This window comes from Anopheles coluzzii, chromosome X, assembly GCF_943734685.1.
Source record: "Anopheles coluzzii chromosome X, AcolN3, whole genome shotgun sequence".
Taxonomy (NCBI): Eukaryota; Metazoa; Arthropoda; class Insecta; order Diptera; family Culicidae; genus Anopheles; species Anopheles coluzzii.
Window position 1 is genome coordinate 25,038,029 of NC_064669.1, and position 72,089 is coordinate 25,110,117.

The 72,089-nt window shown below is 41.7% G+C and overlaps 1 protein-coding gene and 1 long non-coding RNA gene across 2 annotated transcripts; both read right to left on the reverse strand.

Moving 5' to 3' along the window:
* Window positions 1-9,469: 9,469 nt before the first annotated feature.
* LOC120950875 (cytochrome P450 4g15) lies at window positions 9,470-19,699 on the reverse strand. Its single transcript, XM_040369263.2, has 6 exons — window positions 19,583-19,699; window positions 18,924-19,501; window positions 17,504-17,701; window positions 16,742-16,924; window positions 10,313-11,230; window positions 9,470-10,202 (listed from the first exon to the last, which is right to left on the reverse strand). Exons 2-6 carry the CDS (start codon window positions 19,141-19,143, stop codon window positions 10,024-10,026), a joined length of 1,698 nt encoding a protein of 565 aa, XP_040225197.1. The 5' UTR covers window positions 19,144-19,501; window positions 19,583-19,699; the 3' UTR covers window positions 9,470-10,023.
* A 19,970-nt stretch (window positions 19,700-39,669) lies between these two features.
* Window positions 39,670-45,662, reverse strand: LOC125906811 (uncharacterized). The gene is made up of 2 exons (XR_007452161.1): window positions 45,240-45,662; window positions 39,670-42,949 (listed from the first exon to the last, which is right to left on the reverse strand). It is a non-coding gene; the product is annotated as an uncharacterized LOC125906811 (long non-coding RNA).
* Between the last annotated feature and the right edge of the window lie 26,427 nt (window positions 45,663-72,089).

A 72,089-nucleotide genomic window follows, 5' to 3' on the forward strand; every position in this document is an offset into this window, starting at 1 on the left:
ACCAGTAAGCCCTAGGAATTGTTTGATTTCCTTTTGATTCATAGGTAGACTCCAATCGAGGATTTTTTTAATTTTATCGGGATTAGGTCTTATTCCATCTTGAGTTATTAAATGACCTAGGAACTCTGTTTCTCTTTTCAGAAATTCACATTTGTTTACTTGAATTTTTAAATTACAAGCTGCTAATCTTTTCAACACTTTATCCAGGTTTTCTAAATGTGATGTTAAATTATTACCAATTATAATAATATCGTCTAAGTAGACAAAACAAATCGATCCTATGTATCCTCTTAGTACATGGTTCATTGCACGTTGAAACGTCGCTGGGGCATTTTTTAACCCGAACGGCATCCTCGTGAACTCGAAGTGTCCCTGAGATGTCGAGAAGGCCGTTTTTTCGCGATGTGCAGGGTCCATTTCTATCTGGTGGAAGCCAGATTTCAGATCTAATGTCGAGAAGTATGTAGATTTTCCCAAACTGTCCAAGATTTCCTCTATCTGGGGAATAGGGTATTTATCATTAATAGTTTTTTCATTCAGTTTGCGAAAATCTATTACGACTCTTATTTTCCTTTTTTGTGAAGCATCCGGTTTTTTGGGAACTACCCAAATGGGAGACGAATATGGACTATTCGAGGGAATAATTACTCCATCTTCGAGCATTTCTAAGATTTGCTCTTCTACGTCTTTTTTAAAATGATTTGGAAATCTATAAGTTTTGCTGTACGTTGGCTCATCGTCTTTAGTTATAATTTTATGTTTAACTACGGTTGTTGAAGAAAGTTTTTCATTTCTCTTAAGGAGTACTTGTTGGTTATTCAATATTACATCAAAAAGATTATCTTTTTCATAAGGTGTCAAATGGTCCGACCTTATCAAAATTTCTACTGCTTTTTTATTGAGTGGCTCATCGACCTTTAATGGAATGGGGTTAATTGTTTCAAAATTATTTACATTTAGATGAAAACTGGTTGTAATTGTTGGTGCAATATGGGATTGGCTTATAATATTTACGATGGACTTATTATTTTCTGATTTGTAGAGCCCAGGTTCTATTATAAGATTATTACAGAGTAATTGATGACATGGAACAAACCAATCACCATTTTCTAAAGTGTCGATTGAAACTATGTGATGGAAAAATTTGTTGGTTGGAAAATATTTAACAAATGGAATAATTTTACCAGCGATAGTAACTGTTTCGTTGCTATAGTTAATTATAGAATTGCATCTAGCTAAATATTGCGATCCAATAATTCCATCAAAAAATTTATGGAAATCATATTCATAGTACATTTGATTTGGCAATTCTGGTCCAAGCAAATTTATTGACCCTTTTTGTGAAACATTATGGCAACCTGATGCATTTTTTATTACGGTATTAACAGGTTGTAATGACTGAATTATTCCCGGTTTCAAAATATTCTTATTTGCACCGCTATCCAAAAGTAATTTAAACCGTTGAGAAGTTTTAGGATGTGTCCCTGTTATGTATGGAAGAAAATCTAAATCGGTAAAGTTGTTTCTACAGCTTCCCAAAAATTTACCAAAATATCATCCTCCTCATTTTCAAAATTTCGTGGACAATTTGAATTGAATGTTTCGGTTGTATTCAAATTTTTTTGATTCAAGGTTAATCTTGTTCTACTAGACTCAGTTTCCATTGGAACTGGAGAATCCCTATTAGAAGAGTGCACGTTTCTCGTGTTACGGTTCATGAAACTCGATGTCGAAGCTTGATTTGTCATCCTTGGTCTATTTGCGTTGCAATCAAATCGCTTCTGCAAACCTTCATTGTGTGAAGTGTAATGCTTTGTTTCGGTCACTTTTCTAACATTTGAATTTTGTGCTGTGGACTCGTTGGATTTCAGCTTGCATAAAAACGCATATGCCCCTTCCAAATCCTCAGGTCGTGCTGCTTGTACATAACCAAAATATGGTTCATGTAACCCTGCAATAAATGCAGCTAGGCTTGTTTCGTCAATGAAGTGGTTTATAGCTGACCAGCTCTCATTATATTTTTCGTTTTGCCTTGCTATTTGCTTAATTTTTTGTATTAATTCTTTTGTCTGCATGTAATAGCCTTTTAAATTGGTACTATTGTTCATTTTATTATGCCATAATTGGCACATGTGCGTTGATAGATCATATCTATCGCTGAAAGTTTTTGTCAAAATCCCTTTGATATCTTGAAAATCAGTAGGGTTACCTTCTAAGCACAATGCATCTTTTGCACGCCCCTGTATTTTGTTGCTTATAGCATCCTCATACATTTGGTAAACGGCATAATGCACGTTTCCCTTAAAAATGTTCAGTGCGTTCTCTGCTGTTTTAAGCCATGCAAAAAGCTGTTTTTTGTTTCCATCGTACACAGGGACTGCCTTTATCGGGTCAGGGATTTTATAAAAGGCATCCAAATTAACGCTAAGGTTAGCGCCCTGCGCTACGCTACTCGCTACACTACTACTAGCCTGCTGAGTATTACTCTCAAGTGTGAGTATTTTTTGAGACTGTTGCTCGTGAGAGACAGCGAGAGTCTGTACGAGATGCGTAAGCTGCTCAAGTTGCGCCTGTATTTGTTCCATGTTATCGGTTAAAGATAAGCGCTCGAGAGGAATATCAACGTTGGTGGGCACGTATGAGAGGCTGCCGGAATCGTTCGATATTGAATCTGTATCCGAACAGAAAGCCTCAATGGTTGAGTTTCTCCACATAAAATGCTTCGGTTATAAACGTCTCTCTAAGAACACGTTTTTAATTTTTCAAATTTAAGAAATCGAATAGTTCTATTTTATAGTGACTATCCGAAACACAGTAGCAAAAGTTTTTCTATCTCTGTCACTCAGACAAACAAGAGAAATTAAAAACCAAAAGTTTGCTTACCTGTGTGTTGGTGTTGAAGAACACGTGAGGATCCTAACCTCAATCCGACGTTTGGTGATGAAAAAGGGAGAAGAGGATGGTCCTGTCGATGAACAGAAAACGGCGTTGCCACAAATCGTCCGCACTTTTAAAATTGCACGGAGATGAATACGTAACCCTATCTTGTAGTAGCTACAAATCCGGACAAACTACGTAAGCGTATTACGGCTCACTAGCACTGTTTTTTTTCCTAATCAACGACTACCGGCTGCGCCAATTACAAGTCGTGGGTGTTGTGTTTGTGTCCTTTCTCTTTAACGATCGGAATAATAATGACTTTATTGAGGAGCCTGCGTTTATCATCAAACTGACAGCGCAACACGTCAGTTGAATAAGGTTTTTATATGATGGTGAGGTGTGATTGAACGTTTTATATGTAAACATATAATAATAAACACACTATCTATTACTATATATATATATATATATATATGTATGAAATATATATATATATATATATATACATATATATATATATATATATATATATATATATATATATATATATATATATATATATATATATATATATATATATATATATATATATATATATATATATATATATATATATATATATATATATATAGATATTTGAATATTCATGTAAAGGTCAAATTTAATGTTTTTCATATTTTTCATTCAACTCTTATGTTTTTCATTAAAATTCATTAAACTCTTTACAATAAAATCAATCAGTATTTTTATACTTTTTTATAAAGTAAATCCAATCCTGTCGTCCCTCCTAAATTTGATAACTTCAATAACTTCAATTCAAATTTAAAGAAAGTGAGTAAAGCTACCTTATAATTCATTGCAAATCATCCAATAATGATGTAACGAATGAAATCTAATACCAACGGCCAAAAAAATCAAAATTCAAATCTTAACCATCCTTGAATCGTAGATATAAACGTCTTTTAATGCTTGACAGTTGTATCTCATGATTCTCATTCTCTCATGAGCGTCGAACGGATTTCGTCGTTCGAAGCCGGTACTCGCCCCGATTGTCAAGCCTTAGTTATTTAATGAAATAAATAAATTACATAAATAATTCCAGCAAAAATGTCTCTAGCATTTATTGAACCCTTTACCTTGCACACACTCAAGGATTCTATAAAAAAAACTACTTAAATGTATATCAACATGATGATCGCAATCAATTCAGTTCATTTGCGAACAATGACAAATCCGTTTGAACGGGCTCGATGTATTGAATTGTATAGGTATAATTTCCATACCAACAGAACACAGCCCGCTGTGCAAAGCGACGGAAGAAATCATGGCGTTCGGAAAACTTTCTCATGCCTTCTTTCCCGCTGCGCAAAGCGATCAAAAACTTCTCCAACTCAAACTGCTAACATATTTCACAGCCCATGGCTGTGAAATATTTCGCATTCGAAATTGTTGCAAATTTATAAATGAAATATTTCGAAATTTTCAGAGCTGAAATTTTTGGATTGAAATATTTCTTCGATCGGAATCCAAGCGTTTTCCTTGACATTTCTGCTCGCTTTTTCGATCGCTTTTAGCGGAAAGCGATCGAAAATCTGCCCGCTGCGCAAATTCGAGCAGTTTCCAGCGCAGAAAATGCACCAAAATCTGCGCTGGCCAGCGCAGATTTTGGCCCGATCCCCGCGCTGGACTTCAGCGATTCCTGCGATGGGTCGAGCAAGTTTAGCGCCATCTGCTGGCGAAATGGACAAACTATTTATGGCGGCGGAGCAAAAAAAACGGTCAAAAAATTTAAAAAAATTGGCGCCCATTTTTTCGTCCGCTTCTCCTCCCTCCCTCGCCCTGCCTTGCCTTACTTGCGCTTCAGCCCGTGCCTTCCGCCGCCAGCTGATTGGCTGTTGCGGTGTATGCGTTGATACTCATATGTGCATTGCGGGTGTGTATTGTTATTGGTGGGGTGGGTGTTAGCATTTATTAATTTGTGTGTGACCTTGAGACGCTGTGGGAGAAGCTGGATTGGGATTCAAAGTGTTATCGGTGTATTGATGGTTTATTTTATTTCGTGCCGCTGCTGATGAGACCATTCGATGCCCCTGCCAATTGAGGGTGAAGAAGCCTATTTAAAAGCAAGCGTACGAGAACGTCCAACACTAATCTAATATTTTTTTTATTTGAACATGTTTGATGCTTCAACGACCTTCTAAGCATCATGTACCACGATGTATAGTGGCAATAATGTTTTTTTAATGTGCCGAAATCCGTCTCGAGTTTTTGGGTCTCGTCACACACACACACACAGCGCGGGGAAAGTGACCATTCATTCTATCATGTCGCGATCCCCCACCCCGCCCGGCGCTAGGGATGAGGATGCTACAAGAAAGCTGAACCAACCGTTCTACCGATAAGGTAGTCGTAATCGATCATGAGTGGAGGGGTGGGATCATGAGTGGGGGGGGGGGGGTGTAGTGCGTGCTTGTGCGACTTCGGGGGTGCGTGCTCGCGAGCGCGCTTTCGTGGGTGCGTGCTGGCGTGCGCGCTTTCATGCTCGCGGACGCGCGTACGTGCGTGTGTGTGTGCGTGCGTGCGTGCTGGCGTGCGCGCGTTCATGCATGTGTGCGCGTGTGTGTGTGTGTGTGTGGGTGTGTGTGAGTTTGCTCGCGCGTGTTTGTGTGTTTGTGTGTGTGCGTGCGTTTGGAAACCCCAAAACTATTTGATTCTGATGCGTACATCTTCATCCGCTGCGGCTACAAAATACCACGCATTTTCGATCTCGCTATCTGAGAGACAACACAACCATTGGCATTGGCATCTTTGCGATCGGCTCTGCTGTTGGGGGTATTAAAAAGTCACATGATTTAAGCAAACGTGCGTGTGATTTGTTGCACATTTATTTCTAATTCAGCTAGCGGGCGCAAGTGGAAACAACATTTTGAATTGAATCCATACAAAAGAGGATTCTGGATTTGTTTATTACGGTGCGCGTATGATGCTGCACCTGTCCGTCCAGAATCTGGTGGCTTGTTGGTTTGGAGTAGTTATCATGACGCCGATTGACCGGCATTGCCTTGGAATGGGTTCGGATCGGTAGGTTCATGTTTTGATCGAGTGCATTCCGTGCATTTGTCGCGCCACAGCGGTAGCCTGGCAGCAACAAAGTCAAGACAAACTCTTACCCGGGTGTGGACTGCTACGCTAAGTTCTTTTTATTATTACTATTATTATTATTGGCGTAATAGCCAACGCAATCATGCCGGCCTTTTCAGGACTTGAGTACCACGTAGCCGGAGCCGGTGACTAACCCCTTGCTCCGGTGGACGGTTCATACGCGGTTAGAACCCACGACGGGCATGCTGTTAAGATGTGCGGAACGATAGCGGTGCCGCGGGACCGCTCATATCCAGCGTGCAACTTGCATACTGCCACACTGTCTCCTGCCCGATGCATACGCTGCAGGCAGGGGGAAGAATGCACCTCCACGATAAAAAAACCCCAGTCATGAACCAGCGGTTGACCTAACGGTAGGCGGACTAGCCGGTCTCTAGTCTGTAGTATGCCGTATGTCTATCAGTGGGCAGATTATTAGCGACAAGGGCCCCGGGAAAGATGGTCGTTAGGGCTCCGTGGCTGGAGAACCATTTGCACCTCCCCTCCCCCCATGGCGACTACAATTTTAGGGCCTGTGACCGATGATCGTAGGAGTCCCATGGCCACCCCCCCCCCCCCCCCCATCCGCTGGCAATTTAAGTATACTGTCCAATCTTTCAACATCTGTGTGTCAGTACCCCCTCCTCAGGGGCCTCAATTCGTCTTTTCGCCTTTCATGAACACCTTCCTTTCTTTGACCGATGGATCATAACATTCCGGAAGAAATTACTTTTGGCGACAGTTTTGCATACACACATGCGCAGGATGCTTAGCATATCTATGTAATCCACAACAGACGAAAGCAAAAGCTTAGTGTTAGAAACGTGTTAGAGCGAATTATGGTTCTGCGCGTTGCACAGCAAATGGTTCTGCGCGTTGCACAGCAAACCCTCCATCGTGCGCTAGCGATTCCGTAATCATTTTTACATTGCATCGATTAAACTCATTGCGCTTTTTTGGTTTGATTTGTAAAAATGCAACTTCATCGCCGCAATGTGTATAAACGGTTTTTTAAGCGCCACAGCAACTCATGAGCATTGTCCACACGCGAGAAAGAGATAGCGCTATGGAGGGAAAAAGCACGGACGACGGCTGACAGCAATTGGCCGTCTGACGCACCAACACATTCAAACCTTCGACAGCGCGCTCAGTCGAGGGGTATGAGGCGGAGCCAGGGGCGGGCAGCTCGACGAGCTGCTCGACAAATTTGCCGTTGGAGAGAAAAGAAAGGCATGATAAAATTCTCAGAACGCCATAACGCCTTCCGTCGCTTTGCGCAGCGGGTGAGCTACAAAACTGCTCGATTTTGTCGTGCGGGTCCCGCTGCGCAAAGCGATCGAAAACTTCTCCAACTCAAACTGCAACCATATTTCACAGCCCACCCGCTGCGCAAAGCGATCCAAAAACTTCTCCAACTCAAACTGCATACATATTTCACAGCCCATGGCTGCTAAATATTTCGCATTCAAAATTGTTGCAAGTGTATAAATGAAATATTTCGAAATTTTCAGTGCAGAAATTTTTGGATTGAAATATTTCTTCGATCGGAATCCAAGCGTTTTCCCTGACATTTCTGCTCGCTTTTTCGATCACTTTTGGCGGAAAGCGATCGAAAATCCGAGCTACAAAACTGCTCGATTTTGTAGTGCGGGGTATTTCTTCGATCGGAATCCAAGCGTTTTCCCTGACATTTCTGCTCGCTTTTTCGATCGCTTCTGGCGGAAAGCGATCGAAAATCCGAGCAGAAATCCCGCACTACAAAATCGAGCAGTTTTGTAGGTCGGATTTTCGATCGCTTTCCGCCAGAAGCGATGGAAAAAGCGAGCAGAAATGTCAGGGAAAACGCTTGGATTCCGATCGAAGAAATATTTCAATCCGAAAATTTCAGTGCATAAAATTTCGAAATATTTCATTTATAAATTTGCAACAATTTTGAATGCGAAATATTTCACAGCCATGCGCTGTGAAATATGTTTGCAGTTTGAGTTTGAGAAGTTTTCGATCGCTTTGCGCAGCGGGACCGAAGATACAGACAGGAAACATGATGCACAAGCAAAAAAATATGATTTGACAAACGGCGAGCGGGATCCACCGCTCATAAGGTATACGATTTGGTACTAGTAGAGGGAATTATTGGCTACGGGAAAAAGCCACCAGCTTGAACCATGGTACACCATATTGGTGAAAAGGTTAAAACTATTTATAAAAATACTGTATTCAGGCTGGTATTATTGAATCCGTTCGTAACGGCGGCGTACGTCCCGATACTCATTTTCCTAACGTACTAGATGGTTGCTACAGTTATTCACCGCGGCGTTGTAGTACCGGGCTTTAGAAATGTGTTGCCATCCCTAGAATTTCATGTGAGCGCCGTACGTTCCCGCTACGAACGGATTCAATAATGCCAGCCTCAATAAACTTTATGGTCCCCAAAAAAAATCAACTTTTATTTAATTCATTCTACACTTCTTCTCTAGCCAAGCACCGACACCAGAATCTCCTTCATCTTTTTGCCGCCATCGCCCGTTAGCTCCTTCGAGCATCTACTTTGTCCTCTCTCCATTATCATGCTCTGCTTTCTCTCACCTTCTCTGCTACCTCACGGTTCAGGTACTTTATTCGCCTGTACGAATATGGCCGCCTTTATCAGCTGCCATTGATGGTCTTTATCGTAGCGACCAATGTCGCTACATTGAGTATTGGCTGTGTTAGGCAACGATAGATATTTAATTGAAGATATTCCAGGTGCGCAAAGAACACAACGACCGTTGCAAACCGTGTACGCCGTTGTTAGGCTGAAAACATGGGGTAAACTACAAGAGCTTAGAATGGACTTAGAATTTAAGCACGAACAACCAGAAGGGAACGAGTTGTTAACAATTTCCATTAAGGGAGCCGAGAACTCTAAGGACAGAGATGTAGCGATGGTGTCAGAACTGTAAACGCACCTTAAGCTAACAACGAGCAGTTTAGGCAGGAGGATGATAGATCGGAGAGATAGAATTAAAGCATTAGAGAAGCGATCATACGCGAAGACGGGCGTTGATAGGAAGCAAGTGAATAAAGTACCGTTATAGTTTATCAAATTTCCTTTCCAATAACATATTATACGTCCACCTACTACAAATATTCACACCTAAACTCATTACGCGCAATAAAAATAGGAGCAAAATTGGAAAAAAAATCGTAGTTTGGAGAGATTTTTCAACACTACGAAGTTGAATTGATAGACTTGTTGCATAATAGTGTGTTCTTAACTAACTATTTGGCTATGCAATAAACATGGTAATTTTGTAATTATATGTTTTCCCTTTCGACCGCCTTTAACCCGTTGTACGTTTCGGAGAGAATCGCCGTCAAGGTAAGAGAAAACCACCGACGCCTCGTAATCATTGCGAAGGTGATGACTGGTGTTCGATGTTCAAGAAAACAATGAAATCCGAGACAATTGTTGTTTACATACAAATAATGTTTATGACAAATAACTTTATTGATCTTTTAGTGTCTTTTCGGAGTGAAAATGAAAATGCAGCATAAAGAGTAAAAATCGTAGATGGAGTGAATGGTACAAAAAAGTGACATAGGCCTGAAATAAATGAAGAGACCTGTCCTACGCATATCATTCAATCTTATATTTTAAATAGTTATTACTGACGATCCATTTTGTTTTATTGATAGAATATAATGTTTGCTTTATAAACATTATTATATTCGATTTTTTTCGAACCATCACAAAAAGTTATCCCCAACCTTTATTGACATTGAGTATCCCTATTTTATTTATTGTTTGAACACAATCACAATTTTATTCATGCAAAAGTATTCCCATTTAAAATGTGAAAAAGAATAATATTATATTACCACAATGCTTTTCCAGTGAACAAAAATAAAAAATGTTACTTGTTATAATAACTTTCAATGAGTTATCATGTCATAAACAAATGTCTACATAGTAAAGTATAATATAACAATGAAGTTTGCATGCTCTGTAAAGTCCAATCCTCATAATGTCTTCGATTTGCGTTGACGTGGTTCAAGCCGGATCTGAAATCCTTCCTCGCGCTTCAAAATGATGTCGGCCTGCAGCTTGAATTCTTCCTCTTTTAGATCGGAATAAACGCGAAAATTGCGCAGGATAGTGGACAAAATTATCTTTAGCTTTAACATAGCATATTTACGTCCTGAAAAAAGGAAGTAATGTAAATATTAGTATCTTTCACTGCGAATTGTTTACACAAAAATTTGATTTTCTTAAACTTGTATTTAACTTTTTTTATAATTTTTCTCTTACCGACGCAACTTCTTGGACCTGCAGAAAATGGCACGAATGCATAATAATGGCGATTTGCTTGCTTTTCGGGAAGGAAATTATCAGGGTTAAAAACGTCAGGGTTAGGGTAGATCGATTCCAAGCGGTGAAGTTTAAAGGTGGCTACTGTGATGGTAGCTCCGGCAGGAACTACGATATCACTCGAAGCTAGTTTTAGATCTTGCTTTAGCGAACGAGCAATTATAGGTACTGGCGGATACATGCGTAGAGTTTCCATAAGGCACCGTTCTAGATATTTCATTTCTAGTGTATCCTGGAATGTGGCTGGACGGTCTGATTCTCCGAAAATTTCATCCAATTCTTGGATAACTTTATCCTGAATTTGTTGATGTACACCCATCATCGAAAGGAAGAAGCTACTACCAGCTGCCGTAGTATCATGGCCTTCGAACATAATCGTATCCACTTGGTTTTTTATCTCCTCGTCCGAAATAAGTGCACCATTTTCTGCGCTTTCAAGTAAAAGGTCCAAGAAAGCCAATCGTTTTTTTTCGCCTACATCGTTCTCTTCTACGTCCAAATCATCTTTCAGGTTGGAAGATTGACCAAATGAAAGGCCTTCCACTGTGTTTGTCTTGGTGCTATCACTCTTGGATTTCTCAATATTGACTGTGTTAATTGAAGTTGTAGCCAAAGAGCCACGCGTACCGGTATCAAAGGCTGCCTTCTTGTTGCGAATAACCTTTTTTGTCAAACTATGAATGGTATTGAGCAATTTAACTTGTTTCTTAGCGTACTGAGTAAGGTTGAAAAATAGATCTGGGTACAACCACATTTTACGATGGCGCAGATGCAGAATATCGCACATTTTCATCACGGCCATTGCGTAGTCATATCCAGATTGATCTTGTGTCTTTTTGGATACTCCCATTGCAGTTTCTGTGAAAGCATATGTACAAAAGAAAATGTAACCAAGTATGAAAAAATAATTGAAAGATATAGTAAACAAGGGAAAATTATGAGCAACTTATGAATTAAAATGAATAGCCTCTCCGGCTGGTATATCACCAACCAAGCAAAACATGTAGAGCATTAACTAGCTATTTCATTATGTGGAAAGATAACTTGAATCCCTTATTAAATATTGTTAAACTGTTTGTTCGAAAATATGAGTTTTTCATATGATTGCACCACTCAAGCGCCTCTTATAACCAACGCAGCTGATGGCAACACAATGCGGCCCGGGTGTGAAACAGTGTATTCGAGAAATTTATGGCAGATTCAACAGTGCATTCTATGAATCCAGGTATCATTAACGTTTTTAAGTAATATGCTGGAGTTTTGGCATCGTTTAATAATAATTAGGGACAGTGTCCCAAAGTCTTGAGATAAAGTATGTTAAACCCGTATTTACGGATAGAATGCATAGAATTTGACAGTGAGGCGAAATTAATTTTCATTTCTATTGCACAATATTGATCAATTCTATAAATAACTACTACTATCGAACATAAATCACAATACTGGCTGTGAAAATGAATCCATGGATGTATGTATACGCAGAAAATCATACTTCATTGCTATCATTGCAAACATGTAAGGAAGTAGTGGGCCATACGGCTAACGGAACATTTCAAACAACTCTTGTAGTACTAGTGATGGGTAAAGTTGGCAAAAATCCTGATCCGACTCCGATCCGACTCCGATAATTTCGGAACCGACTCCGAAAGGTAGTTCCGTAGCCAGCATTAATCCGAGCCGTTCGGAATTGTCCGGAATCGCCAGGAGCCGTCCGACTCCGGCTGGCTCCGGACGACTTCGAGCTACTCCGCACGACTTCGAACGATGCCGGATGACTCCGGACAACTCCAGACGACTCCGGGCCGAACTATTGGTACGGATTTTGCCGGAGTTGGAATCCAACTAACGAAAGCCCGCCTCAGATCAGATCCGTGAGTGCGCTCCAAAGAGCACATCACTACACTGAACAAGGTAGGGGACTTGTTAGTTGTTTGTCTATAACATGTCAATTGTTGATAAACCGCTCAACTTAGTTTCAACGTAACGATTTATGCAACTCCATCTATCATAAACAAATAGTCAATTCTCTTTTACCGAGCAGACTGTAGATGTAGAGTGAAATTTAGCACGGGGCAAAAATAGTTCAATTTTGCAATGGTTTATAAATGATCTTATTTCGTGATGTATGATATATTAATGTTAAGTTTAAACTTTGACAATTGAATTTTGCAATAAGCTTGTAATTCAGAATGTAATATTTTCTGAATCAAAGGTTCTAATATTATTGGTCTCTAAGTACTAAAAGCATAATAATAGTTCACAACTCTGTACAAAAAAATAAAAAATATTTTTGGGAAAATGAAGTATCTTTTTTTTATCTATTTTCGATTATAGCTGCGCTTGCTAGATTTTCCAGGTCTTGCTCTAAGATCCTTTATCTTATGATACAATGTTTTGATTAGAATATTTTCTGTTCTTCTTGGCGTAACATTCTGCGTGGACATGCCGGCCTATACAGGCTTTCCAGACCTATTCAATAACACATATCTAGATAGTCAAGAACTTGCTACGGGACAACGGTCTATTCTAGGCTCGAACCCATATCGAACTTTACCACGGGACTGCCCCTTCAGAATATCAAATATTGAAATTGATACAACAAAACTGCACAAGGGTAACATATATTTTAGTGGCTGATAAAGTTTTTTTTAAATCAAAGATGAATACGTAATATATAACCCTAACACAAACTCACCTCATAAATAGATAAATAAAAGCTGACCATAAAAATAAATATATTGATATAGTTTCACTCGTCATAAATTCAGTAACAACAGAGCATTCTGGATTTTTTCTTGGATATTTTTGACATGTATTATTATTTTCACTGAAATTAGCATAAGAAATGAGATTTTTTCAAGTAATTTATCAAACAATGACCAAACTTCGCCTTTCTAGCTGATTGAAAAATCGACTTCAAATCAAGCAATCAAGTTCACGATGTGGGTTGATTACAGTCGTTATACATTTTTCTTCTTCTTCTTCTTCTTTGGCTCAACAACCGCTGTCGGTCAAGGCCTGCCTGTACCCATTAGTGAAGTGAGCTTGGCTTTCAGTGACTTATTGTTACCATAGCAGGATAGTCAGTCCTACGTATGGGGGCACGGTCTATTCGGGACTTGAACCCATGACGGGCATGTTGTTACGTCGTACGAGTTGACGACTGTACCACCAGACCGGCCCAAACATGATTTTTTCCGTTAAAATTCGTACCGCTCATGAAGCAAAGTTTTCAATGTAACCTTTTGTGAAATGCTCAAACAATCTTACGGTTCTACAATAGTAGAATCTTCCGATTGGTAATTCTACTTTCCAAATGTGATTCACATGTTATGTAACGTGAGTAGCAAAGTATGTATTCTAACAGGATCAAAATGATGTTTGGTTTATTCTGACCATGTTGACGTTCGGCGTTGCAAATTGCGATAATAATTAGCGCATAATAAGTTTTTTTTGCTTGAAATCTAAACCTGGTAATTTAACGCAATACACTCAGTTTTCTGGATCAGTTTTCAGTGCGAACAGCATTATTCAAAACATGCAAGATGCTTTTTAACAGCTGTCATTATTTGTGGCAGCTGGGCTGTTGAAAAAAACTTCACTCGATTATTAAATAATGCCGTTTGCATTAGAAACTGACCCGTACAACAGTATAAAATAAATGTAAAGAAATAGTTTAATTAGTTTAGATCTCATACAAAAATAAGAAAAAAAAGCAGTGAAGGTTACCAAACAGTTACGTAATTTCTTGAAGGGGTCTCTTCCAACGTTACTTTTTGCGACAATAGGAGGAAAAGGGTAAAAATGCAATTCTAGCGTTACGTAATTGATTGACGAAACCTCTTGCTGCTACTATGCATTTGTACAGTTTTATTTTATTAAAATAATTTTAATTTTAACTAATAATTTATTTTTTTAATAATTTTGTTTTCAATTTTAATGTTAATAAAGTGAATGATAATATTTGATACAGAAAAAGAGTGGCATGTTTGTTTGGCTAGTTATTGGTAGGCACACTTGTTACTTCTGTCATTAAACGGTCTTTTCCAGGGACATTCATTTTGAGTCATTTAAGGATATGAAGCAATCATTTAAAACAAAAAAATATATTAAGAAACCCAGTAAAAAATATTGGGTCGTTTATTTTTTTATTTATTACAAAATATTATGATAAAATATCTAATTTTTCAAAATACTACTACTACTACTACTACTTTTATCTTAACAACCGTTGTCCTGCCTGTATCACTACTTGTGGGCTTGGCTTTCAGTGACTTATTGATATCCCCCCATAGCAGGATAGTCAGTCCTACGTATGACGGCACGGTCCATTTGGGGCTTGAACCCATGACGGGCATGTTGTTAAGTGGTACGAGTTAAAATATAATTTCAATACAATATAAGTTGATTTTATAACAACCGCTTGCTATCTGATAGCCATGGCACTCAAAGTAATACAGAAGCCATTGGAAAATAAGAACACCGTTTACTCTTCTTCTTATGGTACCCGTCGTTACTTTTCTCTTTTTTTATTCTCGCTCAATTTCCTTCTTAACCATTCTGATACTCTTAGCAATGTCAGTGTAGTCCAAGAAAATAAAAGAAAAATAGAGGATAGAACAGTATCAGACAGTATAAAACCAATATTTTATAAAGCGAACTTTATTTAACATACTGGATATCTCGTTTGTTTTTACTTCGATTCGTCTAACGGAACATTTTTAGTTGGCGAAATGTGATGAATTTATTTTTCTTTTTGGATTTATAAACATTAATTAGAAGAACGTCGGGAAGTATCAGGTGTAAAGATTGAGACAAGATAAGAATTTGATGATTTAGAAACAAAATATAATTATTCACTTTGAAGTTGATTAATTGATAATCTAAGTTGAATGTAAACATCCAAAATTATCTTGAACTTGAAGAATCATTATTTTAGAATCATTCCCCAGTTCACATTGAGTTGAAATCAAGAATAAAAGAAGAATAAGATGAGTTGATTAACTCATGAGCTAAGGTTAAAAACAAATGCAGTTCTTTATTTTTTTAATCACCTGGAGGGCCACAGGAATTATATACGATAGCCAATGAAGGCAATGCCTATCATTTATAGAAAACAAAACAGGAATCATTAATTTCAATTTACATTTTCTACGCAAATAAAATGCGTATGTGCATCATACGATGTTAGAAGATCTAAATAACGCTAAACAAGCAAATTTTATTAGTGAGATTTGGAAGTGATATTGTTATTATTTAATTTATCTTTCTGGTTGATGATTTTGAACAATAGTATGGAATCGAAAAGCCATAGTAACATAAAAATTCTTTAGATAAGTATATAGCGTACATAGCATATAAGCAATATTAATGTTCACTTCATTTGAATAAAAGTTTTTTTTACATAATCTCCAACGTCTTTTAAGTATCTGAAGAAAAAAATATATGAGAAACACACACATGTGAAAGTTGACGTCTTCTCGTTTTGATTTTGAAAATGTATCTCAAAACAAGATAATGAAAAAAAGAAATCGAAAAATGTAATATTTTTTTCATTTTTGTTTTTTAAATATTTTTCATGTGCAATGGTTTACTTATATTAAAGACATAAAGAATAAGTATTTGGCTTCCAAGAAAAAAAGGCCTTAAAATAGTTCAAATATAAAATTATGTAAAATTCTAAGAGAAAATTACAAATAATTGAGCGCATAGCCTAATTTGAATTTCGATTAAATTGTTTTTGTCACAATCCACTTAAATATGAGAAAATAGATTTTTTGTTTTGATACTATATGTTCGATATATCTATTGGCATGCTACAAACCTCTAGTTCGAGGAGGAAGCTGTATTTGTGTAATAGCGATTAGTTGAGAGATGCAGTGCTCAAAACTGGTTTTCTGATACTTCAAACGATTATTATGCAATTGCAGTCGAGAGAAAAATAACGAGCACCGTATCTTGTCATTTAGTGACGGGAATAAACTATAAGTACTTCAGCTGTGAGTCCAAATGAGTTTTGTAGAAAAAAGTAAGAAAAGTAATTTCAATAGATAATGGGTTGAAACATCACAAAAATTAATTTTATTATTGTGCAACTTTTTATAAGCAAGCTTTTAGCATTAATATTTTAATAAACTATTGTAGTAATAGAAGGAAGCGTTAACGTAATATGAAATTAATAAGTAAAAACATTGCGTTAGACGTTGTAATACAGATCAAATTAAAATGCCTATGAAAAAATATCTGCAGTCTGTTTGAGTTATTTCAATCAATTATTTCATTATAATATAAACGTAGATCTTTATAAATATAGATAAAACATATTTAATTGGTAAAATGATTAGCATTTTTTACTAGTAGTTCACTTACCTAGAAGAATTTCTACTGTGCATTCGCTCATATAGTCGTGACAGTCAAAGACTTTCCCATTCTCTTTCTGCATCTTCTTTACTACAAGACGAGAGTTTTCATTGAATAAATCAATAAAGCTCTTAAGTACGTTCAGATGGAAAGTAGGGGCAATCAGTTTGCGATGTTGACGCCATTTGTGTCCTATTGAAGAACAATTCAAGGTAATCATTTTATAAATCATAGAAGAAACACGAGATGAATAAAATATTACATTACTACCGAGGGTTGTTAAAAATATTCCATATGTGAGGTATTGCACAAGTTGTATTTAATAAATAGTAAATTAAGACTAGTACCGATTATTTTTCAAATTTTAAAATAATTTTCTTAGTGTATACCTTATGATGAAAAAGGAATAAACAGCTTATTTATAGCGTAAATAATTATTGCTGAGTGGAAAATTATCTGAACAGTTTTACATGTTTACTACTGTTTCGTAAAAAAAGTTAAATCGTGCTTGGTAGCGTTTTGTGGATAAGCTCAGCGTTTCGAGAAATTCCGGATTCAATGGCTCTGACGATTAGGATAATGGCCGCTTCCGGTCTGTTGATGCATATTATCTACCGCACCGTATCGGCGAATAGCGAGCCGATTCGTTTACCGGTTATATATGCAAATCTAGTCATCGTGTTTCGTGCCAATTGGTTTTTTGCTTTTCGTGGGCAGCAGCTTGTCAAGTGTCCAGTGCAGACGTAGACACAGCTTTATTAACATACTTACCGGTGCTTATAAGTAGTCCGTTGCCCAGCCAGGGTTTAAAGAAGCGGTATTCAGGGGATTTGTCAATGTAAACATGGCTGCTAAGAAGCAATTCTATATCGCGTGGATCCACTAGAAAGACGATTAGCTTCGGTCCTATCCATATTTTAATCACTTCGTTATATTCCTTGCCCTTCTCGATAATTGTGCGGAACACGGCTTGAAGTGATAGTCAAGAAAAAAACATTAGTCAGAAAACTTGAGCTATGCTAAAAAGTTTCATGAATGATGTTAATTTGAATTGTTTTTGTGAGCGATTGTTTTGTAAAACAAACAAAAAAATAAATGTAAACCTAAATCTAACCCATTTGTAACCCTTCAGGTCCAGGAATAATAGTGAGCAGGTCATAAACTTGCAACATATCTTACAACGCTTTAGAATTAAAAGTTGCAAATTTTCGCTCTTTACATTTTTGTGCTGCACAATTGTAAGCCATAACACTATTCGACCTGTAAGAGCAACTGTTCATTTAAATCACTTCGTAAAACGTGAGTCAATAACCCCCATTCCCTGATTAGAGTTGATTAAGGTTACTGGCCATAACAAACGTTACTGAGGGAAACGTTTCCGCTATGGAAGAATAAAGAACATAAGGCAAATGAAATGCATGGTACCAAACAGAGGAGGGACATAGATAGCCAGTATAGATGAATGTGATTTAAATTTGTCAAGTCAATTATACCCTTAAATATATCTAATCCCTGAAATAGCATATCTAATGAAAATTATAAAGTATGCTGTATACAAATATTAACTGCATTAAATATTTGCACTGCATTAAAGTTAAATATTAAATAATAACTTAAATATATATATATATATATATATATATATATATATATATATATATATATATATATATATATATATATATATATATATATATATATATATATATATATATATATATACATATATATATATATATATATATATATATATATATATATATATATATATATATATATATATATATATATATATATATATATATATATATATATATATATATATATATATATATATATATATATATATATATATATATATATATATATATATATATATATATATGTATATATATATATATATATATAGACGCACACATACACACACATAAACATACATAAATATATATGTATATATGTATATGTATATATGTATATATACGAGCTGCTCATTCTAGGATTGAACTCAAGATGGACATGACAGTCGTTTTACAATTATATTTATCTAATATTTACAAAACAGTTTGTCTTCCATATTATTCATGATTGAATCATATTTTTAACATGCAAAAAAAAACCAAATGCTTCTTTATTCACCACACAGGTATGATCTGCAAGCTGGACAAAGTGGTATGATCTACCAACTACTTACAGTGCGAACTGCCAACAAGGTCTAAGGCGTTTCCAATCAAAGGGAGTCCTTTCGGTCCAGGTATCCGTTCAGCTAGTTCTAGCATGTGGCGTCGTGATAAACGCCAATAGAAAAACCACAGCAATAATGCAGGAGTAAGCAGGAAGTAGAACATGTTGATTGGTGAAATAATGTTGGCACTACTATTGAGGCCATCTGTATGCGCAATTGTTGCTGACATGTTGTTTCGTTAACACCAGTAAAGGTTTGATCGATGTATGGAAAAAGACAAAAGCTTTTTCTGCTTGTTATGATATTTTGCTCAAAGTCTCTGACCACCACTTCTCAAACAAATATTTGGCTTTCAAATTCTTAATCAATCACTTTATTATAGCACTTCTAACACAATCGTTTAAAACACTTGAGGTGTCATTTAACAATATAACGCAATATACACAGTTCCTACTGATTTTTTAACTCTTCTCTAGCGAAATTTTTGCTAGACATTTCAATCAACTAAAATGGACTGTTAACAATATCTTCACAAAGTTAACAGTCCCACTGCAAGTGAACTGGCTCTCGATCACCTACCAAAAGAACTATCGAATTAAAGAATGTCAAAGAAATTAGAACAATATTTTTCAGTTAATGAAACAAAATGTAGTAAAGACACTCCCAACCGTAAGCTGTTGTCACTCAGCTCGAACTACTGCAACTGACTGAAGAATGGTGTTTTAAATTTGTTTTTATAGTCAGCGTAATTTTCTTGGCTAAACCAAGTGCTTACGATCGACACCGGAGGGGACCCAGCAACCATGACAGCGGCTGGTTTTCCGGTTAGATGTACGTTCATATACGCACTCAAATTCTGTTACAAACACATACTCATGGTAGAGGTACTGATCGCATGCTCTTCGAATGAAGTCCATTCAATGGGGTATGATGGTGAACTTCCCTTTCTATACATACGTACAAATGCGACACATACACTTATGAATGCCATCAACTAGTATTAGACATCAGTCTCCAACCTAAACCAAATCCCTTCCTTCTACGCTACGAGCCCCTCATTGCTTTGATACTATATCGTGTAGGTCTATTAGGTCATCTCTCTTGGCAACCATTTACTTTTTACTCCATTTTCTTGAACAAATTTTTGTCTAATGTCTAAGTATTTGAAAAGTTTTAGTAAGAGCAAAGTCAAGTTTGCTTGAGTTTATCAGCTCGTTGAACCAATTGAGTAAAGTAATTACTCCTGTAATTACAAGTAATCTAGTAATATTTTTTAAGTATTGAATGCAGTTTTGTATTATGAAAACATTAACAATAATGATCTACCAATTACTGTGTCTTTGATTATACAGGTACAACACCATCAGTACCTGTATAATGAAAGACACAGTAATTTAAAGAAATAAACCAGTATGGCAGATGAAAATTTAAACATTATAATATTAATTTACGCTAGTTTTCCTCCTATTAAGTTATAAAAAATGTGAAACGTGTTAAATTTGATCATATAGTTTACACAAATGAAATAGTTCGCAATTAATCAATAGAAACCATAGTACATTTATTTTGGACATTGAATATACGTTGGTAAAAAGGGATCAATTCTTAGACGAATAGATTCCCTCTAAAAATGATTGAGTATCGGTTGCGTGGTATAGATAAGCCCAGAAAGACTGAATGAGTCGGCTTTATCGTGTTGGTCGTTACGTCAACAAATACGAATAAGGAGAGGAAAGAGTTATGCCTGCTTTCTAGCTAATGGAAAAGACGTAGTAAAAGTACTAAAATGATGACATGTACTTCGTTTAGTTGAATCAACCAAGATGCTGTTAACACAGGTTCTATAATGTTGACATCTTCCAATTCTGAATCTTACAATTGAATCGTTTAACCTAGTTAAGTATCATGCACATGACGGGAAAGGACAAAAATGTAGATGTTAGGTTCGAAAACTAAAAAATCTATGTATATATATATATATATATATATATATATATATATATATATATATATTTATATGTATATATATACATATATATATATATATATATATATATATATATATATATATATATATATATATATATATATATATATATATATATATATATATATATATATATATATATATATATATATATATATATATATATATGTATATATATAGAAAAACTCATCTGGTTAACATCCCCGTGTATCCATGAAATAATATATGTATATATATATATATTTTTTTATTTGATGGATATACAGGGATGTTAACCAGATGTGTCAATTTCATTTTTTCGGCGGACCACATGTTACGTCTACGCGAAGAGTCTGTTGCGGGCCGCAATTGCTTACTTTAATATCGATGTTGAAGGCAAATATGGACTGGATTTATCATTACTTCATAGCGTCGCGGGCCGCACACAGAATCCTCATGACTACTTGCGGCCCGCGGCCCGTTACATTGACATACCTGATATAAACGATACTCGGGGATAGTTGCAGAATTGCGATCGTGCACCATAAGTTTAGAATTGAAAAGTGTTTTTGCTTACGACGTTACGCCGCACGATCAATTTATAGGCGAAATTATAGGAGAAATTTTTGAGTTTTATAAATAACTTAATTCCCTTTTCAATGCTCATATATATATATATATATATATATATATATATATATATATATATATATATATATATATATATATATATATATATATATATATATATATATATATATATATATATATATATATATATATATATATATATATATATATATATATATATCTTTGCAAATTATTTCCGGAAAAGATCATTCTTCACGCTCCAAATGTATTATATACAATTACAAATATCTTGCTCTTACAATGCTCTTGAATAATATAAAATTACTTTCATTTAATTCGAACAATACAACCACGTCAACAGATATTACTAATAAAAACTTTTATATTTCATGTTTTCATTGTTATTCCCTAGACAGCAAATCTACTGTTATTTCATTTAACAAACTGTTCGTGGAATGCATAAAATTCCTTAACAGCCAGACGGTATGTATCCTCAATCGTAATTGTTCTTGGCTTCCGGGATAGAAAATAAGCTCATTAATCATTACGTAACATCTTAAAAATTACTTACCATCCCTTTCTGACACAACAAACTTATTGAATCATGTGCGTAAGAATGGTTATTTTTAATTTGCATTGGTTGTGATGCTTTTAATAACTGATGGAGTAACTACAAGTTACTTACAACATCGCGACCAGAAGTTATTACTTGCAACTATTTCACATCTAGTCTTCCTAGATACCAATCAATGGTTCATAGAAACTTATAGTTTGAAATGAAATGAAACGCCCATAATCTCTTTGAACCTTTGCTGGAGACCATTAAACAATATTTATATAGAATAGATTTTATTTTAGATTCTATGTGTGTCTAAGATTCTATAACAAATATCGTAATGGTTTACTTTAGTTATAGTTAGTTACACGTAAATGCTACAGGATATTTTTACTTCAGCTGATTACAGAAAAAGCAAATATGTAAATTAACTTCATGTGCTCTATAGGTCTTGAGGAAAAAAACGAAACAACTCGTGTGCACATAGTCAGGAGTGAATAATGTCAGTTGGTAATTGTTTTCCTTTCGGCGTTGCCAAGTAGCTATTTGAATAATTTAATTATATAACTTCATTTTCTTATGCGGTTTACGTCGTGCTAACATTGGGATTATAGGTTAGGGCAGGTGTCGCAAACTTGCTTAAAAATTAACTAAATTTAACACAAATGTAGGTATCGTTTATAAGTAAGAAAAGCCGCCGCTCAAAATGTGAATCAAGCAAAGAGTGGTGGATTTTGTTGAAATCCCGTTTATATTTATGATCACTTCTGCTAAATACTGTTAAATGTTAAATACATTTGAATTGTTAAACTGAGAAATATTTACCACAAGCTTTCTATAACTAATTTATTTGATTCAATAACATTCGAATTATTGAAGCATAACAGTTCAAATTAATAATAAGTATAAAATAGTTTCGAATCATAAATATTTAAAACATTGTAAACATGTATGTGAGTGAAACCATTGGTTAGGTATATGGTTGGACAATATGTTCAAAACTCTAAATGTCTAGACACGCGTAAAATTAAAGTAACACCATCATGTTTTTTATGCAATGTTTGCGGTTTTACCTTACCGATGAAGATTTGTTTCGCTCAGGATGTTAAAATAACCTGTTCAACGCCTTTCAAACACATTATTTTAATATATTGATGGTTTTTTACGACTACCACTTAAACCCCATCAAGAATTGCTTACGTTGGTATGTATGCTATTGTATGTTTTAAATTGTTGCCGAATTTGATAAACAACTATTTTCATTAACAGATACGTCACTTATCTGTCATAGAAACATTGTTTTTTATTGGAGTTTTGTATGCAAGGCAGTAGTTTTTTAACATTTTTCGTTACTCTGCCGTCTCAAGTATCTGTTTAAAAGATCTTTGAACCGTCTATATGGTCGTAATATATTTCTACTGTGTACAGTTTTGCTCGAAGGTCTCAAAAGCATGTATAGGCCGGCATGTCCGCGTAGGACGTTACGCCAAATAGAAGAAGAAGAAGTATACAGTTTTGCATTGAACATTATTTTCGTACGCCTGATGCTGCGTTCAGTCCAATATTTGTAATCTAACGAAAAAAATGATATCCAATTGTAAATTTTTTGAATAACTTATCAAAATTATAGAAAATTATTAATCAGAACTGAATCATAAACTAAACGAAACAAAATGAAATCAAGTAAAAGATATTTTTACGCTGTGGTTTTATTCTTGTTTCGCACCTATTCCAGGAATATTTCAGAGTTATTGAAAAAATACCATCAACGTAGTTTAAGTAATGTATTTAAAAAGGTGGAGTTTATTTAAACATCCTGGACTAATAAAATTCTAATCGATATGGTAGTGCCAAAAACACATGGGAGAGCTTTTTTAATTTTATGCAGTGTATAACAAAAACAAACAAATAAAAAAAATAGTTAACATAATATTGTGACATTCATACTGAAAAGATATTGTTATTGTAAAGGTCGCCTTAGACCTTGCGTTAAAGTGAACGTGAAATGTTGTACGTTCGCTACATTTAATTGAATATTAATCGGAATATTGCTACCACCAAAATACATGAAATTCAATTTTTTAACTATTTAGACTATTCTTCTTCTTCTTCTTTTGGCTCAACAACCGATGTCGGTCAAGGCCTGCCTGTAACCACTTGTGGGCTTGGCTTTCAGTGACTAATTGATTCCCCCCCATAGCAGGATAGTCAGTCCTACGTATGGCGGTGCGGTCTATTTGGGGATTGAACCCATGACAGGCATGTTGTTAAGTCGTACGAGTAGACGACTGTACTACGAGACCGGCCCATTTTGAGACTTGAGACTATTAAACATCCTAAAATAATGAATTAAATGCAGTTCCTTATTATTCTCAGCTAACCGCTATTGTTCAGCGTGAACAATGCATTAAATTCTGAGTGGAGTAAAATGTATCTCGAATTCTTGAAGCGCTTCAAGCGATCGGGCGAAAATTCCAAGTTTCCCTCTCTTAATGTTATGTCTTCTCGGAAAAATATTTCACCGTGAAAAATACCAACGACTAACAGCCATATGGTTCAACAACAATTTCGCCAGTCAATTAGTCAGTAAGCGTACTAAAACCACAGATGGATTTTTTTCAAATTTCAAATATGATCATTTTGTTGGAGGCGAGATAATCTTATGGACAAAAGGATTGAAGGGCCAACGACACAGATTCATGTGTTTTTTAACACCTTAGCGTGAATTAACCTCTTTTTTACAGTTCTTTGTTTAACATTTGTACGATTGCGAAGGTATGCACCAAGGACTGTATGGAATTTGGGTTACCTGATAACCTTCTATATCCTTAATAACACAGCGATCGTTAAGTAAAATCTTGTGTACAATAGCTGGTTCTTTAAATTTTGGAATCAACTTTTTGATTTGGTACACGACGGTGTCAACGTTTCTTATTACGACAAAATCACCTATTTCGAATTCAGGAGCCAGTTTGTGGTTTTTAGGAAAGTATTTTTCATTAATATCCTGGTTGCGTGTAATGTTTTCTGATGCTTTATTAAGAATTTTATCTGGATCTTGAAGTACGTTGGTTTTTTTCTTATCAAGAAACTCTGTTGATTCATCATCATCATGGCCTCGTTACTCGACGCCAAAAGAGAGAATAGAAGGGATGAAATTCATAGATGCGTGCTTATATTATGCAATGCATATTCGGTTGCGCTTAAATGTTAACTCCAAACACTATGATCAGGACTATTTGAGAGTTTACTAAGAATTGGGCGAAGAATGCTGTTAACTTGTTCAACCTGTTTGTTCGCTTGAGGTGAACATGTTGCATTTTAGACGTGTTTAATGCCATTATTATCAAGAAAACTTTCAAAAGATTGAAAGTAAAGTATGTTGCTCAGCCGGTAATAATTCGCTTCGGGCGACTGTAATAAGACATATATTGATTGAGAATGTTACAGATTTCTTGAGCATCTGTCGAGCGAGTAGCATAAATTTTAGTTATTACTTTTTACTAATTACCATATTACTAATTTAGTCAGTCCTTATTTTGGCTCATAAACTACCTTATGAATACACGATCACACTTTACAAGCGGCCGTCACCGGGGCCTTTCTAGCGATCTAAGAGAACATCGATGAAGTGAAGTGGGTGGTAGGAGGAAAAAAATATCAGGCTGGGATTTTTTTTAAATGGAGTTTACTTTACTTTATTTATTTTCATTGTTTACTTTTTTTAAATACAGTATAATGGAGCTCTGATTGATATTAGACCTTTTGTGGCTTTTACATAAAATACTGGATAAATTTAACAGTTTCATGATAGGATCATGTTTCAGCCATCGCATTAAAGTGGAGTTCTTCTGCAGGGAAAAGTTTTTTGAAAAAAAAACCCTGGTCACATTAAGGACTTATAGTCTAAGAACAAAATAAAAACTAAGGAGAATCTAGTCTCAACTTTATTTACACTAATATTTCCTCTATTACATTAATATTTACATTAATATAGCCTATTTACTAATCGCCACTGGCTGGACGTGCGAGTTGTTTTATACTTTTCTAAAGTAGATCAGCATATTGTATTATTTTTATCATATTTGTTCTTGCGTGAATGTCACTAGTACTATGCCAAAGTGGTAAATTAAGGATTCGTTCAAAAAATTTGTAGAGGCACTTTTCTCCCAAACTGGGTATGAATATAATAATATAGGCCGTAGGATTTGTTTATAAAGCAAAAGCTTATTTTTTAAGTTTAATTTTGATTTCCTGCTAGTAAAGCTATATAGAGATCATGAGGTTTTTGTTGCAGAGAGTATTCTATTTTCAATATGTTTTTTGAATGTTAACCTTTTCTCGAGTGTAACCCCCAAATATTTGATTTAATTTTTCCATTCCACTTCATTATAATTAATGTTTAATTTTCTATCTGGAAATTTTCTTCTACTTGTACAACGCGAGAAAAAAATACTTCAGTTTTTGATTCATTTACTTTCAGCTTCCTACTTGAGGGCTACTATGGACGGGGTGCAGTGCAAGGTGAGAGTGACGAACATGCTTTCGGAATCGTTCGAATCGCACCGGGGTCTGAGGCAAGGGGATGGACTCTCCTGTTTGCTGTTTAACATCGCTCTGGAAGGTGTCATGTGAAGGGCTTCGACATCCGGTGCACGATTTTCACCCGAACTCTCCAATTCCTTGGCTTCGCGGATGACATCGACATCATCGGACGTATAGTACAACTGCGACGGTGTGCGAAGCGTAAACCCGACTGAAATGCGAGGCCGAAAGGATTGGATTGAGGATCAATGCGACGAAGACAAAGTACCTGCTTGCCGGGGGCTCTGTACGTGATAAAGCCTGACTCGGAAACAGAGTATCAGTTGACGGCGACGATCTCGAGGTGGTAGAGGAGTTCTGCTACCTTGGTACGATCGTAACTTCGGACAACAACGTAAGCAGCGAAATCCGAAGGCGCATTGTTCAGGGAAGTCGTGCCAACTACGGGCTCTACAAACTCCTCTGATCCAGAAGACTCCAGCAACACACGAAATGCGCCACATATCGCACACTGATTAGTCCGGTAGTCCTCTACGGGTACGAGTCTTGGACTATGCTGACGGAGGACGCCAATGCACTCGCCATTTTCGAACGGCGGGTACTAAAGACTATCTTTGGCGGTGTGTGCGAGCAGGGCGTGTGGAAAAGGAGGATGAACCACGAGCTAGCTGAGCTGTTTGGCGGTGCTGATATCCTGACGGTCATCAAAGCCGGAATTATACGATGGCTGGGACACGTGATGAGGATGCCGGACTCATGCCCCACTAGGAGGGTGCACGTCAGCGACCCGTTCGGCACGAGGCGTAGAGGAGCACAGCGAGCTAGTTGGCTGGATCAGGTGGAGTCGAACCTGTCGGAGATCGGATGCAGCCGTGGTTGGAGGACTGCAGCCCAGGGCCGAGTTTCCTGGAAACGGATTGGCGACCTGGCCATGTCTACTAGACGTGCTCATACATGAGCAGGCCAAAAAAAGAAGAAGAAGACTTTCAGCTTCCATATTTTGCAGTATCTTGCATACTCATTTAGCCCTTTGTTTAGGCTTTTTATAATTGTTCTTCGACATTTGGCAGAGGAACTAATTGCAAAGTCATCAGCAAAAGAGTATTGTTTGACATTTTTCATTTTTAGAATATCGCATGTGTAAATATTAAACAGAATCGGTGAAAGTACGCTTCCTTGAAGCAGGTCAGGCTAGGATTACATTCCTGAATTATGTGTGTAACAGCAGCTAATCTTTATATTCAGCTAAAATAAATATTTTATTTTTGTTTGATCGAATCAGTTTTTAACCGTTATTCAAAAAATTGATAAGGTTCTCATGGTAAATTCAAAATAATTAAAAAAATCTTTTAACATACATTGGTTTGCATTTTCAAAAAAATCATTACAGAAGAAAAACATATTTTTTAGATTTTTTTTGTTTGTGTTTTTAAAAATCATATGTTGATAATTACTCTCATAAAACTAATAAAAGCTTAAAAAAAGTTATAAAACCTCTTTTTAAAAATCGTTAAAAAATATTCTTCTTTAAAACATTTCTTGTAAATCTTTTTTTTTAAATATTTTTGAACGATATTAAAACGCGTTAGTTAGCACAAAAACCCTGTTTTTCGAAATGTCTTCAAAGTTATGATACCACCATAAATTGTTTTTTTCATAATAAGTCGTGTAAAAACGTTTTCAAAAATTTGAAAAAATATGCGTAGCTGTGAAATAGTACTCTACACAACTCATACATTCACTGTTTTTATCTATACCTTATGGATTTTACGCAAATCACGAAAAACGACTGTCCATATAGTTGTGGTAGCCGCTGTATACTAGTGATGTGCTGTATGGAGCGCACCAACGACTCCGATCCGACTCTGACTATTGTCGATTCCAATTCCTGAAAAATGAATCCACTAGAAATGTGTAAAATGGATAAGCCCGGAGTCGAAGTCATCCGAAGTCGTCCAAAGTAGTCCGGAGTCGCCCGGAGTCGCCCGGAGTCGATAGGAGTCGTCCGGAGTTGTCTAAAGTCGCTCGGAGTCGTCCGGAGTCATTCGGAGTCGTTATTCCCCACCGGGCACCAGCACTCAGAGATCCCTTGAATACGCGCTTGAAAAAGAACTTGAGTTGGCGAAATTATTCAACCGATCCGTCGGGTCCCGAAGCCGAAGCAAACCCGAAGCCGAAGCAAAACCCGAACGGGGGTCTGCACGAACCTTCGTTTAATTAGTCCCCTCCCCCTTTTTTGCCAGGATTTCTTTCCGAAATGATACAGTGCACACCATTATACTATCGTAATTCGATTTATTGAATATCGAACCAACATAGAATACAAAAAAACACAACACTTGCACAACAATCACTGCACTTAATTCTAAATCAACGCACATAATTTAAAAAAAACACTGTTTACATTCGCACAGTTAAAAAAAAAAATAATTCAGCACAGCACTTTCTGCTCCTCATCGCTGTTGCTCCAGGTTTTTCTCGCTGCACTGTACGGGCCACTGTTCCAACACTACGACACAGCCACAGGTTTTTATTGTCTCCGTTCGCCGTGAAACACACATGAAATACTACTTTACACAATCTTTGTGTATATAAATATGCGGCTAAGGCTTATCGTCTTCTTAATCGCCATCTGTATCGTCGCTACGTTCGGCGTCTTCAAATGCGCTTCACTATTGAACCTGGGTCATTCTTTCGTTTTGCGAACTCTCGGCGAGGCTCTGCTAGCCTTCCATCCACCCTGTTTCTTGATCTGTCCTCTGCTACGTCCAATCCTGATATATGTAACCTATTTGCCAAACATTTCTCTAGTGTATTTGTCGATCCTAGTACTTTTAAGGTTCCTTTGGACGTAGGCTTGTCTTACACGCCCTCTGATGTGATATCATGTAATTCAGTCGTTGTAAGTGAAAGCCTAGTAAAATCCGCTTTATCCAAACTTAAAACTTCGTTTTCACCAGGCCCCGATGGCATCCCTGCCTGTGTTTTGAAAAAATGTGGCAATACCCTCACTCCCATTCTCACTCGTCTTTTTTCTCGCTCGCTTAGTGTAGGGATTTTTCCTAGTCAATGGAAACTAGCTTGGCTTGTTCCCATTTATAAGAAAGGTGACCGCACACTAGCATCAAACTACAGAGGCATTTCTATTATTTGTGCGTGTTCTAAAATCCTCGAGTCAATTGTCCATTTATCTGTAATGCCTTGTGTAAAAAATTATATTTCTACGGAACAACACGGCTTTATGCCCAATCGTTCAGTGTCCACCAACCTAATGTGTTTTTTGTCTTCTCTATATCACTATCTGCCTAGTGGTAAGCAAGTAGACACTATCTATACCGATTTCAAAGCGGCATTTGACAGTATACCTCTATCATTACTTGTTGCTAAGCTTCGAAAACTAGGTTTCGGTGGCTCTATATTGCCGTGGTTCAACTCCTATCTTGAGAATCGTTCTTATGCAGTTAAAATCTGTGGCTCTTTCTCTGAATGCTTTCTTAGTTCTTCGGGTGTCCCTCAAGGTAGTGTCCTTAGTCCCTTACTGTTCATTCTCTTCCTCAATGACTGTACTTCGATCCTTCCTCCTAACGGCTTCTTGCTATATGCGGATGACGTTAAAATTTTTCTTCCTGTATCTTCTACAGCTGATTGTCTAGTCCTTCAATCCTGGCTCTGTAAATTCTCTACATGGTGTGCTTCTAACGGTTTAGTCCTGTGTCCTGAAAAATGTTCCGTCTTGTCTTTCTTCCGATCTTCTACAAGTATAACTCATGCTTATAGTGTCTGTGATGCCCCTATTCCCCGTGCGTCCTTGTCTAAGGATCTTGGCGTCTTCTTTGACCCGAGTCTTTCTTTCAAGGAGCACACGGACTATGTCATCAACAAGGCCAACAAAAGTCTTGGTTATATTTGTCGCATGTCCACTGAAATTCGTGATCCCTTTTGTCTTAAGTCCCTTTATTGTTGTTGGGTCCGTTCCGTACTGGAATATGCCTGTATCATCTGGTCTCCTGTCCAACTATCTCTGCTCCAAAGGATTGAGAGGATCCAGAGACGTTTTACAAGGATCGTATTTCGTAGGTCGCTGGGTCATCACTCTATTCCGCTTCCTTCGTATGACGATAGATGCACTCTATTAGGCCTTGCCAAGTTGGAGCACCGCCTCTCGGTCGCTCAGGCTTCTTTCGTCGCTGGCATATTGCTCAATACGATTGATACCCCTTCACTTCTGTCGCGCTTACATTTGTATGCACCTTGTCGCACCTTACGTTATCGTTTTCGTCTCCAGTTACCTATATGTCGTACACGTTTTGCTCGCAATGAGCCTTTTGTAAGAGCTATGTCTTCTTTTAATAGTACTTCTGATCTGTTCGATTTCAACATATCCTATCCTGTCTACCGATCCCGTCTTGGCTCCTTTTCCGTACCATAAACTCCTTCCAACTCCTTCGTGAATAATTGTATACTATAGTCAGTAAGCACTATTGCTGTAACCCAACGTGGCCGAGCAATTCATAAAATAAAAATAATAAATAATAAATAAATGGAAGAAAAATGATATTAATTAGAAGGGGGGATGTTGGTTGATAATTTTAATCACTTTTACTTTTTTTGCACCGTTGGGTCCCAACAGTCAAAAGCCGAAGATTTTATATTGACCTTTCGTTTTTTCTATCTGTCTCTCGCTCTAATTTGAGTGATTTTCCATTCGTGAGTATCCACGAGCTCCCTCGTGTGGTTGTTGTTGTTGGAAGTTGAAACCGAACCCCAGGTAGTTTTCTGCAGTCCACGGTGATACTACACACAGCCACGCACTTGGCGATACGCGCTGTGTGGTGGACGTTCAGAATTCAGTGGTGCAAATTAGAGTTGGGAAAAACGCACAAAAAAGCGGAACTGGGTCCGGACGATTCCAACAAATTTCGGACCCAGTTCCGAAGGGTAGGTTCAATCCGACAAGCCGGAACCGCCCGGAATCGTCTGGAATCGTCTGGAATCGTCGGAATCGTGCGGAGTCGTTGGAACCGTCCGGAATCGTCCAGAATCGTCGAAATCGTCCGGAATCGCCCGGAATCGCCCGGAATCGCCCGGAATCGTCCGGAATCGCTCGGAATCGCCCGGAATCGCCCGAAATCGCCCGGAATCGTTGGAATCGTCCGGAATCGCCCGGAATCGTCCGGAATCGCCTGGAATCTCCCGGAATCGTCCGGAATCATCCGGAATTGCCCGGAATCATCCGGAATCGTCCGGAATCGATCGGAATCGACCGGAATCGTCCGGAATCGACCGGAAACGCCCGGAATCGTCCGGAATCGTCGGAATTCCATTTCATTTCATGTCATTTATTCAGTGCATAACCTAATACAAATAGATTCAAACAGTAACACAAGAAGCTAGATTGCATGTCGAACGATATTGAGGAACTCAGTGCGCGACATTCCTGGCTCAAATGTACGACAGCCAGCATTGACAGATGCGCGGCGGCCGGAACGTGAACAGTGGCAATCGACCGGAATCGACTGAAATCGCCCGGAATCGTCTGCTTTCGGCACACAATCGCAAACCGGTAGCAGGGGCCCCGTATACAAGAACAGGACGGTTCGTCCCAGCCAAGAGCGCACACAATAACATCGATTTAACCATTTCTCGAATGAAACCTCAACCCACTGAAGCACCGTTGACCAAACGACCTTCCTAGGCTTTTTAAAGCGACGCGAGCTTGGTGTCAATTTTTCCTGCTAATTTCTCCGGCTACGAGCCGGTTTATTGAAATTCTGTGTAGGGGCCTTTAAATTTTTGTCTGTGTTTGATGTGTGCTTGTGGCTGTTGTTACGGGTTTTCTTTGAGGTTAAACGCAGCGTTCTGTTCTGTGTTCTGTGCATTGGATTTTAGCAGCAAGTGTCTCCCCGTTTTTTTGGTGAGCTCGTGCACAGACCATCCACACTAAGACACCAAATGCACGGGGCCCCTTATTGACGGGGCCTCCTTACCGACGGGGGCCCTTACCGACGGGGGCCCTTCATCGAAAAGTTCACATAATCGTTGGGGCCCCGTAAACCACCTTTGAGTTTTGGCTTCAATATAGCTGTAACGGTTTTTTTTATCTTGTCTTCACGTAAAAAGTTGTATGTAAATAGTGATAAAACATCATTTTAATATTAACATGGCCCAGTTCCTTTTCAGACATAAGAATACCACCCCTTCCCGATTTCCCCTATTTGTCAGTTGACCACAAAAGATGAGTAGGGCCCCGCGTGAAAATGTAAGGTTTTGGTTTAAAATCAGGCACGCTTCACGATCTCTGGCTTGAGATATGAATACCATTTTTCGCGTGAAAGCTGTCCGTTTTCGGCACACATCTGCAAAACAAGTATAGGGGCCCCTAGCAAGCACAGGCACGTTTCATCCAAGCCAAATTGAAAAGCGCACACATCGATATCGATGGAATCGTTTCTCGAATGAAACCTCTACCCACTGGAGCACCGTTGCTTGCTTGGTGTTAGTCAATTTTTCCTGCTAATTTTACCGGCTACGAGCCGGTGTATTGATATTGTGTTTCGGGGCCTTTAAATGTTTGTTTGGGTGTGTTGTATGCTTGTGTTGTGTAACGGGTTTTCGGTGGTAGTTAAGCGCAGCGTTCTGTGCATTCCATTTTTGCAGCAAGTTGGTCTGCGTGGTTTTGGGTTTGGGTGTCTCGTGCACAGGCCACCCACACCAGCAAAAATTGACGATTTTTCGCTCTGTCCAATACTTTGCGCCAACGATTATGAGGTATTGATTTGAGCTGTACGCGCGTGTCGCAGCGATTTTCGCTTGCGACTTGGATGCCAGTATTGGCAGACTTCTTAAAACATTTAATGTGCTGCTTTGAGTAGTATGGGGCCCCGGTTTTGTGCAGTTCGGGGCCCTCGGGATACAGTGCTTTAAGCGATGGGAAAAATGAATTAATTAAAAATAAGTCTATTTGAAATAGATGGTAAAAGTATCATCTGGGGGGGGGGGGGGGGGGGGTAGAATCGATACGAAGTCGAACATCCACAATGACGGGGCCCCCTAAATCGCCGGTTCTTCCCACCGGGCACCAGCACTGAAAAATGAATCCACTAGAAATGTGTAAAATGGATAAGCCCGGAGTCGAAGTCATCCGAAGTCGTCCAAAGTAGTCCGGAGTCGCCCGGAGTCGCCCGGAGTCGATAGGAGTCGTCCGGAGTTGTCTAAAGTCGCTCGGAGTCGTCCGGAGTCATTCGGAGTCGTTATTCCCCACAGGGCACCAGCACTCAGAGATCCCTTGAATACGCGCTTGAAAAAGAACTTGATTTGGCGAAATTATTCAACCGATCCCTCGGGTCCCGAAGCCGAAGCAAAACAAGTACGGGATTCGGCACGACCCTTCCCACCCAACAGTCAAAAGCCGAAGGTTTTATATTGACCTTTCACTTTTTCTATCTGTCTCTCGCTCTAATTTGAGCGATTTTCCCCTGATGAGTGTCCCCGAGCCTCCTCGTGTGGTTGTTGTTGTTGGAAGTTGAAACCGAAACCCCTTCGTGCGCTGCCAAAATCAGCGAAGAACGAAATCGAGTGGCTCAAGCGAAAAAACGAAAAAAACTGACGAACGAGTGTGCAGTGACAATAACACACACACGCACAAGGCGACACCCGAAATCTGGTGCGATACCGGCTTTCAGTGGAGCAAGTACACACATGCACACATTTGGCCACACCACGGTGATACAACACACAGCCACGCACTTGGCGATACACGCTGTGTGGTGCGGTGCGGCGGACGTTCAGAATTCAGTGGTGCAAATACACACATGCATACACTTGGCGACACACGCTCCCCAAGTAGCAACCGAAGCTTTTTTCTCCCAGTTTCAACCCCCTCATGTCCACAAACTGCCTTCGCTTACTATTCCTATCTAGAGTTGGGCAAAACGCACAAAAAAGCGGAACTGGGTCCGGACGATTCCAACAAATTTCGGACCCAGTTCCGAAGGGTAGGTTCAATCCGACAAGCCGGAACCGCCAGGAATCGTCCGGAATCGTCTGGAATCGTCGGAATCGTCGGAATCGTGCGGAGTCGTTGGAACTTTCCGGAATCGTCTGGAATCGACGGGAATCGCCCGGAATCGCTCGGAATCGCTCGGAATCGCCCGGAATTGCCCGGAATCGCCCGGAATCGCCCGGAATCGCCCGGAATCGCCCGGAATCGCCCGGAATCACCCGGAATCGCCCGGAATCGTCTGGAATCGTCGGAATTCCATTTCATTTCAAGTCATTTATTCAGTGCATATCCTAATACAAATAGATACAAATAGTAACACCAGATGCTAGCGTCCATATCGAACGATATTGAGGAAATCAGTGCGCGACAATCCTGGCTTAAATGTACGACAGACAGCATTGACATATGCGCGGCGGCCGGAACGTGAACTTGAATCGTCTGGAATCGTCGGGACATTCGGAATCGACCGAAATCGGCTCTACTATTCACTACTATCGATTGACTACGATTCCGCACGATCCGGTCGATTCCGGGCGATTCCAGCCAGTTCCGGTCATTTTCGACTGTTCCGACGATTCCGGACGATTAAGACGATTCCGCACGATTCCGCACGATTCCAGACGATTTCAGACGATTCCGGACAATTCCGGACGATTCCGACGATTCCGGACGATTCCGACGATTCCGGACGATTCCGACGATTCCGGACGATTCCGGACGATTCCGGTGGAACTAGCGATTCCTTCTCTCTGGAATCGGAATCGGAATCATATTTGCCGGAACCGGAGCGGAACCGTGGGTGCGATCCGCAGAACCCATCTCTATTCCTATCCCGTTTCTACATTCTACAACGTTTGTTGCGTTCTCGCTCATCAGGGTGTTAGTCAATTCTCTCTTGCCACACGAAGAGAATTCTCCTGCACACTTCGTGTGTTGGATTCTACCCATCCCTGTTGAACACACGTCATTTTCTTCCATCGCACTCATCAGGGTGTTTGGTCTTTTCCATCCAAGCCAAAGAGCGACTTCAGTGTGCTCTGAACCGTGGATGTGAGAGTGTGTGTTTGTGTGCTGCGTGAACTATTTTTCCTGCGTGAAACACTTTAGATACTGCGCCATCCGCGGTGTTCTTTCTGCTTCATCGGAGGACGAACTTTTATCATCTAATTGTTTGGGTAAGTGTCTTTTTCTAAGTGTCTAGTGCTATGTGACATTTATTCTAATTCTAATATTATTCTAATATGCAATGTTTTGCACATTACAAGCTTCAGATGTGTGCTGCTACCGCTAGCTGTTCCTCAAACTACTTAAAAAGTGTGACACTGTGTGCACAGGCGTTCAAGTTTCAATTGATCCTCAAGCACAAAGGTAAGTTTGTCACATCTTTAAATGAAGTGTAATCTTTTTAACAAAGTGTGTCTATTAATTGTGTATTTTCATCAACAGCCTTCATACAACACCGCGGTTGAGGCGCGCCAAATCTGATGACATCTTTCCTGAACCAAGCAGGCTGAACACGCGCACCACCACGGGCTCCAGCGCGGTGTGAAGAGGGAAGAAGAAAAGGCAGAATTGGAAACAGCCGCACCAGGCTTCCAACCACCGTGTGTGTGTATGTAAGTATGTGAGAACACATGTGTGAATCCTCTTGTGGGAACTGCAAAAAGAAGAGAATAAAGAGTGTGAAGCAGCTAGACTGCCGCAACCAAATCAAGAGAGTGAATTCTCATTTCAATCCGAAAAACTGGGAGAGAGTGATGACATGCGAGAGAGAATAAAACTAGAAACACGAGAGAGGACACGAAGCGCTTTCGGGTTTTTTTTCGCCTTCGCGCACTTTTTGCTTTATGCGCGCGAAAAAGTGAGCCTTGATCAGCGCGATGGCTCCCATACAAAGGCCTTCGGCTTTGCTATCTGGGTCTGCTGTGCGGTGAGGTTTGTGTTCTGTGTCCCGTGGTGCAAATATACACACACACATACTTGGCTACACACGCAGTACGGCGCGGTTGGTTTGGCAGAAGCGCATACACACATTCACGCAGTAGGCTTTACTTTCAGTCCAGTGAGGTTGGTGCTCGTGTGGTTTTTCAGCGCTTGGCGGATAAACCCCGTAAAAAATGGAGTTTTGTTTAATTTGAGGTAAGTAAAAGTGATTAAAATTATCAACCAACATCCCCCCTTCTAATTAATATAATTTTTCTTCCATTTCATGTGTGTTTCACGGCGAACGGAGACAACAAAACCTGTGGCAGTGTCGTGGTGTTGGAGATGGTGGCCCGTACAGTGCAGCGAGAAGAACTAGGCGCGACAGCGATGTGGAGCAGAAAGTGCTGTGCTGATTTTAATTTTTCTTTGTGCGAGTGTAAAAAGTGTTTTTTTATTATGTGCGTTAATTTAGAATTAAGTGCAATGATTATTGTGCATGTGTTGTGTTTTTTTTGTATTCTATGTTGGTTCGATATTCAATAAATCGAATCATGTTGATATAATGGTCCGCACTGTATCATTTCGGAAAGAAATCCTGGCAAAAAAGGGGGAGGGGGCCATTTTAACGAAGGGTCGTGCCGAACCCCGTTCGGGTTTTGCTTCGGCTTCGGGTTTGCTTCGGCTTCGGGACCCGACGGATCGGTTGAATAATTTCGCCAACTCAGCTTCAAAGCCAGCTTCAATCTCAGCGGATCTCTGAGTGTTGGTGACCGGTGGGTTCGTTTAATTAGTCCCCTCCCCCTTTTTTGCCAGGATTTCTTTCCGAAATGATACAGTGCACACCATTATACTATCGTAATTCGATTTATTGAATATCGAACCAACATAGAATACAAAAAAACACAACACTTGCACAACAATCACTGCACTTAATTCTAAATCAACGCACATAATTTAAAAAAAAAACACTGTTTACATTCGCACAGTTAAAAAAAAAATAATTCAGCACAGCACTTTCTGCTCCTCATCGCTGTTGCTCCTGGTTTTTTTCGCTGCACTGTACGGGCCACTGCTCCAACACTACGACACAGCCACAGGTTTTTGTTGTCTCCGTTCGCCGTGAAACACACATGAAATGAAAAAAAAAAAATGATATTAATTAGAAGGGGGGATGTTGGTTGATAATTTTAATCACTTTTACTTACCTCAAATTAAACAAAACTCCATTTTTTACGGGGTTTATCCGCAAAGCGCTGAAACACCACACGAGCACCAACCTCACTGGACTGAAAGTAAAGCCTACTGCGTGAATGTGTGTATGCGCTTCTGCCAAGCCAACCGCGCCGTACTGCATGTGTAGCCAAGTACGTGTGTGTGTATATTTGCACCACTGGACACAGAACACAAACCTCACCGCACAGCAGAGCGTGTGTCGCCAAGTGTATGCATGTGTGTATTTTCACCACTGAATTCTGAACGTCCACCACACAGCGTGTATCGCCAAGTGCGTGGCTGTGTGTAGTATCACCGTGGACTGCAGAAAACTACCTGCACTAGAACAGAGCGCTGGTGTGGCCAAATGTGTGCATGTGTGTACTTGCTCCACTGAAAGCCGGTATCGCACCAGATTTCGGGTTTCGCCTTGTGCGTGCGTGTGTGTTATTGTCACAGCACACTCGTTCATCATTTTTTCGTTTTTTCGCTTGAGCCACTCGATTTCGTTCTTCGCTGATTTTGGCAGCGCACGAAGGGGGTTCGGTTTCAACTTCCAACAACAACAACCACACGAGGGAGCTCGTGGATACTCACGAAGGGAAAATCACTCAAATTAGAGCGAGAGACAGATAGAAAAAACGAAAGGTCAATATAAAATCTTGGGCTTCTGACTGTTGGGTTATTATTATCCGAATTTTGTCACTCCTCAGCAATGCTGGGAACTTTTCACCTACCCCGGGCTATTCAAATGCCAAAGGGGGCTAGGCTCTGTGGATCTCATTCACCAGTTTTCTTAATGTTAATGAGTTTGCACCGGATGTTAGTTATGGTGATTCAGGAACCTTCTTAAGGCCGGGCTACATTGATCGTACTCCGTAGTGTAATTTTTATATTCACTAGCGCATTTGGCGGCGACCAGCGCAAGCTAGATGTGGGTATAATTTAAGTGCCAAAATTATTCATGCTTGGTGTCTCATCAATTTTCGACCAGGCTGTCTACATGCCGTTTGACTTGTTGATCAAAATCAATAAATTGCTACAGGTAAGGACGCCGAGTACTGCTGGGCAAATCGTCATTTGACAGTTGGGTGCCTAAGCTTCATACAAAGCGCACGACAATATTCCTTCCCATCTGCCAAACTCCATCCATCATGGCTTCCACAGCCATATCTTCCACATATAATTGTAGTCTATGTTATCACCTTGATCGCAGCAGTGTACATTGTTTATCGTTTGAATCGTTTGCCGGGCGGTGTTTAGTAGAAGTGAAAATTTTGGTGGTTCTCGATTTTTTGTAAAAATGAGCGAGCCAGAGCTTGAAAATGACAACAACGAAGTCCGGGATCGTTCCCGATCTCGTTCCCGTAGTCCGCAGGCACGTCGTTTGTGGGTTCAGGACTTATTCCTGAACCGAAACGAAACCGGCAACCGGCTACTGACCGACATCACGACATTGGGTATATACGAGACGATGAACCGATTTTTAAGGATGAAGAAGGAATATTTCTTCGATTTACTGTCCCTTGTTGGTCCAAAAATTGCGAAAATGGACACAGATTTCCGCAAAGCAATCACGAAACAGGAAAGGCTGCTGATAACTGTCGTGATATCCGCCACTTTCCTCGCCTATTACAACATTCGCCTTTTTCATTTTACTTTTTTTTTTTACTGCTGTCTCGTGCTTCAGATGCTTAGGATGCTTGGTGCTTCATGACCGCTCTCGTCAACATTCGTCCAAAAACTGATCGCTGTGTCGTTCTCTCTCTCCGTCGTCCCCAAAGCTCTCTCCGATTTTCGTTCGTCTCTCGTGGTCATCGCTCCAATTCGTTTCTCTCCCGCTCTCGTTTCTCTACCGCTCTCGTTTCTCTACCGCTCTCGTTTCTCTGCACTTTGTGCTTCCTTTCTCTGGCTCCGTCTCTCGTCCTAGGTTGCTTATCATTTTGACACTTGCCTATACATCGATCTTCTATATTTTTATTATTTCTTATTCTATTCTCTACATTCGCCTCTACTCCTACTCTATTGATCAATTTGATACAAAACCATATCCCTCAGCTTATTCGGCATCCTAATATCCCTTCTTGGTCTTTTTTGTGAAGCAAATTCTGGACTATCATCCGATATCTGTACTTGCCCTTCCCCGGAGTTATTTCTTTTCGAGAGTATGACCGTTGGATTTGTCTTAGGTAATGGTTGTCTTATTGCCTTCTTACAATCTGCCACGTTCCTGGTGTATTGTACGCCTCGACCGTTCTGTAGCATTACCTTCGCACTCTGTCGAGCCAAAACTGTAAATTCTTCTAAGGAAAATGTAGCATCCGTCTTATTTTTCTTGGAAATTGAAATAAAAACCGTATCCCCCACGGAAATGTTAGAGTCTTTTGCCCCTCGATGAGAGTCTGCATATTTTTACTAATCATTTTAGAGAATTTATCCTGCTCACGTACGTTACATCTATCCACGTGGTTATCTAATTTGGATTCCCAAAGGCTCGGGCAAAATCCCCATTTTTTATCGCCATCCTACTAATAACTCGAAAGGTGTTATACCTAGACGGGCGTGTGGTTTCATGTTATTATGTACATGTACGTAAGAGTTTAGGGCTTCCTTCCAACTGCCTCCTTCATGTTTGGCTGCTGCAAGCGCCTTGAACATTCTCTGATTTTGTCTTTCGACGGCTCCGTTAGATTGTGGATTAAGGGGTATAGATTTTGTAAAATTTTACGCCTTTCTCTTCCCAGTAAAGAGTAAATTCACTACTTTGAAACGGTGGTCCATTATCGCTCTGAATAGTTAGAGGTAAACCCCAGATAGTAAATATTTTGTTTAAGGCCATAATGGTACTCTTAGCGTCTATGTTATTCATTTCATTTACGGCTATATATCTTGAGTATGTATCGACAACTACTAAAAACTCGCCTGTTCCACAACCAGGAATTGATAAAAAAATCGATTTGGAGGACTTGCCAAGGGCCGTCAGGCAATGTACGATTCGTAAGAGGTACCGGTGGGTTCATGTTAGGCCACCAAAAATATTCTCTCAAAATGCAATTCATAGCCGAGATACCTATATGACCTTTATGAGCAATTTGCATTATTTCTGATCTTAATTCAGTTGGTGGTATTACCTTATCGTCCTTGAAGATCAATGATCCCAGAGAACGAATGGATTTCCTTTCTGCTTCGTACCTTCGAAAATTGTCAGGCCAACTTCCAGATCTAATAGCTATTCTTACTGCGTCAAGTTCCAAGTCCCTTTCTGACGCCTCCTCGATTTCCCTCCAAGAAACGCTAATAAGACCTCCCCCTAAAGTATACAGAACATGTTTTTCGTCATCTTCGTCGAATGGTAAACGTTTTGCTTGTTAAATAGAATGAGAATCGCTCTACTCCCCAAACTATCGCCAATGCCTCTCTCTGTCTCTGAGGATACTTTTGTTCGGTTCTAGTTAAAGCTTTTGATGCGCATGCAATTATTCGTGACTTACTATCAGTATCGAATTGCACCAGGGCCGCTCCTAAACCCACCGGAGAAGCGTCTACGTAGAGCTCAGTCTCATCTTTGTAGCTAAAGTATCCTAATCTAGAAATTGACTTCAACGCTTCGTGCTTGAGGTAAACAAATTCATCCTCCTCTGATTCTGTCCAGTAAAATGATTCCGACTTTGCTAGCTCGCGTAAATGTTTTGTCTTGTCTGCTCGCATGTAAATGAAACGCTCTGAAAAATTCATAAATCCTAAGAAACTTTTCACTTCGAGCACAGTCTCCGGTCGACGGAAGTTCCTAACTGCTTTTAGTTTTTCGTCTTCGACACGCATTCCCTTGTCTGACATAAAAAATCCTACAAACTTAACTTGGTTTTTTCGAAGACGCATTTGTCGTCGTTAATACGTACATTATGATTTTGTAGTCGATCCAGAACTGCTTTCATGTTTTTATCATGTTCTTCTTTCGTTTTTCCGTGTATCAAAATATCATCCAAGTAACATTTTTGTCCACTACAGCCCAACAATATTTTTGTTTGTAATATTTCCTGAAAGATGTCAGGGGCGTTGAACAAACCAAATGGTAGACGTTTGAACCGGTAAGTAGCATTTCCGGCAAAAAAATTTGCTAGATGCCGCGATTGTTTTGCGATTTCTACATGGAAGAACGCACTTGTAAGGTCGATATTAGAAAAATATTTGGCACCATGAAGGTCGGCCAGAATTTCCTCCAAATTTGGCATTCTAAAAGGCGTGCTTATAATACATTTATTGGGGCCCCTTAGATCCACTACTAGCCGTATATCGTCTTTACCTTTTTGGGACGACTAGTAAAGAAGAGAAGAATGACCTATCCGTTGAATCTGTAACGAGCTCTATAATCCCTGTATCTAAAAGGTCCTGTAGTCTACGTTCGGTCTCCTCTCGAAATGGCAATGGAATGTTCGTAAATATTTAGCGAGATGGTGGCTTGGTAATGTCATACGACAAAATTACCGGGGGAACATTGAATTTTGGGAATTCTTTCTTTGTCGCTACTGCTAAAATTTCACCTGGAAATCTAACAACACTACTTTGGTAATCGTCCCTACGATCGACTACGACGTTGGGTCCTAACTGCAACATACTGTACCGAAGGCTGTATCCCTTCCAAGTAAACGCTTTCCGCCTTTGATAACATAAAATTTTTCGAAAAAACACGGCCTTTCCTCGGAAATAAAAAGCTCCGTTACGAAAGTTCCTACAACGTTTATCTTGCCCGGGCTGGCGTACGCGCGAAGCGGTTTATCGGTACCTTCTGATACACAATATATATGTTTCTTGGAAGTTTCATCATTATAAAGCTTATCAAAGGTACTTTCGTTAACGGTGTTGACCTCTGCTCCTGAATCGATCAGGAAAACCACCGACGTAGAATTTGCTATACGACCGACGATGTATCCACTAGGTATTATCGTTTCGTGACCACCATTTATAGTTACTGCCATCTGTTCGACAACCTGAAATAATCATCAAAATTATCAGATCTGTGTTTCCATGTAATATACCTCAATTCAGAAATGCCATTGATCGCTATGTCAATTGCGGTCGAGTGTCGTGGTTCCATGTCAATGCTTTCCTCAAACGGCATAGCCCTCTGCAGTCGATTGTTCTTAAACTTCATCTTCTGGAGTTTAGCGACTAGTAGCATATTTCTTTTTCTCTCCAACTTTAGCGTCTTCCGTAACTTGTTTCCTTTATTGGTCTTCCTAAAAAAATAAGATTAAAATTTTGTCCGTTCAATGTGTTATATATATATTTTTGCAGCCCTCCCAGAGGCGTACATTTTTCGAGTAGCCCTCCCAGAGGCGTCCTCTTTTTACACTCGACCCTCTCAGAGGCGTTCGTTATTATTATTTTTGTAGCCCTCCCAGAGGCGTACATTTTTGAGTAGCCCTCCCAGAGGCGTCCTCATATTACAAGTAGCCCTCCCAGAGGCGTACCTTATTCTTTTGTTTTATTAGTATCATTATTACATATATATATATATATATATATATATATATATATATATATATATATATATATATATATATATATATATATATATATATATATATATATATATATATATTTGATTTCTTAATTTTTTTGCAGCCCTCCCAGAGGCGTACATTTTTCGAGTACCCCTCCCAGAGGCGTCCTCTTTTTACACTCGACCCTCTCAGAGGCGTTCGTTATTATTATTTTTGTAGCCCTCCCAGAGGCGTACATTTTTGAGTAGCCCTCCCAGAGGCGTCCTCATATTACAAGTAGCCCTCCCAGAGGCGTACCTTATTCTTTTGTTTTATTAGTATCATTATTACATATATATATATATTTGATTTCTTAATTTTTTTTGCAGCCCTCCCAGAGGCGAACATTTTTTTGAGTAGCCCTCCCAGAGGCGTCCTCTTTTTACACTCGGCCCTCTCAGAGGCGTTCGTTATTATTATTATTATTATTTTTGTAGCCCTCCCAGAGGCGTACATTTTCGAGTAGCCCTCCCGGTGGCGTCCTCGTGTTACTAGTAGCCCTCCCAGAGGCGTACCTTATTCTTTTGTTTTTTTTTTTATTATATATTTGTCTTATTCTTCTTTTTTTTTTGCAGCCCTCTCAGAGGCGTTCATTTATCGAGTAGCCCTCCCAGAGGCGTTCTCTTTTTACGCTCGGCCCTCTCAGATGCGTTCATTATTATTATTATTATTGTAGCCCTCCCAGAGGCGTACATTTTCGAGTAGCCCTCCCTAGGCGTCTTCGTGTTACAAGTAGCCCTCCCAGAGGCGTACCTTATTCTTTTTTTTTAATTATAAGTATATATATTTTTGTCCTATTCTTCTTTTTTGTTTTGCAGCCCTCCCAGAGGTGTTCATTTTCTGAGTAGCCCTCCTGGGGATTTTTTCTCCTTTACACATAGCCATCCCAGAGGCGTATTTTATATGTGTATCAACGTTCTATAATTCCAGAGAACTGCCTCAATTTACCAACTACAATTTGAATTAGTTTGACTAAAATTGATAAAAAATTTCACATTCGTACCGAACCGTAAAACATATCTGGAAGATCACGCTTCATGCTAAGCACCGTACTCTAGCGTGAACACCGACTTTCGAAACAATCCACGCATACATTTAAAGTCATAGCCTATGGAATATTTCGCTTCTTTGTAAAAAAGAAAACGCCATTTTGATCCTGAGTGAAAACGCGGGTTCTCTAGACGTAGTGCACAAACCTGCGCACACACACAATTCTGGCGGACATGCACTCCTTCGAGCATGTGCGTCTTCTAGATCAGGTATGTCAAACCTCCTTTTCGGTAGAAAATTCTTAGATTTTATTACACAGTGGATTTGCTTAGTCTAAGAAAATAATTATAATTATTGATATTTATCTTTCTTTTTTTACAATAGTACACTGACTCTTTTTTTTTTAATTTAAGAACTATTCTTTTCGGCTCGCGGGATAAAATTTAAAGCATAAATGTAACACACTGATGAAAAGTGTTTGACACACCTGCTCCAGAATACGCACGCATACACTTAAAGTCGTGGCGCCCTAACGATCTTTTGTGTTATGTTAACAATAAGAACGCAATACCACCGGGCAAAAATTCTAAGAATTCGCGTGATTTGTGGTTGTCATACACGCACAAACACACATGAACACACACTCGCACACCTCTGGTATCGTGCTCCAACAAGAATGCAAATTCCCGGGAAACGGTCATACAACTGTGGTAAGCATTGTTTCCGCGTGAATAGGCCCGTTCTCCACACAATGCACGCACACTTGTCGGTATATATTTTTCTTTACAAATCCTCTGTCTTCGGTTAGAAACACCAATCCGTGTTCAATATCGCTTCTGTTCATCCTCAACATGCATCGCTCGTTTATACACAATAAAGCACATTTACTGAATGTCTTTTGCAACCGACATGACGTACTTCACTTCATTTATCAACATTTTCAGCCCATTCCCGCAATGCACTGCTCTCAATCCACAAAACGTTTTATATTTACGATCTGGGAGCGTGGTTTGCGCCATTGTCGTGATATCCGCCACTTTCCTCGCCAATTACAACATTCGCCTTTTTCATTTTACTTTTTTTTTTTACTGCTGTCTCGTGCTTCAGATGCTTAGGATGCTTGGTGCTTCATGACCGCTCTCGTCAACATTCGTCCAAAAACTGATCGCTGTGTCGTTCTCTCTCTCCGTCGTCCCCAAAGCTCTCTCCGATTTTCGTTCGTCTCTCGTGGTCATCGCTCCAATTCGTTTCTCTCCCGCTCTCGTTTCTCTACCGCTCTCGTTTCTCTACCGCTCTCGTTTCTCTGCACTTTGTGCTTCCTTTCTCTGGCTCCGTCTCTCGTCCTAGGTTGCTTATCATTTTGACACTTGCCTATACATCGATCTTCTATATTTTTATTATTTCTTATTCTATTCTCTACAATAACATTGCGATATCTTGCGACTGGAGAGACATTTACCAGCCTCCAATACGTGTTCCGGGTAAGTAATATTATTTTTGCTTTTTTCTTTTTGCACTTTTATCAATCAACATATAATTTTAGGTGTCGAGGCATTCTATCAGCAGAATAGTTAAAGAGACGTGCGCATGTCTTATCGAGGCTTTGCTGGATTATGTCAAGGTATGTTGCGGGTGTAACCAGCCTCGCTTCAGTGTTTATGTGTTTAAAACGTTCAGCCCGGTGGCAGGCACCAGGGCCTGCCAGTAAACTTTCCCGTTTGCCGGGGCCAACCATTGCTCTGGGGACTCTTTGGCTAGAGAAACAGAATACATTGCGAACAACTATACTCTAATCGCATGAATACAACGGTGTGAAGATAAAAAACTGATTTTCTAAATATTATTGCGATTGATAAAGACATCAACCCACACACAACAGTATTGATGAAGAGAGTAGAGTTGAAATTATAACGAAAAACCTCATTTTTTCTACATGCATCTTTGGATCAAAATTCACTGCATGGGTAGTAGATGGCGGCGGATAGTTCATGAAAAACAGAGCCGGAATGAACGTGTGAAATGTGCTGCACTACGTTTTCCTCTTGAACGTCCTCGTATGAAAAAAGTCAACCGGAATCGATTCCGATCCGTGGGTGCAGCGGGTGCGCTAGGTCGGAGTTGGAATCAAATCCGACCCGCGGGTGCAACGAGTTCGGGTCGACCCGAAAGATCAGTAGGTGCGAGAAAGCATAAGCGAATCCGACCCGTTGGTGCAGCGAGTTCGGGTCGGGTCGGGCTACGGTAGGTTCAATACCCGACCCGAACTCGCTGCACCAACGGGTCAGAGTTGCTTATGCTTTCTCGCACCTACTGATCTTTCGGGTCGACCCGAACTCGTTGCAACCGAACCTACCGTGGCCCGTCCCGACCCGAACTCGCAGCACCAACGGGTCGGAGGCGTTTATGCTTTCTCGCACCTACCGGAGCATTTGCACCCACTGAAACTACTTATACCTTTTGGGTTGACCCGAACGACTCCGTGTCGCTTTCGGATGGCTCCGACCCGATAGGTTCGGGTTTACCCGCCCATTACTAAAAGGTTCATGTAATATGAAAACGGAAACTTTTTTTTTCCTCGAACGTAGCTCTGCAATCAAGTAACTAATGTGATATACAAAACTCAAAAAGTATTCAAAGTTATGTTTTTAAAGATTTTTGTTTTGATGATTATAATAACTCCCGCTGAATACTCATAATGCGTCTCTTTTTTGGAGACGGAATAAGCCAAAGCTCATCGACCACGTACCGGCCGAAATCGTCCGGATCTGCGGTTTCCGGTGCGCCTGTTGCGCCCGAAACCGGTTGTTGCAGCCGGTTGTTGAGGGCCCCACTCACACCGTTTCCCTCGCAGATCGTGCCAGGAGTGACGGATAGAGCAGAAGGGTAGGAAGAAGGAGTGGGAGAGAATGGCTCGGGGTCGAAGGCAACCGCGGCATCCCAATCGATGTCGTCCAACGATTGTGGAACCGCGTAGGCTGCCTCCACGAGGGAACGGGGAGTGAGGGCCTCATCGTCGTAGCCAAGCTGAAAAAAAAGAAAATGAACATTAAAATCATATTTTATGTTTCTCATAAGCTCTAAAATATACAGTAACTAAAACATGCATTGAAATCATTCCTCTATTTTATTTTCTTTTAGCTACCCTCTACCGAAGAAGAATGGCTTGCAATCTCAAGACGATTTGAGCAGCGCTGGAGATTTCCTCACGCAATAGGTGCAATCGGTGGGAAGCACGTTGAAATTATTTGCCCTCGCAATAGCGGATCCGAATATCACAACTATCAAAAAAATTTTAGTATTGTATTAATGGTTGTGGTCGATGCTGATTATAACTTTTTATGGGCAGATGCTGGTGGTAAGGGAGGAATATCGGACGGTGGAATATTTAAAAACACACGGCTGTATCACAAGCTAGAAAACGACCAACTAAACATTCCACCAGCAACGCCATTGCAGGTCCCGTACCAAACCCCAGTCCCATACTTAATTCTCGGTGACAAGGCATTTGCCTTTACCAATTACTGCTTAAGACCGTACAGCGGGATGCATCCTTCTGATTCAATGGAGCGTACATTCAACAAAATGCACTCTACTTGTCGTATTCCAGTTGAAAATTCGCTTGGAATATTAGCGAATCGATGGAGATTGCTCAAAGGCATACAACCCCCGTCTGCATTTGATAGGGTTGTTCGCGGGCGACGAGTCGATGTAGATTGGAGAAGTGAAGGGGGCTTGACCGATCTCCAAAACATTGCTTCCCGACCTTCAGAAAATCTTGCTGACATAAGGAACCACATTGCAAACCATTTAAAACATAATCGTTCTACGTAAATCCATCCAACCAATACCATGGATATTAAAATTAATAATAAATTATGAAATCGCAAACACAACTACACCGACTATTCTGTACATTACTACCAGCATGGTTATTTATAATATACATTTAAGTACGCGAGTGCAACAACTACGGATATTTTTAAGCATTACTCGCCTGCTCTTTTAGCGGCTGGATAAACTGCTGGCTGGCTTACTAGCTCACTCACCGAATAAACGTGGCCACATGCCTGTTGTGTTTGGTTGCTGCTGGTGGATCAAGTGGACGAACGTGGCAATAATCATACGCACGTAACTATGTACAGTAAAATCTTTCTAAAATCAATTCTCTTCAAGATTGATCATGGAGAAACTTAACTATAACTACGTACACGATAGCGACTCGCCCAAACACATTGGCCATCGACCCGATGAAATAGCGGAGTATCACGGACGATCGTAACAAGCAGGGTACGCTCGTCTATCAACTACGCACCTGCTTCTAGCGCAACGATCGATTGCCAATTGTTATTGCCGATTGCAATTGCACAACGAGCGAAGAAAGAATCCATCGTCATGTCAGCACTATGATTCCGGACGGCTATACATATTGGTCTCGTGCTGTTGACGTGGTGCGCTGGTCAGCATTTCCTGCTTGTCGTGATCGTCGGTATATGTATACATTTTAAGGATCATAGGAACACTTCGTGTGTGAAATGATTCATTTGCATTAAAACTTTGACGAACGAAGCACATACTACTGTGGTGTTATGGGGAAAACCACCATGATATACATATTTGTTCGTCAAAATGTTAATTACAGTGGAGCGCCGTTTATCCGGGTGCCTTTTATCCGGCTGTCCGTTTATCCGTGCTGTTGAGAAATGACAGTTCAATACAATGGTGACATTTCGTTATGAGGAGGATATTTGAAAAAGCGGTTAAAAGAGCATATTGTCATAAAAAAAGACACGATAATTCAAGGCAAATCTCAAATATTCTTGTGGAAAAGCATGAAGTTAATAAAGACTGGGTTATTTTTATCAAAAAATAAGATAATTTTCCAAAAATTAATAAGAAATCGGTGAAAAAATATATCATTTTACTCATTATCCGTGTTATTCGCTTATCCGTGCGAGGTCAAGTCCCGAGAAGCCCGGATAAACGGCGCTCCACTGTATATAAGTGCAAAAGAGTGCTTTTTTATGTATATAACAAACGAGCTTCGCATTAAGTTAGTTAAATAGAATGTGAGTAAGGTCAATTAGTTCGTCGGAGAACATTTGTCAATCATGAATACCCAAATGTATTGATGCTCAATACTAGGCATTTAAGTAAAATTGATTTGAAAGCTGACATTAGCTTCCACGCCAAAGATTAAACAAACTAGTTGACCCACACCACTAGTTATTTAAAATAAGTATAAACATACTCACCGTGTCTACATGCATCGCATCTTGGGTGGCCTCGTCTACAAAAGACATCGCATGGTAGGTGTTACATTTGTAACCGTGCCGACGAACCGCGTGATTATACGAGTTAGGTAAACAAACGGCTGTCATACCAATTAGGTAAACAAACGGCTGTCAGGGTTGTGTTGGGGTTAGGATCTTGAGCGCCAAAGTGACAGTCGACATTCTCGAAGATCGGGGAAAAAGGGCAATGATCGCGATGTAGCGATGGCCCGACGGCCATCGTGGGAAAAAAGTTATAAGAGGAACGCGCGTAGGTCACGTTAGCTCTCTACGTTTTATACCGTGCAAGGAATACCGCGTTTTTTAAAACCCCGCTTAAAGCTTGTGAAGTTTTGTGAATAAAAGAATTTTAAAATAGCACAAGTACAATCGCGTCGTTATTGAAACGGTATTTACGGTTGTCGAGGAGCCGACAAGTTGCGTTCGCAACATTTTTTAAAAAACGCGCTTACTGTTAACAACGCGTTGTTACGTCGCCAACCGTTAAGGTACCGTCGCGAGTGAGTTCAGTGAAGTTCGCAGAATGTCCCGTACACCGATCCCGCCTCGAGGAGAACCTCTTCGCGAAGGACTGGAGCAGCTTCCTCCCTTCGTTGCTAGACCAGGTAGCGTCCGTGGATCCGGTAGAACCAGCACAGATCCGTTGGCCAATTCTACAACTAAGCCTACGGAAGCTGGACGGGCATCATCGATATTATCGAGAGCATCATCTAAACTACGGAACGACACCCTGCATGAGTTGGTAAAGAGAGCTCGCGAAGCTAAGCGCGAGCTAGCGGCGATCGAGCGCGAAATAGCTGACGTTGTGGTTGAAACCACACCATCGATTGTCGATACGGAGAGAGAAGTTGCACAGCTGCTACACGATACCGATTATCGCGATGAACCAGACCACCGAGAGCTAGGCGGCCACATCCCAGCTGCGGTTACTGGACGACAACCAGGTAACCACTTCCCAGCCACGGTTGCTGGACCGATACGGTCGGAGAACTACCGTCTACCGCCCCAAGTGGTTGCTGTGCCGGCGAAACATCCTGTGAGACAATCCACAGCGATCGACGAAGAGTTGAGGAAGATCGAAAAGCAGTTTGAGCAACGGCTGTTAGAGGAGAAACTTCTGGCCATTGAAAGAAGTGAGCTCCGTCGTTTGGCCGAAACTAAACAGCTACTAGAGGAATCGTGCCGCCCCTCGACGAGCTACACCGCAAGGCAGCCTGAGGAGTCATACAGACCAGCCGAAAGTTTTGTGCCAGTGAGACCAGAAGGAACGACCCAAGCGCCACGAACCGGGGCACAGAACTACGCGGCAAATTTTCCTTCCTTTAACGAGAGTCAGGTCTCAGCGCGAAGGTGTACGAGTCGTGAGCTGCCACCCTTTAGCGGGGACCCCAAGGAGTGGATGGCGTTCATAGCCAATTACGAACACTCCACGGCTATATGCGGCTACACCAACGATGAAAACATGTTACGGCTACAGGCATGTTTAAGGGGTAAGGCCCGTGAGGCAGTCGCTAGTTGCCTACTATATCCGGACAGTATTCCCGAGGCCATCGAAATCCTCAAAGAATGCTACGGCCGCCCAGAGCTGGTCGTCAATACGCTGATGGCCAACATTCGTCGTATGCCGCCCCCGAAGGATGACCGATTTGATGCACTTGTGGATTATGGTGTCGCTGTGAGGAACTTCTGTGCATCTATAACGGGCTCTGGACTACACAGCTACTTCGACGGAGGACCACTGCTGGAGGAGCTCGTGGACAAGCTGCCGCCGTACGTGAGGCTGAACTGGTACTACTACCAAAACCGCTGCACGCACACCACACTGGCCGTATTCAACGATTGGGTGAAGGAACTGGTACGCGCTGCCAGCCGAGGCGTGAAGCATACGAGCGGTCGTAGGGAGGTGAAGGTTGAGTCTAATGATCGTCATCACGACCGTAAGTACGCTTATCAGAACGTTCACTCCACAGGTACGACCATAAAACCAGCGCCAGCACAGTCAACATCTGAGGGCAACACAGAGCATTGTGTTGCTTGCCATGGAGAATGTCAAGCCCTATCCGTGTGCAGTAAGTTTCTGGGGATGAGTGTGCATTCACGTTGGACGCTAATTAAACGTGGATCTCGATGCAGGACATGTCTTCGAAAGCATCAGGGTGCTTGTGACGTCGATGTTTTATGTGGAATGCATGGGTGTGAACGTCGTCATCATCGGTTGCTACATTCACCAAGTAACAGCCAAGTCCAACGGGACACTCAGCAAGAGAGCAATCGGGTCAATAGTAGCTGCAATGTACACTCCGCGCTTCCCGGGGGTGTGCTGTTAAAATATGTTCCGGTGACGCTGCACGGCAATGGACGGAGCGTTGACACAATCGCGCTCCTAGACGACGGATCATCGGCGACATTTATGGAGCATGATTTGTTAATGCAACTGGGCATTAATGGCACGCCTCGCCCCTTGTGCATATCGTGGACCGGAAACCAGAGCAGAGTCGAGGAGCAGTCGGTAGAGCTTTCCGTGAAAATATCTGGCGCTGGAACGTCTACCGTGTATGATATGAAAGCAGTACACACGGTTCGGACGCTTGGTTTATGCAGCCAGACAGTGATACCGACGCAATTAGCAGCTGAGTACAATCATCTAAAAGGGCTGCCGTTGTCGTCGTATCAAAACGTCTCAGCGAAAATTCTCATCGGTATTGACAATTGCTTCTTGAGCCAAGCGCTAAAAACGATCGAAAGAATGGCAGATGAGCCAGCAGCATCGAAGACCCGTCTTGGATGGGTGGTTTATGGGCCATGTAAACGCAGTACATCCGATACTGGGAATGATGAAAATAAATCCTTGAATGTGCATATTTGTCCCTGCAACAAAATGAAAGATGATGAGATGGATCTGGCATTAAAGGAGTACTTCTCTTTAGAATCGTTGGGGTTGTACCGTCCTGTTAAACATTTGCGCTCCGATGATGAAGAACGTGCGCTGAATATCCTGGCCTCAAATGTTCGGTTGATAGATGGGCATTTTGAAGCAAGCCTCCTCTGGAAATATGATACGGTTAAGCTTCCCAATAGCAGAGCAATGGCTTTGAAACGTCACGAGTGCTTGGAGAGAAAACTGCGTCGTGATCCAGAGCTAGCCACCACAATGCACGCTAAGATAGTGGAGTACGAGCAAAGGGGATACATAAGAAAACTCACCCAAACCGAGCAAAACGCCAGTGAGCCGAATGCCACCCTTTAGCGGGGACCCCAAGGAGTGGATGGCGTTCATAGCCAATTACGAACACTCCACGGCTATATGCGGCTACACCAACGATGAAAACATGTTACGGCTACAGGCATGTTTAAGGGGTAAGGCCCGTGAGGCAGTCGCTAGTTGCCTACTATATCCGGACAGTATTCCCGAGGCCATCGAAATCCTCAAAGAATGCTACGGCCGCCCAGAGCTGGTCGTCAATACGCTGATGGCCAACATTCGTCGTATGCCGCCCCCGAAGGATGACCGATTTGATGCACTTGTGGATTATGGTGTCGCTGTGAGGAACTTCTGTGCATCTATAACGGGCTCTGGACTACACAGCTACTTCGACGGAGGACCACTGCTGGAGGAGCTCGTGGACAAGCTGCCGCCGTACGTGAGGCTGAACTGGTACTACTACCAAAACCGCTGCACGCACACCACACTGGCCGTATTCAACGATTGGGTGAAGGAACTGGTACGCGCTGCCAGCCAAGGCGTGAAGCATACGAGCGGTCGTAGGGAGGTGAAGGTTGAGTCTAATGATCGTCATCACGACCGTAAGTACGCTTATCAGAACGTTCACTCCACAGGTACGACCATAAAACCAGCGCCAGCACAGTCAACATCTGAGGGCAACACAGAGCATTGTGTTGCTTGCCATGGAGAATGTCAAGCCCTATCCGTGTGCAGTAAGTTTCTGGGGATGAGTGTGCATTCACGTTGGACGCTAATTAAACGTGGATCTCGATGCAGGACATGTCTTCGAAAGCATCAGGGTGCTTGTGACGTCGATGTTTTATGTGGAATGCATGGGTGTGAACGTCGTCATCATCGGTTGCTACATTCACCAAGTAACAGCCAAGTCCAACGGGACACTCAGCAAGAGAGCAATCGGGTCAATAGTAGCTGCAATGTACACTCCGCGCTTCCCGGGGGTGTGCTGTTAAAATATGTTCCGGTGACGCTGCACGGCAATGGACGGAGCGTTGACACAATCGCGCTCCTAGACGACGGATCATCGGCGACATTTATGGAGCATGATTTGTTAATGCAACTGGGCATTAATGGCACGCCTCGCCCCTTGTGCATATCGTGGACCGGAAACCAGAGCAGAGTCGAGGAGCAGTCGGTAGAGCTTTCCGTGAAAATATCTGGCGCTGGAACGTCTACCGTGTATGATATGAAAGCAGTACACACGGTTCGGACGCTTGGTTTATGCAGCCAGACAGTGACACCGACGCAATTAGCAGCTGAGTACAATCATCTAAAAGGGCTGCCGTTGTCGTCGTATCAAAACGTCTCAGCGAAAATTCTCATCGGTATTGACAATTGCTTCTTGAGCCAAGCGCTAAAAACGATCGAAAGAATGGCAGATGAGCCAGCAGCATCGAAGACCCGTCTTGGATGGGTGGTTTATGGGCCATGTAAACGCAGTACATCCGATACTGGGAATGATGAAAATAAATCCTTGAATGTGCATATTTGTCCCTGCAACAAAATGAAAGATGATGAGATGGATCTGGCATTAAAGGAGTACTTCTCTTTAGAATCGTTGGGGTTGTACCGTCCTGTTAAACATTTGCGCTCCGATGATGAAGAACGTGCGCTGAATATCCTGGCCTCAAATGTTCGGTTGATAGATGGGCATTTTGAAGCAAGCCTCCTCTGGAAATATGATACGGTTAAGCTTCCCAATAGCAGAGCAATGGCTTTGAAACGTCACGAGTGCTTGGAGAGAAAACTGCGTCGTGATCCAGAGCTAGCCACCACAATGCACGCTAAGATAGTGGAGTACGAGCAAAGGGGATACATAAGAAAACTCACCCAAACCGAGCAAAACGCCAGTGAGCCGAATGACTGGTATTTGCCTATATTTCCAGTCACGAACCCAAATAAACCTGGCAAAATTCGAATCGTATTTGACGCTGCAGCAAAAGTGAACGGGGTCAGTTTAAATTCCGTCCTGCTGACTGGACCGGATCAACTCGTAGGGCTACTCAACGTCCTTTATAAATTCCGTGAGTACAAAGTAGCGGTAACAGGCGACATTCGAGAAATGTTCTTCCAGGTACGAATGAACCCACGCGACCAACGCAGTCAGATGTTCCTTTGGAATGATGGAAAGATTGGAAGCACTCCACAAACATACGTGCTTAAAGTAATGACGTTTGGCACAGCATGTTCCCCAAGCACCGCACACTATGTGAAGAACTTAAACGCTGATCGATTCGAAATAGAGTATCCGAGAGCAGTTGAATGCATTAAATATGAGCATTACGTTGATGACATGCTCTCCAGCGTAGAAACCGAAGATGAAGCCATTCAGCTAGCTCGGGATGTGTGCTTCATTCACGCCCAAGGTGGATTTGAGATCCGCAATTGGTTGTCAAATTCAATCAAAGTCAAGGCTGCGTTGAACCGGGTTGAACCCGTAGAAGTAAATGTACCAGTTGAAATAGAAATGGCAACAGAGAAGGTACTTGGTATGTGGTGGAACACAGAGACAGATGTGTTCACATTCAAGGTCTCTCCGAGATATGAGCCGCAAACATTGCTTCAAGGAGGTTTACCTACAAAGAGAGATATTTTAAGAATATTGATGTCGATATATGATCCTTTGGGGCTTATTGGCCACCTCTTAATGTACCTGAAGGTCTTACTGCAAGAAGTGTGGCGCGCAAAGATCCAATGGGACGAGAAAGTTACTGGCAATCTGCTTGTGAAGTGGCAAACTTGGGCATCCGTTCTGCCCAGCATACAGTTAGTAAGCATTCCGAGATGTTATCGTCAAGCCGTAAATATAAATCACTGCAACATAGAACTGCATGTTTTCTGTGACGCCAGCGAAAACGGAATGGCTGCTGTTGCCTATTTAAGGTTTGAGGAAGATGGGTTGATAGAGTGTGCGCTCGTCGGCTCGAAAACTAAGGTTGCTCCTTTAACCTTTACGTCAATACCGAGGCTTGAGCTTCAAGCAGCAGTAATAGGAGCACGCTTGGCCCAGACGATAAAGGGCTCACATCGGCTGCACATCAATCGTGAAGTATATTGGACAGATTCACGTACGGTTATAAGTTGGATAAATGCAGACCATAGAAGATACAGCCAGTTTGTGGCCGTACGAGTTTGCGAGATCGTCGAGACCACGAATGCTAGTGACTGGAATTGGGTATCAACTAAGGGAAACATTGCCGATGAAGGCACGAAATGGCAGAAAGTACCGGAACTCAGCCCGAATAGCAGATGGTTCCGTGGCCCTGACTTTTTATGGGAGTCTGTCAGCGAGTGGCCAAACAATCAAAATCAATCAGGAGAGACAGATGAAGAAATGCGTAATACTTTGCTTCATCACTCGATTAACACTTCGACTATCGAGTTCACTCGATTTTCTAAATGGCAAAGATTGGTAAGGGCTGTTGCGTATGTTTACCGCTTCTTTAATAACTGCCGAAAAGAAAGGACTAAGCAGCAAGGAGCGCTAACGTATGATGAATTGGAACGAGCTGAATACGCAATTTACAAGCAAGTACAGAAAGATTACTATGAGGATGATATAATATTACTCGATAATAGTGAGCTACAAATACATCCGTGGAAACAGCCACTTAACAAAGCAAGTCCGTTGTACAAACTGAGCCCGTTAATCGACAAACAAGAAGTGCTGCGTATGAGAGGGAGGATTGATAAATGCGTATGGGTTGGCGATGATACAGTATCGGACATTAAGATAGGACCCTTTTTTTCAATGCACCGTGCACTTGTTTTGCCACGTTACTTGTGTTTGTGTATGTGTGTGTGTGTATGTGTGTGTGTATGTGTGTGTGTGTGTGTGTGTGTGTGTGTGTGAGTTTGTGTGTGTGTGTGTGTGTGTGTATGTGTGTGTGTGTGTGCATGTGTGTGTGTGTGTGTGTAGTAGTAGAAAGAGAGTGTGCTTTTTAATGTGTATTTGCAAGTGCGCGGGTTTGTGTCTGAAAAACATAGCTTGCCATGATGTCATATTGCATTGAAATTATTCTTATTATGTGTGTTATCATGTGAAACATCGTGTGTTTACACTTGGATAAAAACTAAAGTTTGCATCGACAGCAGCGCTTGTTCCTCGGACGAAAACGCAGGTGTGCTGTTTCATGAATGTGAATGCGACACCGGTGCGAAATGGACACGCGCACAATAGCAATGAACTCGGCATTCCCTCACAGGTGTTTCTCCAGTGCACGCCATTGAAAGGCCTTCGTGCATCTCTGCGTTGCACGTTGTGTGCGAATGGTAAACTTTGTGCGTGCATTGAGCTGGCGCGCAGTTGTTCTTTTCCATGGGCGTTTTGTTTCATGAGCGCGGCAGTATTCTTTTCTCGATTTTGAAGGTAAGACGCTTACTCGCGTACTCGTTGATAGTTTTTATCCATGCGATGTTTTCGCTGCTCGACAACGATGTATTTCATCGCGTATAGAAGTAGAACGCAGGCAGAGCACGGGATCAGGCGTGTCCAAGTTTTTAACCAGCGCGTTCTTGACGGTCCAAGCAAGCAATGTTAGTAACAATGGGTCGAGGTAAACATTGTACCGATCATCAGCGCCATATGTAAAAGCGAATGGCTGCTGCTGGCATTAAGCGCAAAAGGATCGAGTTCGTAATGGAACGATCGCGCACTTTTGTGGCAAACGCGCTTCGGACAACCGAAACGTGCTTAGACAACTGAAACGCGCTTGGACAACCGAAACGCGCAAGTCAACCGGACGTCCTCAGAAGACCACGGCGAAAGAAGACCGTAACATTGTTAATACATCGAAAACACACTGATCGCGAGGGCGGTGGTCCTGCTTATCACACCAAAAACCTAACCCAAAACACAAAAAAACTACTTACAAATCTATCCGAAACGACCTACTTGTGAAACAAACACACACATCAATACACATTCAAACATACATCCACACACACATACACACACACACACACAAACACACATACACACACATACACACACACACACACACACACACAAACACAAACACATACAAACCACACATAAACTTGGCCCAACGGGTGCACGGTGCGTTAAAAAACCAATGCCCTATCTTTCTGTCCGATATTGTACCAAGCGACCAGTTATCATCCCAAATCAGCATTATGCAACCGGCCTGCTGATTAGTTGGTACCATCACAAATATCGACATGCCAACCATCAAACGGCGATTAACGAAATAAGACTCAAATACCATGTTCCACAACTTAAAGCCACTTATAACCGAGTAAGACGCTGTTGTCAATACTGCAAAGTGCGACGTGCCACACCACAAAATCCTGCAATGGGAGATCTCCCGTACCAACGGATAGCTGCGTTTCAACATCCCTTCTCGTACACGGGTGTTGACTATTTCGGACCGATGGTAGTCGCAGTCGGAAGACGAACCGAAAAACGGTGGGGAGTGATTTTCACCTGTCTCACCACCAGAGGAATTCACATCGAGGTTGCGCATAGCCTCTCTACGGACTCTTGCATTTTTGCTATCCGCAACTTCACAGCGCGGAAGGGAATGCCGTTGCAGTTCATTAGTGACCGCGGCACTAACTTTGTAGGTGCATCGCGAGAGCTCAAGGAAGCAGCGGCGCTGATTGATGCAGAACGATTGATGGCAGAATTTGTACAGCCTGGTACGAGATGGGTGTTTAACCCACCTGCTGCACCGCATTTTGGTGGATCATGGGAAAGACTCATCCAATCCGTAAAGAAGACGCTTTCGTCCTTTGATCTTCCCCATAACCCCACCGACGAGCTGCTCCGTGCTAGATTGAGTGAAGTGGAGTTGATCGTGAATTCGAGACCGTTGACAGACGTACCGGTTGAAGACGAGGCTGATTCCCCATTAACGCCTAATCACTTTATTTTAGGTAGCTCGAATGGAAGCAAGCCACCGCTCCCGCTTGATGATTCCATCCCATCCGTACGTAGGTCCTGGAAAGCAGCACAACAATTCGCAGATATATTCTGGAAAAGATGGGTGAACGAATACCTACCGACGCTGACAAGACGGACCAAGTGGTACCAGCCGACGAAACCATTGGAAGAGGGGGATCTGGTGTTGATTGCGGATGGAAACAACCCGAGAAACTGCTGGCCAAAGGGACGAATCGTCAAGGTGTGTCGTACGAGCGACCATCAGGTGCGGTGCGTGACGGTGCAAACGATGAGCGGATTGTTTGAGCGACCAGCTGTGAATATTGCGCTTTTGGATGTCGGCACAACGAAGGTAGGCCACTAAAGTGGCATACCGGTGGGGAGAATGTTACATTTGTAACCGTGCCGACGAACCGCGTGATTATACGAGTTAGGTAAACAAACGGCTGTCATACCAATTAGGTAAACAAACGGCTGTCAGGGTTGTGTTGGGGTTAGGATCTTGAGCGCCAAAGTGACAGTCGACATTCTCGAAGATCGGGGAAAAAAGGCAATGATCGCGATGTAGCGATGGCCCGACGGCCATCGTGGGAAAAAAGTTATAAGAGGAACGCGCGTAGGTCACGTTAGCTCTCTACGTTTTATACCGTGCAAGGAATACCGCGTTTTTTAAAACCCCGCTTAAAGCTTGTGAAGTTTTGTAAATAAAAGAATTTTAAAATAGCACAAGTACAATCGCGTCGTTATTGAAACGGTATTTACGGTTGTAGAGGAGCCGACAAGTTGCGTTCGCAACAGTAGGCGAACCACCGTGGCCGGAACACGTCGTCATTGCCTAAAAAAAACAATAATCAATAAACAATAACAATTGGGATGAGAAATAATAAATTAACTGTATATATATTTTTCTACATGTACCTGTACCGGTTTGCGTCGTCTTCTTAACCTTGGCCTTGTTGGTCCGATAAATGCCAAGGAGTCGGGACCACAGATGTTTCGCATCTTGTGGCGAAACCTCCTCCTTGGCCGCTATCGCTGCCCACGCGTCGCCCTTCAAAACTACATTTTTGTAGTTTTTATTTTTTTTCTCCCACAAAACACGGTGCTTTTGCACCTCGGCAATGAAGCGGAGGCTTTTTCATGATCCTGGAATGAAAAAGAAAATTCAGTTAAATACTTCCCTTTTTTAATTTAAATTAAAACAACAGAAAGGTGATCGCGTGATAATTCGGTCATGCTAGCCGTCACACCGAAACCACAGTGATAAAAATAACATGTGCTATTTTTATATTAAATGTATACAAATAGGCCGGTAAATTTTGCTTACCATTAAAAAAACGTTCTACCAAGCAATGCGACAAAGCCGTTCCTCATGAATAAAAAAACACGCTCTATACTAAAAACCGCTACAATACCAAAACGAACAACCAGTTTCACACACTCTGCAATGTAGTTTAAATGATGAAATAAATGGACAAACCCTACACCAAATTATTTAAGCACTTGTGAAACCTACAAACACTACATTTTTCAATAAAATGTTCTGCACAATTGCGGCCCCGAGCCGAGCCGGCGACTCACAGTTCACACACACACACACAATTTTCGTTAAAAACAGTTATACTTACTATTTTTTCATTGCGTCGACTGCTTCCTGCTTGTGCCATGGCTAGAAATACAATATGTATGTTAAATTACCACATATTTTCAAAAAAAAACATACACAACAAAATATCGAACATACTCACCAAGCTATTTGTTCACTGGTTTGTGATCAAAATTATAGGCTCCTCGACCCAAAACGCTTTTTGACAGATAAATTATACCAGCCTCTAGCTTCGAGGGTAGGGCTTGAGCTGTTAAAATAGTGCTGACGTCCAAAAGTGCGCTCCGTGTTAAACTAGGACATTATAGTTAAAAACACCAGTATAGTCCTTAAAAGAAACATTGGTAGATGTGTGCAGTGATATAGTATGTGCGCAGCACGAGTACCGAGTGGAAAGTGGAGTATTTTTCATTAAAAAGATAAAAGTGCGAGGGCCCAAGTCTGGAACAACAATACAACAATATGGCGTAAACCGGGTGACATTGGAAAGACGTCACGCCTAACTGACAAAAAAAAAACAATCCCAAAGGGCAAAACTACATTTAAAGGGGGAGCTACTAGTAAAAGTGTCAGACAAGAGTCGGATAACGCTCGGATAAGACCAAGAGGCGGACAAATAGCAAGGTGTGTAAATTGAAGTAGCGTGATTTCGACCTTCGGGAGGGCGTTACGTTCGAATGCCAGCAACGCAACAGTGCCGAAGCTTGGCACCGGTCCCGTGGCTGCAGGACAGCGGCTAAGCAGAGGAGCTACGCAGAAGCAAGCAGCTTCGCCAGTGCTTACGGAGATGAGAGAGGCAATCAGGCAGCTCACTAACTCGTTGGCCGAGGCGAATGCAAGAAACGAACGCATCAATGAGGAGCTAACAAAGATGCGCATCCTCATGACTAAACAGCAGGAGTATGCGGAGCGCCGGGAATTGATTGCCCGGGAAGAAATGGAGAAGATGCGTGCAGCACATGAGCGCGACCGTACTGCGCTCAACAAGTTGCTTATGCAGGGGGCCGGTACTAGCAGCCATCGGGCAGCAGCAACACCAACAACACCAATACCTCAGCCACGCCGAATGCAGCAGCATCAGGAGAAACAGCGGCAGCCGCCACAGCAGCAGCACCAGCAAATAGGCCCATCTACCTCGGCTGCACCGCCTCAACTCCTAGTGTCGGGAGCATCGTTCGACCCGGAGGGGGACGATGGTCAAGGCAGTTTCGCTGAGGTGGTGAGGCACAAATGGGGGCGGAATACCGGCAAACCGCGCGGCTACCAGCAGCAGCAAAGCCAGTCTCACCGACAGGTGGTTATCGGCACGCAGCAGGAGTGCCTGCAACCGGAACAACAACATCAACGCCAGCAACAGCATACGGTGCGTCGGCATAATGTCGATAAGGTAGAAGTCATCCCAGGCGAGAACCAGACCTGGGAAACTGTTTACCAAAAGGTTAAGGATGCCATTAAGTTCGACCCGGCGCATAAGGATCTGGCGGATCACGTAGTAATCGGCCGCCGCACTCATGCTGCCCGTCTTCGGATACAGCTCAGTTGCACGGCAGACTCAACGCTGATGCTACAGGAAGTGCAACAAATTATTGGAAATGCTGGTATTGCGCGAGTGATAACAGAGATGGGCGAGATTCTCATCACTCACATCGATCCTCTCGCAAGCGAAGAAGATTTAAAGGAGGCCGTAGACAGAAAGTTGCAAGCTAGTGCCGGCGTTACTAAGGTCAGCATGTGGCAACTGTCCGATGGCACAAAACGAGCCCGCGTTAGACTACCGGCAAAGGCAGCCAAACAACTCGTGGGGCAAAAGTTGACGGTAAGTTGCTGTATAAGCAATATCAAGGAAGCCCCGGCCATCAATCTCCAACAGCAGCGCTGTTACCGCTGCCTGGAGCGTGGCCATATTGCTCGCGAATGTCGTTCTCCGGTCGACCGACAGAAAGCATGCATTCGGTGTGGAGCAGAAGGCCACTTGGCTAAAGACTGCAACGCCGAGGTGAAGTGCGCCGTGTGCAGTGGTCCTCATCGCGTCGGTCACAGTGATTGTGTACGCCCCATGCTGCGATGTCCTCACTAAGGGTACTTCAACTCAATGTGGATCATTGTCGGGAAGGACAGGGCCTAGCACTGCAATCCGCGCGGGAACATCGTGCTGATGTCCTGATCTTGTCGGACATGTTTACGCCTCCCAACAATAACGGGCGATGGGAATTCGACGCATCGAGGAAAGTAGCTATAGTAGCCACCGGCTCGTACCCAATACAACGGGTATGGGGCAGTACAGTGCCGGGACTGGTGGCTGCTAAAGTGGCCGGGATCGACTTTATCAGCGTCTACGCTCCTCCGAGCCTATCTCCACAGGAATACGAGCGGCTTCTTGAGGCCGTTGAGCTGGAGGCCTCATCCCACTCCCACGTCGTGATCGCTGGTGATTTCAATGCTTGGCACACGGAATGGGGTAGCAGACGCAATAACCTGCGTGGCGAGGAATTACTGCAGATGGTGGAGGTGCTGGGACTCTCCATTCTCAATAATGGCAGCGCACCGACGTTCATCGGCAGAGGAGCAGCAAGGCCCAGTGTCATTGACGTGACCTTCGCAACTCCGTCGCTAGTACTGCATGACACCTGGGAGGTACTAGATTTCGCCAGATCCGACCACCAGCTGATCCGGTTCGAGACCAACAGCCCTGCACTGGCCGCAAGGAGAGTTAAGCTTTCCCAGCGGAATCGGTCGCAGCAACGGTCTCCCCGCCGTGATCCACCAATCAACCGGTAGCACACTCCATGTGCCGGTAGGAGGTGGAAAACTAAACAATTCAGGGAAAATTCTTTCCTCCTAGCACTCAAAGACGTGAACTTCGCCGAGCAAGCTGTGACTGATGCGGATATAGTCGAGATGATGACGAGGGCATGTGATGAAGTGATGCAACGAGCCAACCACTTGTCCAGCAACCCTTATCGTGACCTTTACTGGTGGTCTCCTGAGCTGGAGCGGCTACGTGGAATATGTCTAGCCGCGCGCGAGCGGCTTAGACTCATCACCGATCTACAAGAGAGGAGTTTTGTTGCAGCAGACCATCGCACGGCGAAACGCAACCTGGAGAAGGCGATTCGTGCCAGCAAACGTCAGCAGATTGACGCACTGATCGATACAGCCGAGGATAATGAGTTTGGTGGCGGGTACAGGGTGGTGATGTCCACGCTGCGCGGCAGTCGAGTGCCGCAGGAGAAAGACCCAATCGAGCTGGGGCGGATCGTGTCTGACCTGTTTCCCAACCACCCGCCGGTCCCATGGCCGTATGTAAGTGATGTCACCCAGGGAGAGGCATCCGTCGACGACGTGACTCCCAGGGAGCTGCAGGATATAGCCCACCAGATGGCAACAAGGAAGGCACCAGGACTAGATGGAATTCCCAACGCCGCAGTGAAGGCGGCGATCGGGATGTACCCGGATGTTTTTTGCAGAATGTACCAGGACTGCTTAACTCATGGCACGTTCCCGTCCGAGTGGAAGCGCCAGCGCCTGGTACTGCTTCCGAAGACGGGCAAACCACCCGGGGAAAGCAGCTCATATCGGCCGCTGAGCATGCTCGACGCACTCGGCAAGGTATTGGAGCAACTAATCCTGAACCGCCTCAACAAGCATCTCGAGGACCCGGATTCACCGCGGTTGTCCGATGCCCAATACGGTTTCCGCCGAGGACGCTCCACCATTAGTGCGATCCAGCGTGTTGTAGACGCAGGGAGAAGGGCCAAGTCGTTCCGTCGTACCAACCATCGCGACAAGCGCTGTCTGATGGTGGTCGCATTGGATATTTGCAACGCGTTTAACACCGCTAGTTGGCAGTCTATAGCTGATGCGTTGCGGAATAAGGGGGTCCCATCAGCGCTTCTAAATATAATAGGAAGCTACTTCGAGGAACGCAAGCTGATATACAACACCAGCGCGGGCCCGGTCGAGCGTCACATCAGCGCGGGAGTTCCACAGGAGTCCATCTTGGGCCCGACCCTGTGGAACGTGATGTACGACGGAGTCCTTGGCGTTGAGCTACCACCTGGGGCGGAACTTATCGGCTATGCCGATGACCTCGTTTTGCTGGCTCCAGGCACAACGCCGGCAGCAGCAGCAGTAGTAGCTGAGGAAGCTGTGTCAGCGGTAGACCGGTGGCTGCGCGAGCATCACTTGGAGCTCGCACATGCGAAAACGGAGATGACGGTGATCTCTAGCCTGCAGCAGCCTCCGGAGGACATCACCATCACCGTAGGAGGTACAGTGGTGCCGTTCTCGCGTACCCTCAAATACCTCGGGGTACGCTTACACTACAACCTGTCGTGGGTTCCTCATGTGAAGGCGGTTATTCAGAAGGCAACGCAGATAGTACAGGCGGTCACACAATTGATGCCGAACCACCGAGGACCAAAGACGTCACGATGCCGCTTGCTTGCAGCGGTCGCCGACTCGACAATGCGATACGCTGCACCCGTCTGGCACGGAGCCTTGACTAACCGAGAGTGCCGCAGTCTGCTAAAGCGCGTGCAGCGAAAGGCAGCGATCCGCGTGGCTCGAACGTTCCGGACGGTAAGGTATGAGACCGCCGTGCTGCCCGCGGGACTGGTGCCAATCTGCAGAGCCGTAGCGGAGGACACCCGAGTTCACAGCAGACGCGGGACCGGTGTAAGTAGCAGCGAGCTCCGGAAAGAGGAGCGACAGCGGACTATTGAAGAGTGGCAGACGACTTGGGACGCAGACGCCGCAGCAGACAACGCCAGCAGATATGTCAAGTGGGCACACCTCGTAATTCCGGACGTGGGAGCCTGGCAGTTGCGGAATCACGGAGAGGTGACGTTTCATTTGTCTCAGGTGTTGTCAGGACACGGATTTTTCCGCGAATACCTGAACAAAATGAGATTCACCTCGTCTCCGGCCTGCCCTCGTTGCCCTGGTGTAGTCGAGGGAGTAGAACATGTAATGTTCGAATGCCCTCGCTTTGCTGAGGTGAGGAGTGAGTTTTGTGGATGGGGTTTTGCCAGAAACGTTGGAGGCGCACATGCTTCAATCACCCACCAACTGGAGCAACGTGTGCGAGGCCGCCAAGCGCATAACCTCAAAACTCCAACGCTGCTGGGACGACGAATGCGCCATTCTCGCCGCACAGGCCATGCTGGAGGAACCCGCCAATCGGCTCGATCCAGAAGCAGTCCGGTGTACCCGGAATGACCTTCGAAATGTAGCGGGAAGGACGCAGACGGTGCGTCAAAGGGAGGAGCAGTGTGGCGAACGGCCGTCTATGCCTTCATCGTCACCACGAACGTCGGAGCGCCGGGCGAATATCCGCGCTCGGATGGCAAGACTTCGGCAGCGACATCGCCAGCATCAACAGGATGAACGACGAGGAGTTGAAGGAGGTGATATAGAGAGAGGGGAGTCTGTCTATCCTGAGCTGGCCAGCTCTCCCAACAACCGGCAAGGCGGTTTGACCTCGGCAGAGAAGGCGGCGGCGGTGGAGGCGGACGTGGCCTCCCGCTAGTCAGCCAAAAAATCACACGAAAGCACGCGAAGGAATGCCAAAATTGGTGCGAAATTGCCCCACACAAGGGCAGAGAGTGCAAATTACCAGCGAGACCAAGGAGGATAAAGGATGCGCTCCTAAGAGCTATAACATCCCCTCCCCCTAGACCCCTCGCGGGGCACAGGGGAAGGGGCAGGAAGAGGGTTAGGGAATTTTTAAATATTATAAATTTACTGAAATAAACTAACCCGATTGTTAAAAAAAAGCCTCTAGCTTCGACCCGCCGCCGCTAGATGGCGTACGCGTTCACAAAAATTACACTCAGGAGTACGATCAATGTAGCCCGGCCTTTACAGTACTACATGTTCGAAGAATCACCGCCTTTTGAATCCTGGGTTATTGTTATTATTATTATTATTATTATTATTATTATTAGTATTATTAGTATTATTATTATTATTATTATTATAGGTATTATTAGTATTATTATTATTATTATTATTATTATTATTTTTATTATTATTTTATTATTATTATTATTATTATTATTATTATTATTATTAGTATTATTATTATTATTATTATTATTATTATTATTATAGGTATTATTAGTATTATTATTATTATTATTATTATTATTTTTATTATTATTATTATTATTATTATTTTTATTATTATTATTATTATTATTATTATTATTATTATTATTATTATTATAATTATTATTATTCTTATTATTATTATTTTTATTTTTATTATTATTATTATTATTATTATTATTATTATTATTATTATTGTTACTATTATTATTATTATTATTATTATTATTATTATTATTATTATTATTATTATTATTATTATTATTATTATTATTATTATAATTATTATTTTGATTATTATTATTATTATTATTAATATTATTATTATTATTATTAATATTATTATTATTATTAATATTATTATTATTATTATTATTATTATTATTATTATTATTATTATTATTATTATTATTATTATTATTATTATTATTATTATTATTATTATTATTATTATTATTATTATTATTATTATTATTATTATTATTATTATTATTATTATTATTATTATTATTATTATTATTATTATTATTATTATTATTATTATTATTATTATTATTATTATTATTATTATTATTTTATTATGATTATAATTATTATTATGATTATTATTATGATTATTATTATTATTATTATTATTATTATTATTATTATTATTATTATTATTATAACCTATCTTTGTCCTCGTCTTCATTCCCTTTATTGTGGAAGCGGGCATGGCTAGTTCCCATTCACAAAAAAGGTAACCCGTCTGTCATTTCCAATTACCGTGGCATCTCAATACAATGCGCAATAACCAAGGTATTTGAGCATATTATCCATACCTATGTGTTTAAACTCACCTCTTCTACTATTATCCCTCAGCAACATGGCTTTTTTTTCTAACCGTTCTACAACAACTAACCTTATGTCCTTCACCTCTTTCGTATCATCCCAGTTAGAGTCAGTTAAACAAGTTGATACTATTTATACTGACTTCAAATCTGCATTTGATCGTATTCCTCATTCCTTACTTCTAAATAAAATTTCACAACGTGACGTCAATAATCTTTTTGTATCTTGGTTACGTTCTTTTCTATGTGATCGTTCCTATAGTGTTAAATTTAATGATATGTTTTCGACTCCCTTTTCATGTAGTGCAGGCGTACCGCAAGGTAGTGTTCTAAGTCCTTTGCTGTTCATAATTTTTATTAATGATGTCCGTACCACCCTCCCTCCTGAGTGTTTCCTCTGCTACGCAGACGACCTCAAAATCCTTCTCCCAGTTTCGTCTCCTAGAGATTGCATTTCCCTACAAAATATTCTTGATCGTTTTTCGTCTTGGTGTTCTAGTAATTCCCTCACATTATGTCCTGATAAGTGTAACGTCATTTCGTTTAGTCGTTCGCAGTCTCCAATCACTTACTCGTACGCAGCGGCGGATCTAACGGTAGGCGGACTAGGCGGTCGCCTGGGGCCCCGCCGATTTAGGGGCCCCGTAGATCGCCGTTCTATAGTATGCCGTATGGACAGAGTACTAGCGACAAGGGACCCCGGAAGGATGGCCGATGGGGCCCCGAGGTTGGCGAAACATTTGCACCTCCCCCCCCCGTCAGCAAAAATTTTAGAGTTTGCGACAGATGATTTGCGAAGGATTTGATTTGCGAAGGGGGCCCCGCTGAATCAATTGCACCCCCCCCCCCCCCCCCATGCAAAAATTGAAGAGTTTGCGACTGATGATCGAAGGGGGCCCCGACGGCATTTCAAGTTTACTGTTCAATCTCCCAACAGCAACTTTAGTGCCGCTACCCCCCCCCCCCCCCCCACCCACCCCCCCCCCCCCAACAACATTTACCATTTACAGAGGGCCTCAACTCGTCGTTGCGCCTAGGGCCCCCGATACCCTTGATCCGCCACTGCTCGTACGTCCTAAATTCTGTTCCAGTCAATCGTGTTTGTGTCGTAAAAGACCTCGGTGTCTTGCTTGACAGAGGCCTCACCTTCAGCCACCACATTGACTCAGTTGTCAATCAGGCGCGGAAAACATTGGGTCTCCTAAAGAAAATTGCGTGCGATTTCTCCGACCCTATGTGCCTCAAGACTCTGTTCTGCTCTCTGGTCAGATCGATTTTGGAGTACTGCTCAATAGTCTGGTCCCCTACAGCTCGAACCCACGTGGAACGTATCGAGCGGGTGCAGCGATCGTTCACCAGGTTTGCTATATGTAAAATCCTGGGTAGATTGTCCTCCCCCATACCTCCTTACGAGGACAGGTGTCGGGAGCTTGGCCTGGAACTATTGGAAATCCGCCGTTCCCATGCCCAATCCACCTTTATTGCCGCATTACTCCTTGGTAATATTGATTCTCCTTCCCTTCTTTCTTCTATCCCTTTCTACGCCCCTAACCGTGTTCTTCGAAACTGCCCTCCCCTAGTGATCCCTTCCCGCCGAACTGCAGTGGGCCGTAATGACCCCCTTCTTCGTGCAATTCGTCGATTTAACTGTGTATATTCTATGTTTGATTTCAACCTTCCCTTATCCTCTTTCCGATCCCGCATTAGAACCCTCCATAATCCCGTGCTGCCTTAATTTTTAAATTTTAAATTTTAAATTCTAATTTTCTATTTTTTCTAATTTTCTATTCTAAAATTCTAAATTTTAAATTCAAAATTTTCTAAAATTTTAGATAATTTGTGTTCATTTTTGTTAGGTTAGGAAATTAGGTAATAAGTATTATTTAAGTATTTGTGTAACCAAAAGGTAGACAAATAAATTTGAATATGAATATGAATATGAATATGAATATTATTATTATTATTATTAATATTATTATTATTAATATTATTATTATTTTTATTATTATTATTATTATTATTATTATTATTATTATTAATATTATTATTATTGTTGTTAGGATAGCTCGAACGAACTCGGCCTGCGATTGTAAACGCGTGAAGTAGCAGGTCGTTAGCGGAAGAGAGGAACAGGAAGCACGATTATCCGGGCGGATTTGATCGGTCTCTTGATCGGTGAACGCCATACAAATCGGACATGTTTTTAAACCTAGCGCTAAAATAAAATAAAGTTAAAGGTTCTAAAAAAGTCCTAAAGTCGTTTACCGGGAGCCGCAACATTTTTAAAAACACTCCAACTACACGCGACAGTACATACATACGCGTTATTAGTGAAGTGTAACCAACACCAAGCCAAGCATCACGATGAACAGCGCACCACAGCACAGCATCTCGGCAACGGATGGCACGCGTGACGAATCCGGTAAGGTAGGACAAAACTCCACTACCACAATCTCAGCGGTCACAGAAGTGCGCGAAGAACCGTGCGACGAAGCGAGTGGAAGTATGCAGCAAGGCAAGGTGCGTGCCACGGTGGCGAGAAGCACAACCTCGTCATCGAGTAAGGCAGAAACCATGAGGAAGCTTAGCCTCTACAAGCAAAAGGAGATCGATCTGCGACGCCAGTTGATCGAACTCGAGTTAGAATCGGTAAAGTTGCAACAATCGAGGATCGAGCAGGACATGGAGGAGGAGATAGACGAAGAGGAAGAAGTCCATTCTATCACGGATGCGGCCTACACATCGACGCTGACCGATTACGCTGTACCGAGGATGGACCAACGAGAGCAGCCGAAGGACGTTGACCTAGCGAAACTGAGTAGCACTCGATACGCTACAATGCTGGGTAATGAGGATACGAGTGCCGATCGTCGCAGCAAAAACGACCACAACGCAGCTACGAGTGATGCACCGGTACCCGAGAAACCAGCGGAGCAGCAAGATGCAGTACAGGTGAGAAAAGTGACTAAACCTAACGCAGAACAATGGGCAGCGAGACACGCGGTCTCGGCGCTGCCTCCCTTTGCTGGGGAACCGGAAAAGTGGGTACGTTTTATAAGTAGCTACAAAAGGAGCACAGCGTTGTGCGGATTTTCTGAAGAAGAAAATATTGAAAGATTACATGCCAGTTTAAAAGGGCCAGCCTTAAATCTGGTTGAAGGTTTATTAATGCTACCTGGCACACTTGAGGAAGCGTTAGAGACGTTAAAAAAGCGATTTGGCCGACCGGCGGTCATGGTAGAAGCATTATTAGACAAAATTAGGAAAACGCCAGCGGTGAAAACTGATAAACCAGAAATCTTTCTAGAATTCGGCGCAGCGGTTAGAAACGCGTGTGATTATCTTAGGGTTGCGGGTTTAGAAGAACACTTATGCAACCCAACACTGATTGAAGAAATAGTTAATCGCCTACCAGGGCATATGCAAATAGACTGGGCGATAGCTTGTGAGGAATATGTGGAGGGAACAAAACGAAAAGTGACGTTACTCGAATTTAATCATTTCATGAAAAAAATAGTGAATGCAGTGGGAAGGTTAACGCACTACAGTGGACACAACGAGCGTTAGCAGGAAAGCAAACAGAGAGATAGGAATTACTCGCACGTTCATAGAGAAGGCAATCATGAAGACCAAATGTGTTACGCGTGCAAGTTGAGAAATCACGAAATACGATACTGTAGGAAATTTGTGAGGTACAGTACAAGTGAAAAGTGGAATGTTATACGAGCAGCTAAACTGTGCATTAGGTGTTTGCGATCGCACGGGCGAAGGCCATGCAACAATCCTGTAGTTTGTTTCGTTGAAAATTGCACAAGGCAACATCACCCATTACTCCATCAATCGTCGGAAAATCAGAATGTCGATCCGTGTAATCACAGTGCGCACATAGAAAAAAAGGAAAAATGTTTATTTCGTATAATGCCAGTCACATTGTATCGCGGGAATAACCAAATTGACACATACACCTTTGTTGACGAAGGATCCTCCCTAACCATGATCGAAATGTCTTTAGCTAAAGAATTGGGTGTCCATGGGGAAAAGGATCCACTGCAGCTTGTGTGGACAGGACAAATGTCAAGAATTGAAGAAGACTCGGAGCGAGTTAACCTAAAAATATCTGGGAAAAATCAATCTAAAATATTTTCACTAGCAAACGTTAGAACAGTTAGCAATTTAAATTTACCCAGCCAGTCATTGTCGACCAAAAATATCTATCGTTTTCCACATTTAAAAGGCCTTCCTATACAATGTTACACAAATCAAACTCCTAAATTGCTTATAGGTATCGACCACCTTAAACTAATTGTTCCATTGAAGGTTCGTGAAGGAGCCAAACAAGAACCAATAACGGCAAAAACACGCCTAGGGTGGGGCGTATATGGCGGAAATTGCGATTTAAATCGAACACATTATCTAAATAATTTTCATTCTAAATTTGATTTAATGATTGAAAATCAACTAAAATTTTATTTTTCTGGCGAAGATATAGGTACAAAACCCTTACCCAGACTGATTTCTCAGGAAGAAGAACGAAGTGCAAAACTATTAAAGGAAACTACAAAATGTATAGGAAACCGATACGAAACCGGTTTATTGTGGAAATGGGACAGAATCCAGTTGCCTGACAGTTACCAAATGGCGTTGAAAAGATTGCAGCAACTAGAAAAGAAATTACTACGAAACAGTGATTTGAAGGAAAATGTTAAGAACCAAATCCAACAGTACGTAGCAAAAGGTTACGCCCATGCAGCCAACGAAGAGGAGCTGATAACTGTCGATCCTAAAACCTGGTATTTGCCAATTGGGTTAGTTATTAATCCCAAAAAGCCAGGTAAGGTGCGAATAATATGGGACGCATCA

Coding starts and splice junctions, on each gene's coding strand:
- LOC120950875 (XM_040369263.2), bottom strand. CDS start 19,143: ATGTCAGCAACAATTGCGCATACAGATGGCCTCAATAGTAGTGCCAAC. Junction 17,702..18,923: donor CCTTGTTGGCAGTTCGCACT/GTAAGTAGTTGG, acceptor TATCACTTCAAG/CCGTGTTCCGCACAATTATC. Junction 11,231..16,741: donor CACAGTAGAAATTCTTCTAG/GTAAGTGAACTA, acceptor ATGCTTTCACAG/AAACTGCAATGGGAGTATCC.